The sequence below is a fragment of the Myotis nattereri genome (assembly GCF_964212035.1).
Source record: "Myotis nattereri genome assembly, chromosome: 6".
NCBI lineage: Eukaryota > Metazoa > Chordata > Mammalia > Chiroptera > Vespertilionidae > Myotis > Myotis nattereri.
Window position 1 is genome coordinate 89,258,547 of NC_138081.1, and position 72,089 is coordinate 89,330,635.

Below are 72,089 nucleotides of genomic sequence, written 5' to 3' on the forward strand. Positions count from 1 at the left end.
CTACCTTGCATAAAGGTACATAAAGGTACATACAGTATGTTCTTTGCTTTTAGCTCAACCTTACTTTTCAACCATCAGGTACAACCTTGCAGTCTCTGGGGGCTTAATAAATATTTGATAATGATGGTGATGAAAATGATATCATAGATAATAATGGTAGCCTCCTAAGGCGTCTTCAATGATGTGCCAACAAGTATTCATTAATATTTCTTCCTGAGTTGCTCTTTCCTTTTATTTTTTATGACCAAAGAAGAAAGCCAGTGAGCAGACTCTTATGTCCCTAAATGTATAACAACTTATCATTTTCCTCTCCCTTCAGATAGTCATTTGCTGGCTAGTTTTATGACTTGTTTTTGAAATATACTTTGAAAGGAAAATGAACTAGATTTTATTTGTAACTATTTAGTTTCCACCATTAAAGATTGATGTTAATGGCTGTTTTCTACTCTTACAATCCTTCCCTCCCCCCCCCCCCACTTTTAATTCTTCTTCTTTTCAATATTCAGCAGTTGTTACATAAAGTGAGAGACACAAGTTTCATACATTTGGGGAAGCCAGCAGTAGGCAGCTATAGTCTGGAAGGTGAAGGTCTCTTCCACAGTTTGTTATTCACCAACAGGCCTGGGATTACAGTGTGTGTACGCTAAGATAGCTGCACTCTGTGGAGGCTAAAGCCTACAACGTGCTCATCACAATTAAACCTAATAGAGGCCTGCGTGGTGGAGGAAAGGCCATCTCAGATGCCCATTAATTCATCAGCTATCATTGACTGAGCCCCAGGTTGACCTCCACCATGTGCTGTGCATGGTGCTTGGTTGTGAATAATTTAAGACACATTCGGTCTTAAAGACTGCCAAAGCCACAGTCTTTAAGCCTAAAGAGAGAGACAAAAGAACAATCCAAGAAATATGGTAAAATATGTCAATTTTTTGATATGTGTAAACACAGGGGGGGAGCACAATGGAAGAGAAGTGAACTTGTTTCAAGGAGAAGAGTATCAGGGAATACCTCTCAGAGGAGGTGATGCTCACACTTAAATCATTAAAGAGGAGTTCAACAGATGCAAGAAGTTGAGGAGAGTTCCACTAGGGGAAGAAGACAGAAAAAGAAGAGCAGAAAGAGTTGGGGAAGCTGCACAAGTTTGGATTCTCAAGGTCTTAGGAGACGTGTGGGAAACTGGTCCAGGCCTTCCTCCCACTCCCTCCTCCCACTCCTCACACAAACCTGGCCAAGGCCACTTCATTTAAGACCATTATTGTTGTTTAATTTTAATGATGTTTAAACTTCTTGTAATTTTAGATATTCTAATTTATAAGAATTCATATTTAAGAATGTATATGTAGCAAGATAAAATGACTCATATGGTAATAATTTTAATAACAATATCTAAAATTCATTGTTTTTACAGATATAGATTCTGGACACAGTACTGAGCACTTTAGATATATTAGCTGATTTATTCCTCACACCGATTCTATGCAGTTGATCCCATTAATATCCCCATTTTACATCTGAGAAAAGTGAAGCATGGAGAAGCTACCTAACTTGCTGAAGGTTTTGCAGGTTACTGAACAGCAAAGCAAGACTTAAACCCAGGTATGTGATGCCAGACTGTAAACATCCTAACTGTATTTATATAGCTGCTCATAGAAATCACTTTGATGATTGACACCTAGTTTGTGTTCTATGAACAGACACTATGAGCAGCAGCCGGATGTGAAACGTTTCCCATGATAGTTACTATGGGAGAGGATAACAGGGAAAAAAAATCAAGAACTTACTTGTGACTGGAATCTGTGCAGAAGAGCTACTTCATCTCTTACCAGGATCATGTCAGGAGGAGCTGCTGTGCTGCATGGAAACCCAGCTAAAATCTCCTCCCGTTTGTCGGCACTGATGTTGTCAAACGCTGGGTAATGGTCCACAGTTACAAATTCACTTGCTGCACATTCGTAGTAGGTGCCTGTCATCAGGGTGGCCACCAGCCACGTCAATGGAGCAACGAGTGCCCTGCCGGTGATGCTGAAGAACCTGAGGCAAGCCAGCTTGCGCTCCAGGAGGCCGATTCTCCGGTGTGGAGGGGCACAGCGGCAGCAGTAGTCACTCGAAATTGTCCACATCTGGTTTCTCAGAGCATAGCCAGCAACTAGAAGGATCAAGGCAGGAATGACTAGGAAAGCAGAACCATAGTAGAAATTTTTCCCAACCTGACACGGACATCTGAATGTGGAAGAGGTGAACAGTTGCTGCCCGCCAAGAGTCAAAGCAGCAATTAAAGAATTGATCCATGTTCCACTTCTCTGCAGAGAACACGCGATATTGTTGAGAGTTGAGCCCATCGTTGGGAAGCTCTTCCACCAAGCAGCGCGGAGCCCTTTCTGATCATTAGACTTCTCGAGCTGTAACCATTTTATGGGATCTTACTAGTTTAACTGGTTGTGTCAGTCAACCAACATCCTTATATGTTGAAAGGACCCTAGCATCTTCCCTTGTGCCCCTTGGGAGTCCTAACCTAATAAATGCACTTCCTTCAGATTACAGCTGGGAGAAATTGAAAGAGGGTTCATCTGGTATGAGAGACAGGAGTAACTTCTTTAGTGTATCTTCTCACGAAAGAGAGGATGGCTTATTGCAAAGCAAACAGCTGCCATCATCCCATGGGCTGCACTGTGTGACCCAAAATGCTCAGCACCAGCAAATAGAGCATTGGAAGCAAAACAGCAAACGTTCTTACCTTTCTACTAGTCCAGGATATGGCATGAAAATTGATGGAAATTATAAAAAACTAAAGTGACCCAAAAATTCACACCTCTGGTTTGTCCATAGCCCAAGAGTTCTGCCAGAAAATTCCAAAAACTTTCCCAAAAAGAGCAGAACAAGGTTTGGGTACCCCTAAAGCCGAATCACAATAAAAGCATTCTAACTTTGCATAAAAATCTGTTTGGATTGACAGAATCTAATATAATAATGTGTTGCTTTATAAATTAAGTTGTAAATTTGTTTATAAAATATATTTTGTTCTATGGAAATGTAATATTTGGGTACTAATAAAGTTACATATCTATAAAGAAATAAAATGATCAAATTTATTTTATAACTTCTATATAAAAGGCACCTAACTAGGCTTGGTTGGGCTTATAAAAAGTGAGTAAGATATAAGTTTCTGTTTTCAAAAAAACATCAGTTGGACATGATTAAATACATAATGTGTGAATTGAAACATAATGCTGAGGAATTCATCCAAAGTGCAATACAAAAAGACAAAGAAATAACGTATTTTTTTAAATCAATGAAAGAAAATAGAAGACAAATTAAGCAACTCCATGATCTGTTTATTTGAAGAGAAATAAATGAGAATTTTGCAGAATCAAAGGAAGTTCTCACATCAGAATGGTGTTAGATGTTATGAATAGTGTAAAGATAAATTCACATATAGACATGCCATAGCAAAACTGCAGAGTGTAAAAAATAAAGAGATATCCTTAAAAGCTAGCCGAAAGAGGAGATACATAACCTATGAAAGACTGACAATAGACTAGCAGGAGACGCTAATCAGCAACAACAGAGACCAGAAGACAACACAGAGTAACTTAATACCAGGTAAACAGCCATTCAAGATAGAACGAAATAAAAATACATGAAACTAAGAGGATTTGCTGCCCACAGAACCTCAGTAAGAGGATTGTTAACGTACATTTTCAGCAAGGAGAAAATGAACTCTGAGGAAAGACCTGGAGTAAAAAATGATGAGTACAAATATGATATCTTCAGATGTTCCTTTAATTATAAGATGTAGGAATAACTACTCTTTAAAAGATACAACTAAGGCAATACATGGTTATAATAATATATGACTACTAAAATGGCTAAAATAAAAAATACTGACCATACCAAATGTTGGTGAGGATTGCAGAGTAACTGCAACCCTCATACACTGATGGCAGGAATGTAAAATTGGAAAATTGCAGTTTCTTTGAAAGTTAACTCTATATCCACTGTATAACACAGAGGTTCTCAACCTTCCTCATGCCGCTACCCTTTAATACAGGTCCTCATGTTGTGGTGACCCCCAACCATAAAATTATTTTCGTTGCTACTTCATAACTATAATTTTGCTACTGTTATGAATCGTAATGTAAATATCTGATATGCAGGATGTATTTTCATTGTTACAAATTGAACATAATTAAAGCATAGTGATTAATCATAAAAACAACATGTAATTATATATGTGTTTTCCGATGGTCTTAGGCAACCCCTGTGAAAGGGTCGTTCGACCCCCAAAGGGGTCTGGTATAACACATTCATTTATCTCCTAGGTATTTGCTCAAGAGAATGAAAGCATATGTTCACAAGAAAACTTGTACAAGAATTTCCATAGCAGTTTTCCTTATAATAGCTGTGAACTGGAAACAACACAATAACAAGAATGAATTAAAAATCATTTCCTAAATAAAAAATTTAAGGGAAGGAATACATAATGTGTGATTATATAAAATTCTAAAAAGTGTGACTTACCAGGTAATCTATACTAACAGAAAGTAGACCAGCGCTTGCCTAGGTTATGGGGGAGGAGAAATGAGAAGAGAGATTACCGAGAGGCATGAGCAAGTTTGGGGGCATTGTATCAGTTTGTACCAGCAGGATTTTAATTTATGGAGATGATTGCGTAATGACACAGAGAGGCCAATACCACTGAAAAAAGAATTTATTATTTACATTTGCCAAGAGAAAGGGGCATGCCAGGCACCCACAGCCACATGGGGAACACCAAGTTTGGTCAGGAGGCAGAAAGGCGGAGCGGAAAGCTTGGGCCAGAGCTTTTCCTGATGTTTCCATGGAAAAGGTAAGCTAGGGCAGAGAAGCCAGCCCGGGGCTGGCTAGTTTAAAGAATTCTGGCGGGCTTTGGGGCATAAGGGCTGTCACCCTCGTCTGGTGCCAGGACCTGGGTTGATTCAGAGTAGGGGAAACATTGGCTTGTTGTATGACAGATAAGAAGGTGCTTCAGAGTATGGGCTCTGGATCGCACAGGAGATGTAAATTACTTAGCCTATTAGTGTGGCCGTGTAATTAATAGATGCTAAATAGTCAAAGAATCTAAGATAACACAGTTAAAACAGAGTGATGGAAATGTCAATCATATTGATTCATTTGATGGCTTCACGGTTGTAAACATAGGTCAAAACTCATCAAATTGCATATCAATTATATGTCAATACAGCAGTAAAATTTTAAGTAGAATTATTAAATAATAGAAATACAGTGTAGAGGGCATTAAAAAATGACAGAGAAAATAAAAAGAGAATATTGTTAGGAAAAGAGATACTAAAGGGAAAAGGATGGTAAAAAGAAAACAAAATAATGGTAGAAATGAGACCAAACACACCAATGTTCACACGAGAAAATTAAATAGCTAACAATTAATTACTGATGCTTACTCTATGGCAGGCACTATTCTAAGAACTTTATCTTATTTACCCTCCACAATCACCCTATGATGAAGAACTAGTATTATCCTCAGCTTTCTTACCTGTGAGAAAACTGAGGTATCGAGAGATTAAGGAAGTTGTACAGGGTCACCCAGAGATGAACAGAAGAAACAGGATAGGACCCAGGTGGTCTGGGTAATGCTGTTAACCACCACACCAGAGCTGGAATAAACTTACCTGTAGAGTGATTTAAAAATATTCGTGCTACTTACCAGCAATATATCTAAAACTGGGCCACACATAAAGGCTGAAAAACCATAGCTCCTGGAAAGATGTATGGTAGCTGTGTTGTAGGCAGTTAGACAGACATGAGCAGAGCAAGGACCATGCGCCAGGTACAGAGGGTCGTCAGGGTGGAAAAGCCCCAGCTGCACAGGACAATTGTAGGGTAATAGGACCTAACTCCAGGGTGATTGGACCTCCTGACCTTTCCTCCCTAGAGAAAACATCTAGATCAGCGGTTCTCAACCTGTGGGTCGAGACCCCTTTGGGAGTCGAACGACCCTTTCACAGGGGTCGCCTAAGACCATCGGAAAGCATGTATAATTACATATGGTCTTTGTGATTAATCACTATGCTTTAATTATGTTCAATTTGTAACAATGAAAATACATCCTGCATATCAGATATTTACATTACGATTCATAACAGTAGCAAAATTACAGTTATGAAGTAGCAATGAAAATAATTTTATGGTTGGGGGTCACCACAACATGAGGAACTGTATTAAAGGGTCACGGCATTAGGAAGGTTGAGAACCACTGATCTAGATCCTAGTTGTACTTCAGCTCCCGGCCCAGATAAGCAATAAAACCAGCCAAGGTTGATGTCAGGACCAGCTGCATTGAATAAGGTCCCCCTGTCCTGTGGACATCCAATCAATCAGTGGAGAATACAACCCAGAAAGGACACACCTGGAAAACTGCTGAATATTCTATTGAGATCTCCCCCTGGGAGCTCCCCTAAAATCTCCATCCTTAAAGCCCTAAGGACAGAGCATCAGTGTGCTCTCCCTCCCGGGAGCTCACCCAAGCCTTTCCTTCCCTCCCCCCCCCCCCCCCCCCACCCTGGAGGCCCCTTAGCCTCCTCACTCTCAAGCTCCAAGAGCCCTTCCTTTACAGTCTAGAACTTGTTTCTTAAGCCCATTTCTTCCTGGAATTACTTCTACCTCTGTCATTTACCCAGTAAATGCTCTCTTACAGTTTGGGTCTGGACTCTGAATTCTTTCCTAGCCAGAACCCAAGTACGGAGGTTGCTGAACCCAGGTTTGGTCTGACTTCACCGGTCTAACACCTGGTGCCATTCCCGCCGCCTACAACAGCTTCGCCTTGTCTGAGAGTTGGGGATGATCTCAGATGGTGATTATATGGCTGACAGGTTAGTAGATGCCCAGGTACCTCCCCAAAGGACCAGTATAGGGGAATGGCCCAGCTCACCATTTCCTTGGGTTGATTGACACTGCAGTGCAGCTATGAGCCTGAAGAATGCATCTTATTTTCAACCTCAGTCCAAATTCAGGCCTAGGACACTGAAAGAACTCTGAATAAAAGAGGAAAAACGTATGCATTATTTTGAAATGACTCTTGTTTCTAGTTTGCTGCCAGGACAGTCTGTATAGATCATGTACATGTTTGAAACAGCCTCCCTGCGTTCTTCTATTTCAATGAAGATCCAAGTGAGCCTTGTGTGCCCCAGGCTACTTCTTTTTATATGAAACCCAAGTACCAAAGTGCTGAACGCAGGTTTGGTCTGACTCCACCCCCACTGGTCTGACACCTGGTGCCATTTGCACTTATTACAGCAACTGCATTGCACAGCCTGAAAACCAGCAAACCACTGTCCTGGAGGGCATGCCTACCGCTGAGCTTGTGCAGACTGTGCTTTTGTACAATAGTCTGGCAGGGACCTGCCTGAAACCCTGTGGTCCTGCTGCAGGAAGAGCAGTGCCTCATCACGATGTCCATTCTCATGGTGGCCCTGATGTCACCAGACCACACCTTTAGAGTTTTGTGAAATTGATTCCCATCTATGATCTCTCCACTCTCACCAAGGACACAAAACTTTCTTATGCTTTTTTCAGGGATCTCTCATGCAGAAGCCAGAATTGCCCCATACTGGGCCCATCAACATGCTGTCACCCTATCTTAGTAGCTTTTGTGAATCTACCCCTAAAATATTTTTGTAATGTAGTTACAGTGTGTTCAGGGGAAAAAAAAGGGTTTTATATTTGGAATCAGCAAATTTAGCCTAAATCACTCTTTGTTGCCTACTACTGAGCTAACATTGAAAAAAATTCCTAACCTCTCTGACTTAGATGCCTATCCTATAACATGGTATTAGTTACCATGCTGACTACTTCTCAGACTGTAGTTGAATGAAAATGAGATAAAGAAAATTAAAACCATGTTGTAAACTGTAAAGTTTACATAAATAAAGGTGCTATTGAACTGCTCCTGTAAAGCCCCCCACACCCTACAACCCAGCAAAACTGATTTTCCTGAGAATGGGGTCATAGAACAAAGGCATTAATGGAAATACCTTAAATATTGTAGAATCCCATTCAAGATATTCAACTTCAAGAATAATCTTTAGTAATTATTGCTTATAAAGTGCATTGTAATGTGCTTTATAGTGTACATTATCTCTTTGATACTCACAATTATTCTGTGAGGTGGGCATTATTGCTGCCATTCGCAGATGTGGAAACTGAGCCGGAGAGCAATAAAATGTCTTGCCCAAGTCAAAGAGCTAGTAAATGGTAGAACTGCAGCTTAGCCTGAGCCTCCCAAACCTTCCGAGGCTCTTTCAACTATGCCATGCTCGTCTTCAAAGTCGTCAGTAGTCTGTCACTTTATAGCGAGAATTTTCCAGAACACATAGGGCTAATTGACTCAAGCTGTATGAAGTAAGACTACTTTCTTAAATTGAGTTGTATGCTTTTATTTCTGGAAACGTTTTGATCCTCCACACCCTGCAGTTGCCAAGATGAGAGGGATTCGTGTTTCAACTTTAACTATACTTGTGCGTAAATAAAGAGCTTTCAATCGCCAACATCTCAGGGACTATTGAAAGAAAGCTATGGGCTTGCTTTCTCTGCCAGGATCATCATACATTATTAAAGTGTAGAGCAGCCATTTTGAGCAACAGTTTTATAAGAAAATATCAGCACCCCAAATTCTATCACTCCTTCAAATTGCTAGTTCTGGGTAAAAAGTTACCAGGTATATTTAAATTTTCTAATCACACCAGATGGGGTCTATGATACCCATTCTTTGGGGGCTAATGTGATACCCATTAGAGTTGATTAGGTCTGAACCCAGGATTTAGTGCCTACAGATTGCTGATCCTGTCTTGAGTTCACACAACAATCAATACAAAGACTGAATAATGCTAACATTTAGATCTATCTTGGATTGTGAGGGTTTCTGTTTGTGATTTTAAAACAATGCCTTGGCATGAGAGCAAAACACCACTCTCATACTCCCTTGGGCTAAAGAATTTTCAGTAGATGGTGCTTCTGGTCTGACTTCCTACTCTCAGCTTTCATGCCTCTAGATTACAACTCACCCTCCCAAGTGGAGCCGTACTTACTTGATGGCTGGGAAAGTACCAGCTACAGCAGAGTCCTGTTTGCGACTGTCCTCTTCCGTGCAGCAGGAAGCAAAAGCAGTGGAGCGTGCAGGTAGCACTTGTGTCCCAAAGCGAGGGGGGGCGTGCAAACACAAAACAAAGCCAAGGAAAGGAACCGAAGATCCAGCTCTTCATCTATCAAGCACTATGTCTCGCCCGGCACCCAGAAAGCCAGAATACCACAAAATAGTAAGATCTTTTTATCAGCATGTTCTCAAAGATATTTTATTCTAGTTCAGAGAAAATGTTTTAAGCGACTTCTGATTTATTTTGCAAGGCGACCCTATAAGTAGAGTTTTTCAGTGGAGTGTGGGAGTGTTTGGTGAAGTGAATCGTAAACGACACCTCTGGGAATAGTTACAATTTCTTACATATCGAGCAGAATAATCGATTCTTACATAGTCCAGGGTCTTCTTTTCCGACTGGTTAGATCTACAAAAGTGTCAAATTGTTCTTGTCTCTGACAGAAAGTGTGAAAAGATTAAGCAATTTTTTTTTGTATTTCATACTTGTAATTTGTTGTATTTTGTACTTCAGGAGACAGGAAATGAAATGCATGGAAAATAGTTGACTATATATTAAATTAAATGGGACTAGTGGATCAAAAAACTCGGGATTAAAAGATTGCTTTTAAACATAGATTCCCTAGTCCTAGATGTAAGGGGTTATTGTTGTAATTTGGTATGTGTTATTATCTTTTCTACATATTCCCAGTTGAGAGTTATTTTTAAAACTCAACTATTTGCAGATTAGATGTAGATATTTTTCTTTAATCCTCTCTTAATAGGTTTAGGCATTCACAGTTATACTAGTATATGTGGAAGCTCATCATTAAGTTTAAAGCTCTGTTATTTATTTCAAGCGACTGATGGGCAATTGCTTAAAATTAAGTAATTTCATCCATGGGTACTTAAAATTGTATGACTAACCCAAGCACAGCCCAGTTTGAAATGTCTACAGATGCCCCCTCTGGCATTCTAGGGTCTTGATTTATTTTTATTGAGGCTCTCAAATGCTAAAAAATATTGTACATCATTTATATTGTACCTACATCATTTGATAAAATCTCATATTTATCCTAATATATCCCAAACCTCCTGAAGTAGCTAATGGTATTATATTTTTCATATATAAAAAATTATTTTTTTAAAAAAATTGACCTTCCTTGTGATAAGTTGTATGGATTTGAGACTCAATTGGATATGTTGTTCAAGGTACAGCCTTTGGCCATGAAGCAGAATGGAGAAAACTGGCCTTTATGGGTATTGAACTTAAAAGTCACTGGAAGTAAAATATAGTTTGTACCCACCCTTCATAATGAGAGAGAGATCGACAGAGAGAAAGAGAGATAGAAAAGAAAACGAAAATGCCATTATTTCAGCTTGGCCTTTATAAATGGACACAGTGCTGAGGATATGGTATATAGGTATCTCCTTTTCAAATTCTTTTTTTTTTTTTGCTAGTGATAGTAACTATGTTTTCACCCCCCTTTCCCTTCCCCTTTGCTTATTTTTATGAGGTAATATTGGCACATAGCAGTAATTTATTTTCTGCTGTGGTTCCTGATATACTAAGCAGAAATGTACTAATATAGGCATTTCTTGTGACTTATTATTAGGTTCTTGAAATTTTTAAATGAGAACAAAATTAAAATTGAGTACGTGATGACCCTTCCATGATTTGTTTGACAGTATTTTTCTTCAAATCTCTTGCTTTACATTCTTTCTTTCCTGGTAGAAATATTAATGTATTTATTATTTGCTTATACCTGGATTATATATATTAGTGTCCTTAATGTATATAATATATTTCTACATATATTTATGACATTTTTATTTATATTTTTCAACATTAATTATGTCCATATGTGCTATATCATATTTAGATTCTATCCATTTAAAATTATTTAGTGATAATAAATACTCTACTCGACTAAAAACATTGTCATGATATAAACCGATAAGTAAGGGAGTAGACACTGGTGGTATTGGGCCAATTTTGGAAGTATTTGGATCAAAATTATGTAATATTTTATAGCAGCCCCTTTGTTGAATAAGAGCAGTGTATTATTGGTTTGTTGAGACATTTCTGCCCATGATTAAAAGAAGGAATTAAATACATATTATCAGGCCTTATTTTCCCCTGCGGGTTAGGCTACCTGTCCAAGACACCTGGGCCTAGAGGTAACGACCTCTCTTCTAACCTGGAATCCACATTTGACCTTTCATGAAAATACGTAATTATGCACAAGATAAGATTGGTTTCAACAGAGGTAATCCCTAGTACCGCCATCTTCCACCCACTTTACTCAGAACATGCCTTCTTTTGTGCACGTCAGCGATAACTGCTGTGTGGGGGGGGGGGGGGGAGGGGGGGGGCCCTGCAGTCTCCGGCTTCATCCCGGCTCTGCCAGCTGCTGGCTAGTTGGGCAAGTCACTCATTCCTCCTGAGGCCCCATCCCCTCCTCTGTAGGACTGAGAGCATTGGAATAAATTATCTCTAATATCCCCTTTCCATTCTTGATAGTATTCATGGTAGACGCAAAACAGAGACTTTCTAAAATGGATTGATTGTGCTTTGTGTTGTTTCCGTATTTTCAACCTATCTATGCAAAACCAAACCTAAATTATCTGCAGTTTCAGTTTTAATTTTTAATTCACTCTGAATATAAGGCATATTTTGGAGATCTATAAGGAAGTACAAGTTCTCTCTTTTTTCTAAGTATAAAGAACAAAACCATAAATTTCCTGCTGCAGTTGGATTCATCCCAATGGTCTTCCTGGCAGGTCTGGAACCCATTGGGAAGTATGCAGACTCATGAGAAGTCTCACCCAGTTATGCCTCCAACTGAAAACATGGACAGCATCTACCAAAGGCCATTCTAGAACAACAGGAATTTATACTAGCAATTACTATTTCTTCAGAAACTTTCTCCATGAAAATAATATTGCAAGTTATACCATACAAACAAATGCAGAGAAAGATTTCTTATGTTAAGAAATTAATTTTATTTCATAGCCCCCCATGCCCCCGCCGCCCCCAGCAATGTATGCAAATATGGGTAGAATGGAGAGTGGAAGAGTGAACAGACCCTCTGGAAGTCTGCATCCAACTAAGAGCCAGAGCAGTGTATTATTTGTAACAGCCTATAACGTGAAACTACCCATTTTTCTCCAGAACAAAGATCTCTTTGTCCTAACCTATGGAGCTCTGGTTGCCCAACTGTGCAAGGATTATGAAAAAGATGAAGATGTGAATACATATTTGGATAAAATGTAAGTAGAAGTCTTTCATTCTTGTGGAATGTGCATTGTTTCTTAGCATCCTCTGCATTTTCCCCACCCTGACTTCTCTTGCTCCACCCCACTGGCTCATCTTCTATCTGAATAAATAACATCTTAAGGCTAGACATCATTTCTGCCAGCTGACATTTGGGTTGTCATAAAGTATAAGAGTGGGAAGGGACTTTTCCCATGTATATCAGGCATGGAATGTTTTCTTTTTAGTTGGAAATCATTTCTTTGCTAGTCATTTATAAGCAAAGGAGGTGGTAAAACACTTTTTTTCTTTTAACATGATGGATCATCAAATTTGATTTTTTTCAGAAAGCTTTTGTTCTAACATAACTCCTTCCACTAACTATATATATATATATATGTATATATGTATATGTATATATATATATGCGTACATAAGCATAGACTGTCTGTGGAAAGATACGCAAAAAGCTACTAATGGACCCTTGCAGGTGTCTCCATTGGTTGGAGCATCGTGCGGTACACCAAAAGGGTACAAGTTTGATCTTCAGTTGGGTCGCATGTCTCTCTCTCTCTCTCTCTCTCTCTCTCTCTCTCTCTCTCTCTCTCCTCTCTCTCTCCCCTCTCCCTTCCCTTCCACTCTGAAAAATCAATGGGGAAAATATCCTCAGGTGAGGATTATAAAAAAAAACATATATGTATTCTATATAATAAAATCCTAATATGCAAATCAACCAAACAGGGGAACAACTGATCGCTATGATGCGCACTGACCACCGGGGAGCAGATGCTCAACACAGGAGCTGCCCCCTGGTGGTCAGTGCGCTCCTACAGGGGGAGCACTGCTTAGCCAGAAGCTGGGCTCATGACTGGCAAGCGCAGTGGTGGTGGCAGGAGCCTCTCCCACCTTCACAGCAGTGCTAAGGACCCCTCAGGGGATGTCCACCTAAGCCAGCAGGCGGACATCCCCCAAGGGTTCCTGGACTGTGAGAGGGTCCAGGCCGGGTTGAGAAACCCTCCCCCGCCCCCCACCCCCAGTGCATGAATGTTGTGCACCAGGCCTTCTCTCTCTCTCTCTCTCTCTCTCTCTCTCTCTATATATATATATATATACATAGTTAGTGGAACCAACTTCTTCCATTTTAAATGCTCATTATTCTTGTCTTTATTAATGGAGATTCCTTTTGCACAAATTCAGCCTTTAAATTTCTCAGGATAATTATATGAACATTATGTTATTGCTCAATAATAAAATATCTGTCGGCCATGGCCAGGTAACTCAGTTGGTTGTCCCTATAGGCCAAGGTTTCAGGGCACATGCAAGAAACAACAAATGAATGCATAAATAAGTGAAATAGCAAATCAATGTTTCTCTTTCTCTCCTCTCTTTTCTCTTTCTAGAGTTGATAAATAAAAATAAAAAATAATAAAATATCTGTCAACATTTTTAAACTTCTTAATTATGGGTTCTGAAAAGGGTTCTAACAGGACAATGACTGAAAAATCTGTAGAAGATTTAATCAGACAGGTTGAATGGGAAATTTAGCCTAGCTGAGTTGAGCATTTTAGAGCTTTTAAAAAGGGTTCACTGTATTTTCAGTTAGAGTACAGGAAAAAACAAACAAACCATAAAATAAATATTAACTATTTTTTTCTCTCAAAACCTTGTTTTTTCTTTCTTTTTTATGTGCTTATTATTTTTTTTTCTATTAGAAAGTTCTTTTTCATTGTCCTGTATTTATTTTGATCAGTGTACTTCTTTTTTTTTTTTCATTTCTTCTTAATTAGTCAGAAGCACTTCCTTGGCTAAACTGTCAGTAAGAGTGGGAGCTGCGTAAGCTATTTTACACTCGGGTCACGCTGCAACCCGCCGCATAGAGTGTCCAGAAGTTACAGCATTTTATTTAGCTTATGTTAGATTTGCATGTTGTGGGGAACATAGGTAGAAAATACAGAAATTCGCTTATTTGACTAAAAAAAAATTATCTCTGGTTAGCTACTACTTGAGTGCACATTTTAACAAATATGAATGAAATATTAGTTAAAGAATAAATTTTGAGAGGCTGCCAAAAGGACTTGCCTTAAGAAACACAATAATTTACATCTGGATATCTTTAATAGCTTCTGCATCTTACATTTTTAATTTGATATATAAGTAAACAAAATATCTACTTTGCAGAAGCAAACCCTTTGACTGAAGCAAGATATATGTGTATATATGGCGCTGACCATAACGTTCTGGCTTCCCGTCACTATTCCCAGTGGCCAAGCCTGTGTGTATGCATAAAAATTAGAAACACTGAGAACATTTTTAAAATCCTGGTACAACTATTTCTGTGAAGTATACTTTCTGTTTTTAAAAAGTCTATTCTGTGAGAACTTCCTGACTAGAATCACAAAACATTTGTCTTGAAAGGCAAGTAAGCTAAATTTAATATCGCCATCCACTCAGAAAAATTAATAGAATATCGCTAGATTTAGTGAATTAATGAGCACTCTGACATCAAATCTGTCTCCCCCCTTCTTAGACCCTAGGAGCAAATATTGCCTCTACAAACTTTGGTGTCTTTATCCTGTTGGGTGTTCTGTTGCTCCATTCAAATCATTTCCCTGGTTTACGCACATGTTGCTGTGAAATGAAAAGCCCGGTTTTGTGTCAGTGGTTTGGCAAAGGAAGTCTTGTTCTTCTTTATTTCCACCATGAAGGTCATATTTCCTCAACTAGATTGAAAGTTCTTAGGCTGATCTTGCTGAAGGTGTCTGCTAGCCATCTTAGCCACATACTCAGGTCACATCTCAATAAAATGCTTTCACAATTGTACTGCAAGTACTACTCAAGCTATTCGTTGTGAGGTAGAGCTATTACAAATATTTTCTCCCAAGTCCCACAGATTCAGTTTCCCTGAAATGAAAAAATGAATTTTCTGAACTTGGCTCTGTTTTCTTTTCACAAAAACTCAGAGTTCTAGCTGTTGACATCTACACTAGCAACAAAAATTGATTTTTCTATTCCCCTCATCCCCTCCTTCTAGAGCCCACCCCAGGCATGCCTGCCCTCCTACCACAAAAACTCTGCTAAGAGAAGAATGAGCATCTAGGTACCACACCTGTAGCAGACCACAGGTTAACTGACCCTCATTCTCAACAGCTAATGATGAGAAAGTTAGTTGCTAATGAGAAACATTAGGCCACAAACACCAACCAGCCTTATTTACCTTTAGAGTGCAAAGCCAAGTTTGGGCCATCCTTGACTCCTCAAATTCCTTTGCTTGTAGATTAGTTAATATTCCCTGGATGTGCTGCAGAGAGAGGAGGAGGAGGAGGAGGAGGAGGAGGAGGAGGAGGAGGAGGAGGAGGAAAAGGAGGAGGAGGAGGAGGGGGGGGGAAAGAGGAGGAGAGAGATTTGTTGTTCCACTTATTTATGCATTCATTGGTTGATTCTTGTATGTGCCCTGACTGGAGATGGAACTTGCAACCTAGGTGTATCAGGACAACTCTGTAACCCACTGAGCTACCCGGCCAGGGCCTTGTTGCCCTCTGTTTCTGTGGTCTGTGGGGCAAATAAGAAGCCCACTGTTAAATAGCCATTTGACTTGTCACGTTAGGTTTAGTTTGTAATCCAGTTGGCAAGTGCTAACTAGATGAATCCATTCTTAAACACTGACAAACTTAGCACTAAGTACTCAAATATTATTTCCAGACCAGTCTTTCCTTCATCCACAGGGGATACGGCATTGGAACGCGGCTGGTGGAAGATTTTTTGGCTCGATCTTGTGTGGGACGATGCCACAGTTATTCAGAAATTACAGACATAATTGCCCAGGTAAGAGCATTTTCAGCTCTGTCAATATGTTTTGAAACCCTTTGATTCATCCTGAGTTTGGTGGTTTTCTGCTCTGATTGAAGAGGTTCCATCTGTATCCATTATTAGGTGAGAAGAGAGAGGATTCCGATCAAAAAGCATTTTATTTCAGCACAGAGATAAAGCTATTGAGAACACAGATAAATGCTTCCAGGCATTTAAGCATCTATCGATTTTTCTGACCAAGTGGTATGTGTCCCACACTGGGGAAAACGTTTTAGAAGGTAAGCAGAAGGGAAGTGTAATAAGGCAGCCTTATAACACACAGGCCCAGAACCAATTTCTTCATGTAATCATTTTCAGCAGGTGGAAGGAGGTAGTCTTTGCCTGTGTCAGAGAACCTTGTAGCCATTTCATTCCAGAACAAGTGTTTTCCCAAGAGAAAAAGGAAGCTTCCTATAAATGTATGTGCTCTAAGAACTTTCACAGCCCCGAGAGGCAGCTTGGAATCATCTGGGACTAGATCAAATTTTCGATAGAAGATGAGATTGGGAAATGCATCCTTAGCCAGAATTCCTTGCCTTGTTCATTTGTGAGACATCTGCGTGGATAAGAGATATTTATGTGGTCCAGGAATGCTGCCTCCACGTTTTCACAACTGACCAATTTAGTTAGTCTCATTCTTCTTTTCTCTCGTCACCCTTGATGGGGTCATCCATTGTCATATTGACTCTTCACATTAGTGTCAATAATAGTTCTACATAGCGGTTTGTGATTTTAACTGCAGCTTTACATATTTTTTGTCTTTCATTTTTACAGTATTCCTGTGAAGCAGGCAGACTAGGAGTTCTTAGCCCCACTTTCCAGATAAGCAAACAGAGCCCCAGAAAGAATTTGATAAACATTAAATACTAGTATATGTGAAAAATATTGTACATTAAAAAAATAATCCAAATGAAAGGTTTTCCCATTTGTTGTTAGTCTTACTTTTATTATTTCATCCCTAGTGAATCATATATTTGAAATTAAAATCTAGGCTTTCTCATAACAGTGGACATAAGACACTGTGGGGTAGGGGAGGCCAGAGGATTGTCAAGGGCGGGGAAAAAAAAAGGACACATATGTAATACCCTTTGTAATACTTTAAGCAATAAAACAATAAAAAATAAAATAAAATAAAATCTAGGCTTTCTAGTCTTAGGGTAGTGAGTTTACCACACTACTAAACAGGTTATATTTTTTTCTCTCTTTCCATATTTGCAGCCTAAAATTAAGATCCTGAGGCAGTAGTTTGTAACATGAAATAGATTTTCACCAAACCAGTTCTATGGGCAATACTACAAGAATATGAGCTGTTTTGATGGAAAGCAAATATTCACAATATATAAATGTAGGTGGTTGTGTCCTATTTCTGTAAAAAGTGCCATTGGAATATTGATGGGGACTGTCTTGAATTTATAGATCACTTGGGGTAGTATGGATATTTTAATAATATTAAGTTACCCAATCCATGGACACAGGATGTCATTCCATTTGTTTGTGTCTAATTTCTTTCATCAATGTTTTATAGTTTCCAGTAAGTGAGTCTTTCACCTCCTTAATTAAGTTTATTCCTAGTATTTTATCCTTTTTTTGGTGCTATTGTAATAAGATTGTTTCCTTAATTTCTTTTTTGAATAGTTTATTGGTAGTGTGTAGAAACACAACTCATTTTTGTTTGTTGATTTTGTATCCTGCAACTTTTCTGAAATAATTTCTTAGTTTTAACAGTTTCTGTGTGTGTGTGTGTGTGTGTGTGTGTGTGTAGTCGTTAGGATTTTCTACATATAAGATCATATCATCTGCAGAAAGATAATTTTACATCTTTCTTTCCAATGTGGATGCCTTTTATTTCTTTTTTCTTACCTTGTTGATCTGGCTAGGACTTCCAGAACTGTGTTGAGCAGGAGTGAAGCTTGCAATTTTTCACCGTTGAATATAGCAAAGGGGAATGGATAATCTCTTTCACAAATGGTTCTGGGAAAACTGGACATCCACACACAAAAGAATGGAATTGGACCCTTACCCTAGAGCAGTGATGTCGAAACTTTTGAGCTCGGCGTGTCAGCATTTTGGAAAACCCTAACTTAACTCCGGTGCCGTGTCACATATAGAAATTTTTTGATATTTGCAACCATAGTAAAACAAAGACTTATATTTTTGATATTTATTTTATATATTTAAATGCCATTTAACAAAGAAAAATTAACCAAAAAAATGAGTTCACGTGTCACCTCTGACACACGTGTCATAGGCTCGCCATCACTGTCCTAGAGTATACACAAAAATCAACTCAAAATGGATTCAAAACTTCCACTCTTATTGCAAGTTTCCTTCTTACCAATGAAGAGAATACGTTGCCACCCTCACCCTTCTTTTGTGCAGAGGGGTTGTCTCGCGGTCTTTGCACTTTCCTTCAAAGGCCTGGTTTCCTCCCCCTTAATAATTTTCACTTCTCCAGCAAAATGTTCTTTCACATGTGGGAATGATGTCACCCAATCCAGGAGCATGTGAACGCAGATGAAGGGTCAGGTTTTAGTTATGATTCACCACGGATGCTTTGCTTATAATTCGCTTTCATTAAAAGGTCTGGCCTTTGGCTGCACTGTCTCATCCATCCTTGTAGTCTCTGCTCAGAGGAGGTGGATGTCAGATGTGAGCGTCAGCTTTATAGACAAGTGGGCAAGATCAGAGGAGGCTTAGTGCGGCCTGGGTAGCATAGCAGGAACAGGAGCAGACCCCGATGGTTGTGACTTGTTTGGCCGCCCTCCCAGGCCACACATTTAGACAGAGCACTGGCATTGTCCTGGTTGAGTACTTCATCTGCACATCGTGGCCGCCACAGAACTCGTGATCTCTGTCCTGGTTCCAGAGAAGGGAAGAGAGGGAAGCAGAGAAAGAAGAAGAAAGCCATGTCCAGATGAGTGAAGTGAGTCATCTAAGAGCTAGTTACTGAAAGACTATACGTAGGAACAGGCTCTGCTCTACACTCCTCTGCCTCTGGGAGAGGACAACCATGTGACTTCATATATTACTAACACCCCCCTCTCGTTTTCCTCACTTTGCCTTTTCCAAGGGGAAAGTAACTCTATCACTAAGCTTCTGATAATTTTTTTGGACAGGCTTTAGACCTCAAATTGCACCATCTAGTGGTATAAAAACAAATCCCATGACAGAGACCAAATTATATTCAGTCAGCTTTATCTGTATATATAAAACCCTAATATGCCAATAAACCGAACGGCAGAACAACTGAACAACCGAACAACCAGTCACTATGACGTGCGCTGACCACCAAGGGGCGCATGCAGAACATGGTGAGCATCGGCAGCAGGTGGCAGAGCGCCGAACATGGCGGGTGTCAGCCCCAGCGGGATGGTGGAGCAGGTAAGCAGGGGCACCAGACCAAGGTGGGGAGCCGGTCGCTGTCATCAGGGAGAGCCTCTGGTGGTTAACAAAAATTCTTTGCTCCCGGGAGCCGCGGTCCTGCCTGGCACTAGCACCTGCTGCCAGCACCAGCCCCGCTCACACCCGCTGCTGGCTCCCGGCGCTGGCCCTGATCGCTCAGCGCTGTCAGCAGGTGCAAGCAGCAGCTTCCAGCCCCGATCGCCCCTCAGGGCTTCTCCACCTCCCCCTGCTCCTGAGGGGCGATCGGGGCAGCAGCCGCCACTCACACCCACTGCTAGCGCTGGCCCCAATTGCTCCGCACCATCAGCGGGTGCGAGCGGGGCTGGCGCCATCAGTGTGTGGGAGCAGCAGCAGTGGGAGCAGGGCTGCTGGCAGAGAGGGGACCGGGGGCCACGGTGGGAGGGGCCAGGTGGGGGCACAGAGGATGGGCCGAGACCCGCCCCTGTGCCCGCTGCAGCCTTGCGGCCCACAGTTCCTTTCAAGGTGCACAAATTTGTGGACTGGGCCCCTAGTATTCCATATAAAGAAGGGATGGCAGGCTAATTCTAAAGCCATCTTCCTGCAACATTAAAAGGTATTTATTTTTATTTTTCAATTATAATTCGCAGTCAATATTATTTTCTTTTAGTTTCAGGTGTACACCCACATAGTGGTTAGACAATCGTATACTTTACAAAGTGAGCCCCCCAATATTTCAACTACCCACCGACAAAAAGGTATTCATTTTTAAATTGTGTTATTATCATATTTAAATCTGCTTTTTGTAGTGATTGTCTCAAAATACAACACATTTTAAATAAGACATATAACAAATTGTTAGCATTATAAAATGATATTTTAAAAAACTAGTAATACAGAGATTTTCTGAAGAAAAGTTCAAAGTAATTCCCACTTATTATCTATTTCTTCCGTGCAAGAGCTTTGTGAAGTAGAGAGCATCTATCATTAGCCCCATTTTACTCATGATGTAATTAAGCCTTAGATGACATCACCAGAGACAGGTAGAAAAGCCAGCTTACACTTTATTTCTCTGACCTGATTCCAGTGCTTTTTTAAAAAATATAATTGTTCCTCTAAAACATACCTTTGAAGATTTTCTCCTGCTATGGTCATTGTTTCGAGAAAAATGAAAATGTGGAATTTGCAGCAGAGTTACCTTAGCTGATTTTAGTTGTAATAACGAAATATTAGAGAGTTTAACTATAATTTAACAGGAACAACTCTCTTTCAGTTTGTTATAAGGACAAGTAGAAAATGCAATTGTACCTCTCTCTGGTTTAAGGTCTAAAAAACACCTCCTGAGATACATAAAAATATTTTTTCAGGGTTTCCAAACACATTGATGATGAAGTTGTCTTATTAGGAGAAGCTAATTAGAGAAAAACTTGATCAATAAAATACAAATGTTCAGAAAGGCTAGGCTTGACAAGAACTAGGATAGTGCTGCCTTTTAAAAGTAACTTAAACGCAAGGAGCTCTGATGCTCGCCAGATTCAGAGCAGCGGTGTAACCAAATCCAGTGCGGCAGAGAGGGAAAGGGAGGAGTCCTCATCCCGCTCAGCCCCGTTCCCTCGGTGAGCCCCTGAGAAAGTCGCTGAGCAGGGCTGAAACTCAGTTTCCATACCTGTCACATGAGGCCTCTTCCAGCTAAAGTTCTCCTGAATTTCAGGGATTGCTTTCTCTAGCTAAAATCTGGACACCGAACTATCATTATAAACAGCTGAGCGTCCTGGATGTGACTTCCAAGGTCTCCTCCAAAGCGTTCATACTTTCCAGTTACTGACAGTGTTACCAGCTGCTCGGCCCAGCGTGGACAAGCTTCTCACTGTCAGGCCAATGTCATGAGGATGGTTGTGCTGAGGGGCACAGAGGGACTTCATAATTTTTCAGGATAAACATCACATCATTGGTATTGTCACGGCAGAATGAAATTTTAAAACACAACACAAAATATATTCAAAATATAAAGATACTTTTAAAACTCGAAATTCTGATCTTTATGTTAAAAAATTGGAACCCAATATGTTGTACATGTTGGAAATTCTGGAAAGCAAAAATGCGATATTTTCCTTTTGATAGTATGCATTGAAACTTTGCCTTAATTAAATGCTATAAACAATGATGTTTTGTGTGTGTGAGAGTGATATAAAATCAATGAAATAGTCGAAAGGAAATGTTCATAGGAGGCAAAAAAAGGAAAAGAAAAATGCCTAAAGCGGGGAAGGAAATCTAAACGGTGAATATTATATGCATGAACTCTAGAGCAAGATTTAGGAGTATAATCCAGAAAGGAATCTCAATGCCAGAGGGATTTTTTAAAACTAGGGAATCATTTTTATTTATAAACTGCTCTATAAACTGCTCTATGTAAGGTGAGAGTTGAGTCTATACAGAAGGGTTCCAGCAAACCACTAGTCATACTTCTTTTGTCCTAATTCTGATCTGAATGCACAAAACTGCCATGGCTGAATTTATTCAAGTTATTCAAATGCTTTGAAGCCTAAAACCCCCAACTCACAGAGTATTGGCAGCTCCATGCCATGGAAGTGCAATCTCCATCCAGGTTTGTGCCGGGGTCCAACCCCAGCAGGTCCAGGGGTCCCCAAAGGTGTAGACGGAGTCGGCGAAGAAGGAAGGACACGGAGATAGTGTTCAGTTGATCAGCAGCCTAGCCAGGATCTCCAGCCAAGTTCTGGTCAGGATCTCCAGTGAAGTTCTGGTTAGGATCTCCAGCCAGGTTCTGTGTCCATGTTGTCTTGCTAGGTTCTCCAGCCAGGTTCTCCAGGTTCTCCAGCCAGGTTCTGTAGCCATGTTCCCTCACTAGGTTCTCCAGTCAGGTTCTGTCCAGGTTCTCCAGCCAGGTTCAGTCACCAGGTTCTAGTCAGGTTCTCTTGCCAATTTCTGTAGTCAGGTTCAGTCCAGGATCTTTTGCCATGTTCTCTCGCTAGGTTCTGTCTCTAGGTTCTGAGGCCAGTTTCTGTCCAGGATCTTTTGCCATGTTCTCTCCAGCGAAGTTCTTTTGTCTCTAGAGAACGTTCTGTGTAGGTTCTGTGCCTAGGTTCTGTCTCTCTCTCTTGTCTCTAGCTGTCTTGTTACATCTGTATTTATACCAGTTGATTCAATCCTATCAATCTCTATTACAAAGGTTAGGGCGTTTCTTATCTCCATTCCAGGGAGTAAAGATTATGTAGCTTAAGCATGATTGTTTGTAGTTAAAGTGATTAATTACCCGCCTGGCACTTAGTTGAGAGGTTTTATTCCCTCCCTAACTTCAGGGGAAAATCCCTACCTGGGGAAACAACCTTTCTCAGAGACCTTGGTTAAAACACATAGTGCCAAGAAGGTGAGCAAACATATTAAGAACAGTATGCCATATATGCCAGGTCCCTTGAAACAGCAAGCATGGACCGGCTCCCGGCAGGTTTGTACTCAGAAGCACCGATTTAACACCTCAACAGGGACATTCAAATCTGACTTGATTAGACATTTTCAGAGGGGTGTGCCTTTCTTTTTTTAAAATATATTTTATTGATTTTTTTACAGAGAGGAAGGGAGAAGGATAGAGAGTTAGAAACATCGATGAGAGAGAAACGTCAATCAGATGCCTCCTGCACACCCCCTACTGGGGATGTGCCCACAACCAAAGTACATGTCCTTGACCGGAATTGAACCTAGGACCCTTCAGTCCGTAGGCTGACACTCCATCCACTGAGCCAAACCGGTTAGGGCAAGGGTGTGCCTTTCTTGAAGGAGAGTGAGTGAGGGCCCAGTCGGGAGACAGAAACCACACAATCATTTCAACAAGCAAAGTTTAATATAAAAACTTATTAACTATACAGGTGATTAGCTACTAAGAAAGAAAAAAAATATGCCAAAGAATTCCTTAGTGCTGAGAGAGAATACCCCAAAAAAGAAAACATTTTTTAAAATATATTTTTTTATTGCTCTCAGAGAGGAAGGGAGAGGGAGAGAGAGATAGAAAACATCAATGAGAGAGACTCATTGATGGGTTGTCTCCTGCACTCCCCCCTCCCACCCCCCGCACCCACAACTGGAAATCGAGCCTGCAACCTGGGCATGTGCCCTTATTGAAAATTGAACAAAGACCTCCTGGTTCATAGGTCGACGCTCAACCATTGAGCCATGCTGGTTGGGCAGCTCCTTTTGTATATATTTCTATTCCTCATCTAACTAAAGCAAAAGTGTTTTACAAAGAATAGAATAATACAGAGTTTTATTGAGTCATGGTAATATAAACAAACTTCGTTTGATTTGATACTTTATTGTATTATCCATTAAAGTTATCTTTCATTTCTGGGATATTTCATTTCCCCAACACGTCTGTAAGCTTTTCAAAGGGAAGAATAATTCCAGGGTTTGGCCCATCAGAACATTGTAGACATATGTTACATGTGACTGAATGGCAAACCAGAATATTGTAGACATATGTTACATGTTACTGAAGTGAATTTACAAAATGTTTGAAGATCTTACCACACATCTGTACGCTGTTGCTCCTCCTACTCTTTCCAGAAGAGGGCAGTAGTCCACATTCATCTCCAAATTAAAGTCTCCTACTCTTCACCTCGCACTTTAACACCCACCACTTGCAGCCCCCTTATTTCAACAGTACTTACTACTACATTGAAAATCCAAACCTGTCTGGTTGCTCACAGTAACAAATCCACAATAACAAGATTTGCACTGCAATGGAATTCTGGACAGGAAAATATCTGATTCTTATTAAACAATAGACAGTGAATTCATCTTGATAATTTTATTGAAACCCTTTATTTTCCCCCACTATTTATATGATTGTAGAAAATTGCAGGAGAGGTGGAGCCATTCTTGCTACACTAAAGTCAACTGTGATTGTAAAATGCAAGCATTAAATAGAATCAAATTACTAGATATTGCATTTCCCTTAACCTAATGGGCATATATCTCTTCCAATTTATTATGAGGCTAAATAGAAAATGCAATTATACCTCTCTCTGACTAAGATCTAAAAAAATCTTCTTAGTTACACAAAAATATTTTCGATGGTTTCAAACACATGCATAGCAACAGTTTTATTAAGAAAAGCTAATTAGACATAAATTAATCACTTCCATTTATTATGGGAAATATTTGAAATATAGCCTAAAATTCATCATGGAGCCAAATTGTGTTAGCTAGACCCCTTAGGTTGGAGTTACATCAGGCCATAGGGGTTTATTATAAGGATATCCTGGGACACCATAGCTAGGCTTCATGGGAGAACAGAAATTAGAAAATCCTTCGGTTTCCCTTGTCATCTCAGGAGCAGGCATTTGCACTTTCCCACCTACTTCACTCCTCCGCAGTTCTGGTGACTCAGCTATTCTCTGCTTCCTTTGCTCTTGCAACTAATTACTAAGATCTTCTTTAAATAATTTTTTTTTATTTTTCAATTATAGTTGACATATAATATGACATTAGTTTCAGTGTAGAACATAGCGATTAGACATTTATATGCCTGACAAAGTGATCACCCCAATACGCCCAGTACCATCTGACGCCGTAATATCATGCACTGTTATTACAATATTACTGACCATATTCTTTACGCTGTACTTTACATCCCTGTGACTGTCTTTATGACTGGCAATTTATACATTTGATCCCTTCCCCTTTCTATTCTTTTTCTTTTAAAAAATGTATCTTTATTTTTGAAAGTATTACGGATGTCCCCTTTTCCCCCCATTGACGCCCTCCACCACCCTTCCCTCCCCCTTCACCACACTACTTCCCTTTCTTCCCTCCGCATCAGTCCTTCGGCCGCCTCACAGTGTCCGCTTGGCTTCCGCTTACTTTCTTTTCTCCACGTATCTCTTGTCTTCTGTCCAGTCGCCCAAACTGTGACTCTCTCTGTCTCATATTCAAAGTGGGAGCCCTTGATAAGCAGGGATTGAATTCCATGGAAGTCACAGCACAACACCACACAGCATTCCAGAGGAGCTGGCATCACCGCTAGCTGAATGTCAGGTCAGTTTCCTACTGAGTGGCATTTGTGTTTTTTTTAGCTGGGAATAAGAGAGTGGAAAAATTAAAAGGAAAGAAAAATCCTTTATAGTTACAAAAGTCTCAATATTTAAAAAATAATGAGTATTAACAGCAAAAGCAATTCATAACATATTTCGAGAATTATTACCCCTTGGGCCAAAAATATGCCAGATAGATGATTAAAAATAAGAAACTTGTTTAAACAAACACGATTATTTAGACTTAATTCTCCCCCCTGAGTAGGCAAGAACTGCTGTCTATAAGCACCCACGTACTTGAACTATTCCTCCTTGGACCTCTGGGAGGGGTGAAAGGAGAAAAACGCAGGAAGTTTTCTTTGTGAAGAAGCATGTACGCAGAGCCACCGGGTCTGTGGATCTTGCAGACTGACTGGGTCTATTCTAGCCCAACAGATCACATCAGTTACTTATGGCAGAGTTCCTCTATGAAGGCAAGGCACCTGCAGGAAAATTGCCCTGAAACGTTTATTATGATTACAAGTATGTAACATTGTTTTTCCTCTAGTCACAGAGAAGTACCTCTGAAAGTTCAAGTCTCAGCAAATTCTACCAGTGATCTTCCCTTACTTAGGAGTGTCCATCTTCCAATTCTGCTTATGACTGGGGCTTAGAGAAAATCTGACCTTAATGAGGCATCTTGTCTTCCTGGTACTATTATATTCCAGGAAAAAGTTTTCAATCTTTCAGAGATTTTCGCACATGAAAATCTAGTCTAAAATTTACATAATTTATTAACCAATGTTATCCAAATAAATTTAATTTTTTTTAAAAAAAAAGTGAATAAAGAAGGTTAAAAAAGACAGTCTATCCCAACTTCCCATTGCAGATTCTTGGTTTTGTTTTTATTGCTTAACTTGTTTGGATGAAACTCATGGGAGACTGACTTACAAAACAAATCTAAGTGTGTGGATTTGTGGATTTGTTGACAAAAGAACGTCCAGCCTATAGCAAAGTCTTTTAAGAGTTTATTGGAGCCAAAATTTGAGGATATGCCTAGAAGCAAAATCTCAATGGACTGAGAAAATGCTCTGGAGAATGGCAGTTTTGCAGCTTATTTTATACATTAGAATCAAAGAAGGAGACGTAAGGAGGGTTACATGAAATTAATTGGTGGTAGATAAGGAGGCAGGAGGAAAGCAAAGCAGGGAAATCTCCGAGACTGGATAAAAAGCAAAATGGAGAAACATGCTTCTTTTACATTGATGGGTACACAATAGTTAACAATTAACATTTACAGCACATACAGATGGTATTCAGGGAACAAGATAATAATGAGAAGTTCTGTGGTCTGGTGCTCTGGTGCCTGTGGTTGTACCTTCGAGGGGTAGGAAAAGAAAATTACTCTGGCCCTGGCTGGTGTGCTAAGTGATTAGGGTGTCAGCCCGCACATTGAAGGGTTTGTAGGTTCTATTCCTGGTCAAGGGCATGTACAATCCATGTGCCTCTCTTCTCTCTCTCTCTCTCTCTCTCTCTCTCTCTCTCTCTCTCTCTCTCTTTCCCCCTCCCTCTCCTCCCCCCTTCCTTCTCTCCCTCCCTCCCCTCTACTCTATCTAAAATTAATGGGAAAATATCCTCAGGTGAGGATTCACAAAAAGAAAAAAATCACTCTGAAATTTCAAAGGTATATTACCCTACCTAGATGCATGAGAACAATAGACCAGTGATGGCGAACCTTTTGAGCTCGGCGTGTCAGCATTTTGAAAAACCCTAACTTAACTCTGGTGCCGTGTCACATATAGAAATTTTTTGATATTTGCAACCAGAGTAAAACAAAGATTTATATTTTTGATATTTATTTTATATATTTAAATGCCATTTAACAAAGAAAAATCAACCAAAAAAATGAGTTCGCGTGTCACCTCTGACATGCGTGTCATAGGTTCGCCATCACTGCAATAGACAGAGCTCAGTTAAGGTCAAGATTGACCTTTGCTAAGGAAGCTGTAGGCCTGGGATGTGACTACCTGCCCAGTGAGGAATTTGTGATCAGACCATCCTGCGTGGTTACTTTTGGTCACTGAGCTTGTCAGGCCTGTCATTTGCCCCCACCCCCCAACCCCCAGCTTGTCAGTTATATTACATAGCTCCTTTTTCATTCACAACTTTAAAATAGCAGTAGCTTTGGGAGCATTTTATTAATGTAACCTTTTAACAACAAAATTCCTTACAAGGAGATGAAAACTATTTAAGAAATACTCTGGAAAACAAAATCCCAAGGGAAAAAATCAAGATCAGTCTGGGCCGAAGGGTTCAGAGACACCTTGGAAAGGCCAGCCAAACTCTGGGTCAGCCCTGCGTGGTGTCATTCTTTGTTTGTGTCAGATGTAAGCTTTTGTCCAGGCTTGACCTGACCTCTTAGTCATTGTCCAAGGTAATGGTTATCAGTCTTTTGGCTCCATACAATAACCTGGAGGTTTCCTGAGGAAATCCTGATGCCTAGATCCTACTTTTAACAAATTAAATCGGGGTCTCTGGGAATAAAGCCCAGCATAAGAAATTTTTTAATTTTTTTTTTATTGGTTTTAGAGACGAAGGTAGAGGGAGAGAGAGCTAGAAACATCAGTGATGAGAGAATCATTGACCAGCTGCCTCCTGCACACCCTACACTGGGAATCAAGCCTGCAACCTGGGCATGTGCCCTGACTTGGAATTGAACCGTGACCTCTTGGTTCATAGGTTGATGCTCAACCACTGGGCCACACTGGCTGGGCCATAAGAACTTTTAAAATGCTCCCCAAGCGATCTTAATGGACATCCACTGTTTTAGAGCAAGAGTGTTCAAACTGTGTTCCCTGGCACGCTATAGTGACTGCAGTAGAGGTGAGGTGGCATGTGAGGGCTGCCATTCCTCCAGACCCTCTGTCCCGATTCTCCTGGAGTTGCCTCTCATTTTATCTCTTTCAAGTGTTTCAAATAAGATAAAATGTCATTTTTAACAGTGGGGAAAACTAGAGAACTATAATAAAGTACTAGAGGCCCAGTGTACGAAATTCACTGGGGTGGGCAGGGGGGGCCTCAGCCCAGCTTGCACCCTCTCCAATCCAGGACCCCTCAGGGGATGTCTGACTGCCGGTTTAGGCCCAATCGGGCCTAAACCGGCAGTCAGACATCCTTCTCACAATCCTGGACCGCTGACTCTTAATTGCTCACCTGCCTGCCTGCCTGGTTGCCCCTAACTGCCCCCACCCCCGCCAGACTGATTGCCCCTCTCTACGTGCTGGCCTGGTCACCCCAACTGCCCCCCTGTTGGCCTGGTCACTCCACACAGACTGCTTGTTCAGTTGTTTGGTCATCCCTCACTAACCCCCCTGCTGGCCTGGTTGTAGGCAGCCATCTTGTCAGGGCATGATGGTAAATTTGCACATTACCTCTTTATTATATAGGATAGAATATTATTCTATTGAAGCAAAGCCCACCCTACCAGTAGTTGAAATAACTAGCTTATCTCTGGGGTAGGAGGTAGGGAGAGAAGCTCTGTCTTCCAGGACATTCACTCCAAAGAAGATGGACATTGATTCAACACTAATTTGTAGCTGCATATTTCTTTAACTGTGTGGCTTCCTATACAGGATCACTGAGATCCACTCATAGTTAGCCACTTGTCTAAGGAAGCTTTTTAAAGACACTGATTATTATCCCTCACCTTTCTTCCCATGACACAGATATGAACAAAACCCCAAGGAGAAATAATCTTATGTTGATTCCATCAGCGACCATTATTATTATCACAGAAGTACATTCCTTTAGGCTAAATCTTGGAACAAAATGTTGTCACAATGCAGTCAGTAATAACTGTACGGGTTAGGCACTCTTCTAAAGGATGCATACATTTTCAAGTATTGTTTTTAAGCACAATTACTTGGTATCACCTGAGTTTAGACTTTTCTTTCTTAAAAAATATATTTTTAATTGATTTCAGAGAGGAAGGGAGAGGGAGAGAGATCAAAACATCAAGGGAGAGAGATAGAAACATCAATGATGAGAGAGAATCCTTGATCAGCTACCTCCTGCACTCCCCCTACTGGGGATCGAGCCCACACCCCAGGCATGTGCCCTGATGGAGAATTGAACCGTGACCTCCTGGTTCATAGGTCCACGCTCAACCACTGAGGCACTCTGGCCAGGCTCATTGATGCTTCAGTGAGGAAACATGGTCTGTGTGTGTGTGTGTGTGTGTGTGTGTACTATTTTTTTTCTTTTCTTAATTTTGTCCCCTTTATTGATTAAGACATTACAAATGGAAACATGCTTTTTATGGTTAACTGAATATTTGAGAATATATCAATATCCTGCAACATTTTATGTGGTAGAAGTTGAGTCAGATAAATTCGGGTGTAAATTTAGTTTCTTATCTCTTACCTATGACTTAACTTTAACCTTTTTGAACTTTAGTTTTATTTATAAAAGTAGAAATAGTAATACTTCCTTCCCAGTATACCTGTGAGTTTTAAATATAAATCATATGTAAACTACCCAGAGCATAATAGATTGTCATATACATTAATTCTACCTTTCCTCCTCAGTGGAAGAGCAAAATTTAGAATATGGTCTTTCTTACAGCTAGACAAGTATTTTTTCTGCATAACTCAATTTTAACTAGCAGCTGAACATTGAAAATATTATTTGAAGCTGCCTAAAAGCAAATTTCCTTCCAGATTCAAATATGACATTTCATATGTGTAATAACTATGTCCCAACCCACAAAATGGATTAAACTAACCTAATCCTCTTGATCAAAATCCTGCTCCAAAAAGAATAACTCCACTGGCACGTGGCCTGGCTGGCATGGCTCAGTGGTAGAGTGTCGACCTATGAACCAGCAGGTCACGGTTCAATTCCCCGGGTTGTAGGATCAATCCCCAGAATCTGAAGACATCAGTTCTCAAAAATAATACATTGAATTATTATTCAATGTGTGAGGTGTGCAAGAGGCAGTCAAACAATGATTCTCTCTCATCATTGATGTTTCTATATCTCTCTTTCCTTTCCTCTCTGAAATCAATGTATATATATATATATATATATATATATATATATATATATATATTTTTTTTTTTTTTTAACAAGCCACTGGCATTGCCTTGTTTACCAGTAATGTAGGCCTCCTCCAGGGTTTCTCTCTGTGCTCAAGCTCCAGCCTCAGCATCCCAGCGTGCCCTTTGGCCTCTCCTAGAGTCTCATTCTGGCTCAGTATACATTTTGGGCTTCACGCTTTGGACAGTTCCCACAGACCTCCAGTCAGGGCTCACTGCCCCATTCAGCACAGTGGGCACTGTGCCTAGGGCCCATGATACCTGAAGGGGCCCACAAGTGTTTTGAATTTCTTTTAAAATCTGAAAAAAAATAAACTTTTGGGTTGAAAAATTTTTTAATACATAATATTTATATATTTTCTATCAACACAGTCATGAATATGTGTGTGTGTGTGTGTGTATTTTTAATGTAGAAAGTGGTCCATGAAAGCAAAAGTATTTAGAGCCCACAATAGCCCTAATACAGCCATGCTTGCAGGGCATTCCTTTATTGTATGCTGGAAACAGGTGAGAAGGTCAGAATTTTAGGCATTATATCCATTCAATGTATTATTTTTGAGAACTGATGTCTTCAGATTCTGAGGAAATGAATTTCAGATGGTAGAATTTTATACATCCTTAAAGGGCACTAGGGTAGATTTATAGGACGAGGATTTTGCTGACTACACTGCAGATCCCACTGTGTACAGTAGTCCGTTAAGAGTACCTGTCTCACTCACAGCTCACCACTTCTTCTCCAGATGCCATGACCCTCTTGCATGAGTCTTGCTGTTGAATCACAAAATCTTAAACTTAAAGATTCTGAACCCAATCCCCACCCAAAGCAAGACCACCAATCTCGCCATCCTTGGCCAGTCACTCAGCATCAGTTTGAGCACATCCTAACACCGTCTGCACTTGGGAGCTGCAAAGCTGCTTCCCTTGGCCTTGTTGTCTTATAAAGAAACACGGAATGTGAGAAAACACAGATATTCACAGGTTGTGGCTGATGCAGTAACAAGATGTTATAAGAAGTGAACCCCTGGACACCATGAGTCAGCAATGGTGGATGAACTACACACTGTGGGCGCTACCCACAAGGACCATTGTGGTCTCATCTTCCTCGGGGCTAAGTTCTGGACCCTCCTCCACCACCCTGTGCAGGGTGCTATAGTGTTGCTGGCTTTGGTGGAAAGAATGCAGCTCTGAAGCAGCCTCCCAGGCAGCAAAAGTAGGCATGGGGAAGACCTCTGGCCTCTTGTTTTCAAAAAAGCTTTTCAGATTTCTCTCACTCAGCTTGCTGGCGTAGTCCAGGAACGCATTCTCCAACTGCTCCTTCTCCTTCTGTGCATATGTCTTCCAAAAATTCAGCTGAAGGTAGCTAACTTTAGATCGGCAGCGAGCATAACAAGTGGTGAGCAGAGAGAAAAAAGATGCTGAACAAATCAGGCACCATCCTAGAATCTTAGAAAGAGAGAGATATTGAGGTCATGTAAAAGCAAAGCCACTTCTCAGGGAGCTGGGGTGATCGCATTGGGAAGTGAATGGCTAAATTAAAACCACATCTCAGCTGAAATCCTTCATCTTATTTTTTTAACAACACTTTTCTAACAGTCAAAATAAATTTCGACTTTACCTAATTATTCTCCATCCTCTACATCATTGCTGGTATGCAAATAAATAACCAGAAGGCAGGCAAATAGGAAAAAAAAGCAAAAAATATAGATTATCCAAGAATCAGGGAAACCAAGCCCTCAAATAGTATTATCTTTCAGAGGGAACATTTCTGTGTCTGTGTAAATGTGATCATTTGAGCAAATGACCAGTTCCTTAGCCATGTGTTTTCAGGCATTGATAAATGCAGATATGCGTCTAGTGACTGATTTTTCCCAAGTTCTCTTGTTTGTAGGGAGCAACAACCCCTTCTGAGAGAAATTTCATCACGCATTATCATGATAAAGTAAAACAGACATAATACAATAAGGAGACTGAAACTGTAAGAATTGAAAGCCTGCATAAAAGCTGAGAAAAAAAATTACAGTGATTCCAAACCTTCAGGACTATTGGTTCTGAATTTTGATAATTAGAAAAAACAAAATTCTCTCTGGTTATGGACTGGCTCAGCTGGGCTTTCTCCCCCTCCCCCTGAATATTAAAAACAGAAGTCCAAATAGTTCAACTTATCTTCTAAACTTTTTTGTTGTTCTAATTATATTTTGATCATTGGAATTAATTTCCTATTTGGACAACTAATGAGCTCTTTCAAACTTTCTCTTGACATTTCAATGAAATGACCTTTGGTATTTCTCAGCAGATGGGCCTATTTGAAAATAGAGACAAAAATCAGCAAGTGAACCCGTTCAGACCATAACAGAACCACAGATACACTCCAGTGCTTTAAACCCGTGGTTCTCACACTCGCAGGCCTTGGAGTCATTGTGAAGGGCTCAGACTCCACATGAATGCCGACTCTGGATTGGCACCAGTTGGGTCTAAATCTCAACTTTCCCTTTACTGACTGTTCTCTGCGCCTGTGTTTTCTCAACCGTAAAATGGGGGTTGCCCATCCCAGAGGGCAATTTTGGGGATTAAAATGAGATGATGTAGACATATATGTACATTCAGTGAGTGTGAGCTATTATTACATGACTAGAGGCCCAGTGCACGAAAATTCATGCACTCGGTGGTGTGTGTGTGTGTGTGTGTGTGTGTGTGTGGTGGGGGTGGGGGGGGGGGGAGATCCCTCAGCCCAGCCTGTGCCCTCTTGCAATTCAGGACCCCTTCGGGGATGTCCACCTGCCAGCTCAAGCCCACTTCCCAGGGGATCGGGCCTAAGCTGGCAGTCAGACATCTCTCTGGTAGCCCAGGAGCCCTTGGGGGATGTCCACCTGCCAGCTTAGGCCTGCTCCCTATGGGAAGTGGGCCTAAGCCACAGTTGGACATCCTTAGCACTGTGGAGGAGATGGGGGAGGCTCCCACCACCGCCGCTGGGCTCACAGTCATCAGCCTGGCTTGTGGCTGAGCAGAGCTTCCCCTGTGGAAGCGCAGTGACCACCAGAGGGCAGCTCCTGCATTGAGTGTCTGCCCCCTGGTGGTCAGTGGGCATCATAGCGACTGGTTGTTCCCAGTCATTCCGCTGTTAGGGCAATTTGCATATTACCTTTTTATTATATAGGAGGATGCTATTTTTCAAAGGTATATGTGTATGTAAATGCATGATTAAACTCATGGTATCTTTCTGTCATGATTAATGAATTAGACACAGCTACCATGTTGTGAAAATCCTCGTATTCACCTGACCTGTGGTTGAATACCTCAGAACTTCCTCTTTTCTTCATCCCCTACAGCAAGGCCTCCTGCAGGTCAGTAGGCCATCTCACCTCAATATCTGAGGCAATTCTGCTTGAGTTTTAAACCATTTGGTCAGCTTCAAACTCCCCCATCTCCTCCCCCTCCCTCCTTGGAAATGACCCTAGCATCACCTTGCTCTCACCTGAGTACTGAGCCCTCTTGTTCTTCCCCAACTCATAGTACCCAGCCTAACTAGACATGGTACATGATCCCACCCCAGCTTTCAATAGTGTCCCATTCTGCATGAGTCTCCTCCCTCAAACCTTGGGAGTTTTCTCATCAATTATCATGTGCCAGAAGCTTTATGTCCCCTTATGTCCATTATCTCTATACCCTCCGGCAGGGCAAGTATTATTCCCCAAACTAGAGGAATCTGGGATTCAGAGAAGTCAAATCACTAGCTCTACATCATATAGCTGGTGACTGGTAGGGTCAGGACTCAAACCCAAGGCTAGCCAACTCCAAGGTCAAGTTCTTTCCACTACTACATTTTACCTCCCTTAAGAAAAGAGCATCACCCAGCTGGGTTTCTTGTTTCTCTGCCCCACCTATGGATGGGACACTTTTTTCACCCCCACCCACATGCCCAACTATTAGTCTGGACTGTTTGTTTCTCCTGACTACCTGAGCTACTGTGAGCACCTGCTATTGACACAGCTTGCCTTGTTCACATCCCTCATGCATCCTCCCCCAGGAATCAGCCCCAGGTCCTTTTCATTCTGCTGAAAAGTAAAACAGGTCGGTGTGCCCAGGTTCAGCTATGACAGCATGTGCATGATTTCCTCGTGCTTGTGTTTAGAGAAGAAAAGCTCACACGGTGATACGTGTTTGGATCTGGCACTAACTGAATGGAGCCTGGTGCCTGGGGACATAAATCATAAATCACTCATTGTGTCATAACATTCCTAATTAATACCTTCCTTCAACAAAAGAAGAAAGACATCTGGGAGCCTGACATGTTTTTATCTAAGATGTACTTTATGCATTACACAAAAGATTTTAGGCTTATCGGTTTATGAAAAGTATATGACAACACTGCCGGCCAGCTTTGGAATGCAGGATTTCAAAAACACTCTTTGCCTTGATGTGTAAATCCTTGTTGAAAAGTAAAATTATACTATTTTCAGCGCGTTTATTCCAAAACAAGTGGCATTGCTGACCAGTTGTGGATCCGTTTATCCACTCTTATTGCTTGTGTTGGTTTGGGGAATGCAATTCCTTCTCCTCACAAGCAGGAATGCAGTCTTTCCTGAGGCAGGGCAAGGCTTCACATCTGGATTTGTGCTCACGAACCTGGAAGGATGACAAGCTACTTCCCCACATCAGTTAGGGAAAGCTGTGATTTCCTTCTGGTACATAAAACAATGCCCCGAGTCGTGAGCTTCTAAAGTCATGTAAGACTTGTTGAGCTGTACAGCACAAAGAGTGGAGGACTCACCTCCCTAGAGAATATGACCGCTTTTCACCAGAGGCTAAAGACGGCCAATTCCTACGTTATCTGGGAAACTCTCCTCAATCCTGACACTATTTACACACAGAGATAGAAGTTGCCAGAAATCATTCAAGGGAATCTTGATTTTAACAATATTGCATGCAACATTGCTAAGTATTAACTCATTTGGTTCAGCTATATTTTAATAGATGAACGCTATGTGTGTGGGTTTTGTTGTGTGTGTTTTTCCTGAGAAACCAATTTGAAAATAAATAATTGATAGACAGCAGTAATTTCTAATTACAGCTCTGGCCTTAACACTCAATTCTGAGTTAGTATCATGCATTATTTATAAAGTCAACCCAGAGAGATAGTTTTAAAGTACTTAAGTATTTACGTACACAGAACCCAGAGGATATGTTCTGTTCGGAAATGGAAAAGACAATTCAATCAGCAGTTTTACTGAGCCCCTCCGACTTCTAAAAAGCTTTTCCCGAGATGGTCTTAACGCTGCATCCTGTTCCAATTCCCATTTTGTCTCAAACTGTTCTGGCAGGATTCAGGCTCAGCCCTGGCTAGAAGGCGAACTGAGAAAACAGCTCAAGCTGGGAGGGAAAGCCAAGTTTTTTTTTGTTTTGTTTGTTTTTTTTTACCTGAGACTGAGCTTGCAGGGACAGCTTCAGCTCCTCGCTGTCCGTGGCCGTCATGCTGGTTTTGCCACATGACACTTTGTGAAGCTCTTCCCAGCACTCTTTGGGCTTGTCCTTGCAAATCAGTCCCAGGAGTCTTGCACTTTTTGTCCCGCTCATGGCACATTCATAGAAAGTGCCATTGAGCAAAGCCACCGACAGCCACATCATTGGAGCCACCAAGGAACTCAGAGTGATCTGGCCCAGGACATAGAAGAAGCGACCGCCGTGGCCCCGGGGGAAGATTTTCCTGGGGTTCACGCAGCAGCCTGTGAAGAGTCTCCAGGACCTGTTGTTCAGGAAGAATCCCAGGATGAGTAAAACCCAGGCGGGAGCAAAGAGGAAAACCAGCCCGTACAGCACATTCTCGGTGCTGCAGGGGCACCTGAACGCCACCAGTGAAAAGAGCCGCTCGCTTCCCAGGGTCAGCAGAGCCATGAAGCTGTAGCCAATCACCGTTTTCTGGTGCAGGATGAACTTCAAAATCCCATTGAAAGCATCCATTTTGGAGGTAAATAAAGCGGGGAGATGCTTTGCCTTATTTATTGGCAGAGCAGCTGTGGCCGTGGCTGAGGGTGGAGCTCCTCCTTGCAAGCAGCCGTCCTCCTTCCCAGACCGAATTCGGCCAGATAAGGAAACAATGTCATTCCGCAAGAATGAGTATTTCCCAACTGTGTTTAGACAATGCCTCCTACTGGTGGGTATTGGGCCGTGAAACTAGAGCCAAAACACTGGCAATTAAATTCAAAGTGCAAAGGCTCCGTTTTTATGTTATTTCCATGCATTGAGAATCTGAAAGAAATTCTCACTCATGTAAATAATAGTCTAGGAATTTTCCAGCCGGAGAAATCAAAGCATTGCCAGAAATGGGTTTCAGCCAGTTGGTCGGGAGCCAAGTCAATGTCCAAGTCTGGACATTTGTGCTGGTATTTTTCTCTCTTGCTACTTAAGAGCAGGAAATTCACTTTATATCCTTTCAAGCTGGCTAGTGGCAGAGAAGTGCAGCAAATTTCAGGATTTGGGCTACTTGGAATTTATAGGAAAACTTTAGTGAGCCTTTGAGTTTTGAATGAAAGACAAAATGAGAAGTCCTCATCATTTCTTTCCTGGGCTATCATAGTTATCTTTTGATTGGCATGTCTGCCTTTGACCTCATGCCCAGCATCCCCTCTGTCCTAAATCCACCCTCCATGCTGACGCAAAGGAGATCCCTATAAAACAGAAGCTGAATTCTGCCGTAGCTTCGTCATGACTTTGAGCCTCCCCACTGCCTACAAGCTGATAAATGCCAGCCTCCCGTGAGTCTTATCATGGCGTTTCATGCCCAGGATACGTTCCCTCTACCTGGAAGATCACCCCCACCATCCCCTCTTTGTTCACCTGACAAACTCTCACTCAGTATTCATGAGCAGGGCAGAAGTTCCTTCCTCTGTGGTTATTTCCAGGATTGCTTCTTAATACAGGTGGGGCAAAAGTAGGTTTAGTTGTTCATATAGAAAATAATACAATAATTAATAAATAATAATACAAGAGTAAAGTCTGTGTTTCACATACTCACAACTATAAGCCTACTTTTGCCCTACCCTATATATAACATTGTACTTGCAGGACTTATTATACTCTTGCAGTTATTTGTTTAATATCTGTAGCCCTTTTTATTAACTTGTATTCTGGATCTAAACATGGTGTCAAACAGATTAGATGCTCATTCAATAATTCCTTTTCCAAATAGTTATTGAACTCCTACTGTATGCCAGACACTGTACTAGACAGGCAGTGCTCATTGAGTACGAATGAATGAATGAATGAATGAATGAATGAATGAAAAAACCTTTAATTAGAAGTACTTCTAATTAGAAATAATTTACAGAAATTATATCAATTTCTCTCCTACACTGGTCTTAATTTTAAAATTAAATTAATTAAGGCACTTAAAGGACAACAACCTATCAAGCTGACACATTCCCATTAATAAGCCTCAAGTTCCAGGTGTGTGTGCTTTGTGAAAAGAAAGTGCCGTGGACTAGGAGCCTAGATATGGTGTAGACTTGACCATGTCAGTTTACATCTCTGGATTCCGGTTTAGTCATTTGTGAAAATGGAAGTGAAACAGAAATAATCGTCAAGGTTTCCTCCATTTCCATGTAAAACAGGAGACTTTTTTGAGAAGTTACTTTAGGACTCATTTATGTGCCTCTCACCACTTCTCTTTGTTCCTTGTCAGAGACTTGCCATCCTTAGCAATATGACTCCCTCCGCTTCCCCAAACATACCCTTGAGTCTAACCTTCCTGTAGCATCCTTCGCTCTATCGCATTCCTGTTAGGGCAGATGTGTTCCTTCTGATTCAATACCTTATCTTTTACCAGCCTCAGTGTGACAAATATCATACTAATATGTTGATGATTAGTCATATTTTAATTTCCCACCTTCCTAAAGGATGTTTACTTTTAAAGATTTTTGTTTTAAGATCTAGTCCCTTAAGATGTTTCATAAAAATAAAAGGATTTAAGACTTGCATTAGTCATACGTTCAGTATACTCCAAAGCTAAGTGTGAGCCCGGACTTCCTGACTGCAAACTCTATGCGCTTCTCCCTTACATAGCACTGCCTAGAACAGGGTATTTGGGTGCCCTATTTATAGACATTTGTCCTAGACCAAGTTTTCATAATTACCCCCCCCCCTCTTTGTTAGGTGGCTTTCAAGATGTACTTGGGAATTACACCAAGTGTGACCTGTAATAATTCAAGCAGAAATGAATTTTCCCTGATTCTGGACAAGAACCCACTGGTGGAGTTTGTGGAAGAGCTCCCTGCTGGGCGGTCATCTCTGTGCTACTGCAACTTACTCTGTGGGATTATCAGAGGTGCCCTGGAAATGGTAAACTCCTGCTTCATTTTGCGGGCACATTTGTTATCTAGTGCTGTGTAACAAATTGCCCCAGAGAACAGCAGCGTAAAACAAATGTTTATTGTCTTACACGGTTTCTAAGGATCAGAAATCTGGGACCAGCTTAGCAGGTGGTTGTGGCTCAGAGCTTTTCTCAGCTGAATACACATGCCATCAAGCTGTTGGTGGGGCTGCAGTCTCAGCTGAAGAATCTACTTCCAAGCCCACTCATGGCCTTGCTAAAAGTTGGCTAGAGGCTTCATGAAGTTCCTTGCCAAATAGGCCTCTCTGGAGATCTCATCACAACAGGTGCTGCCAACCCTGGTGCAAAGTGGGAGGGGACTACGTGAGGGTGTGAATAACAGGAGGCCAGGGATCATTGCAGGCTATTCTGGAGGCTGGCTTCCACACCTGAATTATCCATCGATTTAACTAAGACAATGATTAGCATCTGCTAAGAGTCAGGCACTGAACTTACAAAGAGGAACAAGACACAGTTGCTGTCCTTCAAGAGTCTTCTGTCCTGTAGAGAAAGCAGATATGTTAAGTGTGATTAAGGGCTATGGGAGGACCTGGGTGGGGGTGGATGGAAGGTCAGGGACGACTTCCTAGAAAAACTGTGCTCTGGCATTTGAAGGATAAATGGGAGTTTGGTGAGGTGAGAACCTTGGGGAGCAGGGGGAAAGGAGCAGCTTGTCCAAAGGCACAAAAAGATGTTTCCGTCAAGGAATGAGGAACTTGAATTCGTTTCCCATGAATGACATGTAGGTTGAGAGAGGAATTGTTATGAAGAAGGAGATTTAAATTCTTTACAGAGGCCTGATTAAAAAAAAAAAAAGGCATTTATAGGACAAGTTGGGAATTTGATTTTTGTATTGAAAAGAGCAGAGACCCGCTGTAGGTTTATAAACAGGGGGATGATATTTTCAAATTTGTATTTTAGGAATTTCATTCCTTTGTCCACAAAGTGAAAGTGTACAAGAGAGGACAATGCTGGAGGAAGGAGGGCAGTTAGGAAGTTGATGGTGGGAACCTCGAGAAAAACCAGAGAAAGCCCTGACAGGAGGAGAGGAGAGAGGGTGATGCCAACAACTAAGAAGGTAGAACAGGTTTAAGATTAGGTAATCAGTTGACTTTTTAAATTTATAATATATTTTTATTGATTTCAGAGAGGAAGGGAGAGGGAGAGAGAGATAGAATCATCAATGATGAGAGAGAATCATTGATTGGCTGCCTCCTGCACATCCCCCACTGGGGATGGAGTCCGCAACCCGGGCACATCCAGACATGTGCCCTTGACTGGAATCAAACCCGGGACCCTTCAGTCTGTAGGCCGAGGCTCTATCCACTGAGCCAATCCAGCTAGGGCTATTTTCAGGTTTCTGAGCAACCTATAGTGATGGTTGTGCTATTAATCAAGAGAGAAAAACCAGGAGATGTTCATTTGGGGATGGGAGAGACAAAATGAGGAGTTTAATTGAGCAGCTGCTGGGATTGAGGTGTCTATACAGAACAGTGATGGTATCGCTCAGCAGCTGTTACACATGCCTGCAAGTCACAGAGATGTGGACTGAAGAAGCACTGGAACTCTGTGCTTCTTTTAACACTGTGTATATAGAGTGTTAGAGAGAGAGAGAGAGAGAGAGAGAGAGAGAGAGAGAGAGAGAGAGAGATAGAGAGAGAGAGAGAGAGAGAGAGAGAGAGAGAGTGCCACAGTTGGAACCCTAGGAGGCGACAAAACATGGTGAGTAAGCTAGGCAGGAGAATACAAAGGCTGCAAAGGATACCGAGAAGGAGCAACCAGAGCTTAGAAAAATACCAGGAAGGAATGGAGTCGAAGAAACAAGAGAGGGGAGTATTTCGAGAAAAGGAAGTGATTAGCAAGACCCAGTGCAGCAGAGGCTAAGAAAAACAAGACCTGAAAAATATTCACAACATTTAGGGACCAAAGGGTCAGGAAGGACTTGGTAAAAGCTGTTTTGGGAAAGTGAAGGGAGAAGAAGACACTCTGTCCAAGACTGATGAGCCACAGGAGCTTAGGCAGAGGTAGTAATCAACAGTCTCCTTTCTCCAGAAGCTTAGCTATTTAGAATAGTGAGACCAGATAGCAGCCCAGGTCTAGATATGTGTTGACCTACCCAATAATGAAGCATAAATATAATTTTCAATTATTTGTGATAATTAGGCAAGGACATAATAACAGGCAGTCCAAAAGAGTAAAACAACAGAAATAACGTATCAGTCACACAGATCTTCCACAGGCCTACCTACCATTTTTTAAAGCTTTCCCTACAATCAATGGCCATGAAATCAAGAAAGGGGAAAGGAAAAATTCTGGGAGTTAATGGGTTGAACCATAAAACCAAGTCAAAAGCAAGATAGAGAAGTCTCCATATTTCATGGATAATGGTTGACTATATATGCTTAATGATAGACACATAGGCATCAGACAACATGTGGCCCCAAATATTCAAATAGCATCAGTGTAGTCTCCCTGTTATTTTATTTAATTTTCTGTCAAATTTTTACAAAGACAGAAAAAAGATCTTATATGGAAAAAAATGCGGGTGAATTTATCTTCTATATTTCCAAGTGCAGTCTATATCCTTCTATTGGGTGCTGGGCATCACAGAGGCATAGTTTTTGTGCACTGTATGGGTCCAAGAACTTGGCCTACCAAGGTCTATGGTTTAACAAATCCAGGCTGGTTGGCCAAGGAATTCTTAGTGAGAGAGGGACATGAGTCTGGTAAGATTGTAATTAACTAATACTAATTAATTCATTACTAGGCTCAGGCTTTTCCACGTATTTTCTTTTATTAGGTACTTTCACTTATTTATTTTCTTTACCCCAATGACTTAAAATAACTGAATGGTATTTTATTGAGGGTAGGTCAGCAATACCATGCTGCTCTTGTGTGAATACATCTTAATGAATAGAGAAGTCAGCCTTTGGGGCTCATGTCAATGTCTGGGAAATGAGCTATGCCTTACAGAGGAAAAGAAGGCCATCAAATATTCATGTCTGTAATTTCAATCTTTAATTTTATAGTCATGATTTATTTAGTCTATACTTTTTTTAAACCTCTCAAAGCCATAAGTGAGTCCTAAGTATTGTTAGAACAATACTTATTATGTTATGATTATGCTATTTAGCTGGGACAGAATGATATATGGCAAGTCAGTTGGAGAGGAATCGTTTATGAATTCATTTATCCTTGGAAGTTCTGCTTGTGAGGCACATTGGGTCAAAGCTATCCTTGAGCTGAGAATCGGTGTTCTTTTTGAGATGGATTCATAATTCAGCCCTGTGAACAAAACTTGGCAAGGGTCCCCGTCTCTGGGCTTGCCCCAGAATCACCCAGGTTTGGCCTGGCCTAGACCGCCCATCTCTTTGCAGATGCATAACACAGAGCTCACACACAGCCAGACCATTTTTGAAAGACACACAGTAAAGGGCCCTTCATCCACAGAGGTAGCTCCTTTTTATCTTTCCAAAAGCAAAGTCAGCTCTTATGGGGTAAATAAAGCTGAAAAAAAGAGACAGAAAAGTGTAGTGAGGTTGTTGTTTCTTAAAAAACGTAAATGAGCCCTGACCGGTTTGGCTCAGTGGATGGAGTGTCGGCCTGAGGACCAAAGGGTCCCAGGTTCAACTCCGGTCAAGGGCATGTACCTTGGTTGCGGGCACATCCCCAGTAGGGGGTGTGCAGGAGGCAGTTGGTCGATGTTTCTAACTCTCTATCCCTCTCCCTTCCTCTCTGTAAAAAATCAATAAAATATATTAAATAAATAAATAAATTATAACTCAATTATTAAACATTTAAAAACACGTAAATGACGAAAGCCTTTTTTCTCTTCTTTCCTAGGTTCATTTGGCTGCTGATGTTACATTCTTGCAAGACAGACTAAAAGGCGACAGTGTGACAGAAATAGGAATAACATTCCTGAAAAAGCTAGATGAGAAAAAATACAGACGGAAAAAATGAAGAATAGCATGCAAAATGTCACAGGCTGATTAGTGGAGGAGCTAATATTAGCTAAACACAGACAGCCATTGAAATTTTGAATTGCTTAATAGAATGGGCTTTAAGAGCATTATAAATTAGCCCAAAATTTGAAATGCAGTACACTAGGATATAAAGCTGTTGTTTTTTTCTCTTGCTTTTAAACCACACATTTTCAATCTCATGTCAAAGTTTCATATACAAATAGCTCCTTATAAGATAGCAAGCCTGAATTGCACATATTACTCAGTTCAGTCTATTCGTTTCATTATTTATGGTAACAGAAAAATAAATACCTATACAGCTGGTATATTTATCTCTTCTCATTGGAAAAAAATGAATGAAATGATAAAACATAGAGTCCACTATATATAGTTTCTAGATACTGTACATTGTATTCTCAATAGAAACAGTTCTATTTGTAGCAATCTTTCATATTTTTGAAAAATGATGGATGTGATTTTCTCATATATGGGCTTGGTTTATAGCTTAAGCTTCCTGAAACTACTCTTAATTTGTAATCAACAAAGCAAACCTATTTATTTGAATGCTAATTCTGATACACTTAAAAATAGCATTTAATTATAATTCACTTAATATATTTAATTTTTAGGTAGCTGGCATTAACCAAATTCTTTCCATTTCTTGTGAAATATTACTGATGGCAAGGCCAGGAAATCACTAAAATGAGAGGTAAATAATGTTCTTCGAGAATACTTTCAAAGCTCATTCAGTTAGAATCTTTACTATCATTTTTATCCTCTAAAAACCTGACGAAGTATATTTTATCTGTGACCAGTACATATTTAAAATTCAAAATGTACTGGATTAAATAAGCAATAATCTTCACCAGACCTCAGCATGGAAGGGCAACCTATAGGGCAGTCCAGAATCTACTGGATTCTGCAGAGAAGTCAAATTAAAAGTAAAAGTGACAGCTAGTGTGGCACCATCAGTTAAAACTGCTGTAAGTGCTATAGTACTGACAGACCTAACCTGGAACTCAGGGGCTGGAGAGAAGGGCTAGTTCTCTTTCTAGTGGCTTCAGCTAATGCTGACTAGTGGCTCATTTTTGGTAATGTGTATAATCTCTCTCTCTCTCTCTCTCTCTCTCTCTCTCTCTCTCTCTCTGTAAAATGAGAGGCTAGGATATGATAAATATCTAAAATATATTAATGAATAAACGACATCAATAACCACTGAAATTCCACTTTTTTGGATTTTAGAAGACTGTGGGGTTCATGTTGACTAACGTCACCCCAATCCATTTAATAAATACATATTTTTTTTAAAAAAGAAGACTATGGGGAAATTGTTCCTCACCTACCCAGCTGTCTCTTCCAAAGAACAACGAGCTAGGTATGAAGGGTCAAATAGAGTCACTGGGGCAGCTGTCCCATCAACGGAAGGCCCTTCAAACCAGCTCCACAGAAGACCAGGAGTAGAATCGGGAACCTTGGTCAGTGCAGAGAGTTTTGCTATCTTGGAAAAGGCAAAGGGAAAGGACGGTTTGGGGCAGAGAGACAGTTTGGTTCTTTCAAGTGACATCACCAGATAGTTGCCAAGCAGTTCACTGAGGAGGCCAGTCTATCAAAGTTGCCAGGAATCAGAAATTCTTCCCTCAGCAGCTTCTTTCTCATATATTGGCTGGGTTCATAATTTACTGTCTTCTCAAATCCCTCCGGCTCATCTATCAGTTATCAGGAGCCTGGATCTCTTCAGCAATTGGAATGGACTAGTATGAATAATTGGAAAGTTCCCTATCTCCCTGTTTATGACAGACCAAGAATATTCCTGCAACCCCTTTACTTCCTTCTTTATTCCCTCTTCCATTTTTTAAACATTCAATTATGCTTCATGCAATGGATATTTGTTGGCTGCCTGTATCTTTCTGCCTTCTGAGAGAATGACAGTTTTCTGCTCAGGTGCCCACCATTTTATTAAGCAGCCCATCCACCTCAGGGGAGGTCATCACCTGGGCACAGTGGCTCATGCCCAGTTTAAAACCACCCTCTTCACAGCCAGTCAGGACAGGGCATTCCCCAGACCACAGTCATTGCTCTGCAGAGGGAGGAGGACATGGATGACTGGACTGAGAGAAAGGCCTGCCTGTTACATGAGCCGACAACTGTACTGTAGTCTAAGAGAGCAGAGTTGGGTTTCTGTTATAGTAATGCGACCACGTTCATTGCGTTATAAATATGTGATGGTTAATTCGCAACACATTTGAGACCATTATGGAGAACTGTTCATTATTACAGCTTTACATAGCTGAATGCTCAACAAAATAGAATTTGGGTTTATAATAGCTCCTCTCCTCACAGGGAGGAAAGGGTTACAGAAGGGGGAAAATAGGAAGTTGCCGTTATAGTTTGCATCTACCCAGCACGCAAGTCCCAGAAAAGGGAGATTCCGCAGGGAGAAGGCATTTTATATCAGTGCAGTGGGAGCTCTTTAAAAACACACAAAAAGAACCTCATAGATTTCAGGTACTTGCTTCAACTGTATCCAACGGAAACCTAAGTTACATTAGGAGTCACTTGAGGATTCCAAAGTCAGAACAATCCTCTGGTTCCTGGAGCCTCCCAGTGGCCTAAATCTTTCGCGCCAGCAGACTGCATCTGGTGACTTGCTATTTCAGTGTGGTGTGTGAATCACTAGACTTAATGACTTCAAAGAGGAAATTCTAATTCCCAATGCTCTATATAGGCCAAACAATATAAGAGCCTGGAAATGCTGCTTTCTCAGCTTTGAATTCAATTAAGATTTTTATCAGGTACTAGGCACATTAATTATGTGGCATGTCACTTAATTTTTCACAGCAACCTGTGAAGCCTTAGGTAACAAAGAAAGCGGATTCGCAAACTACAAAGAAGCTAAATTTGCCAGTGACTTAAGTGCATGATGAAGAGGGGCTGCTGAGTAAAGGGAGCTGGGTGTCCAGCTTGGGAGGCTGAGTGAGGGTCCACAGGAGGCAGAGCCAGTGTAAGAAAGAAGCAAATAAGACTGGAATATTTTGAGTTTGAGGTGCCTTTGAAACACCTAAACAGCCCCAGGCCCTCAGAAGAGAGGTCATCAGTGTATGGATAATAGTAAGGCAATGGGTGTAGATGGCAACATCTGGGGAGAGCGTGGACTTGAGAAAATATAAGGAGCGAAAAGAGAATCTGGGGGTGGGGGAACCACCATTCAAAAGGCAGCAAAGAAAGAAGAGCCAAACTTTCCGTCAGGGATGTACATAGAGAAACTGGTAACACTGAAGCCAGGAGAGTTTCAAGGAGAATGCAGTGGCTAGGTTATTAGATGACGCAGAAAAGCCACGAGAGGGATGTGGCTTAATTTGATGAGGAGAAGGTCTTTGCCTCAGAGCAATTTCAGGGCAAGATGGAGGCCGTTGCCATGTAGCAGGGTAGTAAGAAGCTCGGAAAATCCCTGGGCAAGTGGAATGAGGAAACACAAGAAAATTAAGCAAGGCCAAACAATTTGCAGCCAGCTCGTGACTTGTAACGCCTTATCTTTCCCAACCAAAGACACTTGATGGCAAACTGTTAATACCTCTCCTCTCTAAGCAGAGAATACATAGCTTAAATCACCCTGCCCTGGGAAAATAGAGAACAAAGACCCAATTAATGTCACTTGTGCCAGCTAATCCCAAGGACAGATGAAGTTGGGGGGAAAAAACAACAAAAACCCCAATTTAAGCCAGACAGACCTAAGGTAAAAGTGAAATAGTAGAACAGAACAAAGAATAACCGAAAACTTCCCTATACATTTATTTTGATGCATCAGCATATTAAAAATGTACCTGGAAAGCTGATGACTATTCTACTGAAACCCTCCCCTAAGATTCTTGCCTGCAGGGAAAAAAAAAAAAAAAAAAAAAGGATAAAAAGTCCTCAGGACAAAGACTCAAGGAGGGCTCACTCTCAGCGGTTCTCAACCTGTGGGTCGCGACCCCTCTGGGGGTCAAACGACCCTTTCACAGGGGTCGCCTAAGACCATCGGAAAACACATATATAATTACATACTGTTTTTGTGATTAATCACTATGCTTTAATTGTGTCCAATTTGTAACAATGAAATTGGGGGTCACCACAACATGAGGAACTGCATTAAAGGGTCGCGGCATTAGGAAGGTTGGGAACCACTGCTCTGGAGCTTGCCCATATCCCTTCCTGGTGGTGAACCTTTCACTTCTTCCTAAATTCTAAGGGTCCCCAGTCAGAGGAGCAGTGGGCAGCAGCAGCTTGACCTGGGCTCAGCCCCGATCCTATCTCCAAGGCCCCCTTTTTCTCTGTCTTCCCAGGGAGCTAAAGCAGCCTCACTTCTATCACTGTGGCCTTCACTCCCCAGTGAGCTAACAGCAGCCCCGCCCAGGCTCATTCTTTCCTATAACATTTGTAGGGAGCCAAAGAGAGCACCGCCTAGCTCCCCCCTGTTGTTTCTTCTCCCCTCACTTCTTCCTTTGTGTAGCTGTCCCCAACATTAATAAACACACCCTCAAAGCCATCTGGACTCGTATTGTGAAATCTTTCCTACAGGAAGTCAAAACCCACACACCACAGGCCGGCTTAAGGCAGACCTGCTCGGGCAGGTCCGTGTCCAATAGCAGCCTATCCGTGGTGGATAGAAGCCAACAGGAGGTGAGATGCTGTGTATAGAAGATTCTTGGAACTTGACTAAAAATGGAAACAGACATAGGATCCTCAGCCCAACGTTAGACTGTCTCCTCTTTTTACTTTTTAAGAATGCAGGCATTTGAAAATATAGGAGAGAGGGAATGACTGATGAAGCAAAGTCTTGAGGAGGGGGAAGAGGACCAGATCCCGATAATAAGGGAATGATTTGGCCTTGAACTGCATCAAGACTTCCCCTCCCCCTAAGAAAAGACTGATGAAGGTGAGCATGGTCATCACTGGGGATGGGATTGAAGGTGTTAGGGAAGACATTGTCAAGCTCATGACTGATGGCTCACTCTTCTCTGAAAGCAGGATTCAAGGTGTATGTCAAGAGTGGGTGGGCAAAGGCTGATGCGATCCTTCTGCTATAGGCCACTGCTCATACTCTCAGCCAGCACCACAGAAGTAGAAAACACCCCAGCCTTCAGGTGGAACAATCCTACACAGGCCTAGGGAGAAAATACAGATCACCTTTACTTCCCCTGCGTGCAAACAAACCAACACAAGGTATGGGGACGGGGGCATGTAATGACATCCTGACTGGGTGTGCTTACCTGAGACCACATGGATCATAAGCAGGACTTCCTGTGTCTCCCAAGGAGATTGGGAGATTTGGTTGTGGGCTGTCTCAGAGAGCTCTTCCATGTAGGGAGTAGATTTGTGACTACAAAGTTGCCCCAGGTACTCCTGCATCCTGAAACTGCTCCTGGGATACAGATAGAAATGACCACTAAATCACAAGCCCTGGCCAGGTAGCTCGGTTGGTTAAAATATCATCCCCTATACACTGAGGAAAATCACAGAAAGCCACACAACCAGACTGCCAAGACTTGTAAGGGGATTTCCTCCAAAAAGTGAAAGAAATGGCATGGCTCCCCTTGGGGAAGGCTTCTGCAAGGGTTTTCAGGGAATCCTGTAAAAGCTGATGAATGCCGCTATTGAAAACACACCCCAGGAAAAGCAGTACAAAAGCTGCAGCCAATATGTAAAAGTATCCACAGACATAATAATCATTTCTGTAGAGACACTTAAAAAAACGACAGAAAGAAGAAAATTCCTGCCCCACTGTTAGCAGTTCCTAAAACCTGTAACCTGGGAGTATCTTTTGGCTGCCTAGGACATTTCATACAGACTGGAAGAGATCCAGGTCTAAACAATGTACCCTTCAACCCTCTTGAGAGGTGAAAAATTGCCCTTTCACACTTTTCTGAACACCTGCTGGGTGGAGTCCCTCATAAAGATGTCAAATCAAAATGAATGAATGAGGGGGAAAGAGCCCCAAAACTAGTGCTCGAGTTTAGACAGCTCAAGGGGCAACTCTTTGCCAAGAATTCAACTTCTCCTCCAGGCCCAATGGTTGATTAACATGATATTTCTATGCATGAGCCGGCCAGCTGTCTCTTGGCAAAGATTTGTACTCTATAAAGTTAAATGTAGTTGAACTAATTCTCAATGATATACCTCTTTTAGAGGTAGAAATATTTATGGTGAATTTGGCTTGGAGGCAGGGAGACAGACCATGCAATAACTCAGAAAGTTCTTTCCAGTTCTGGGATGACAGACTTTATAGAAAAGCTATAAAGATAAAAGTTTAGGACCAAGATTGGCCTTGGAGATTATCTAAAGTATCCTACTTTTTAAATTAATGAAGTAACTGAGAATGGAAAGGTTGATAATGGTGTCATGAGGAAGACCCAGGAAAGAGTAAATTGAATAAATCATTATTAGTCTATGGAATTACTTATTCTTATAGAGACATAGGCATGCTCTAGTACCCACCACCTCCTCAGGGACCTTACTTCATCACTTACCCCTCTTCCCTTTCACTTACCTCCTTCTCATGAGCCTAAAAGTATAAGTAAGTCTCTACCATCCTAGAAAAAAATACATCCTCTTGACACTACTTCCCTAACAGGCCACCAATGCATCCCTCACCCTTTCACTGGCAAACTTGAAGAAAACATGATACAGCAGATAAAATGTTCTATGAACTGAACGCCCCCCATCCCAAATTTCAGATGTTACTGGTAAAACCCCGAGCCCCCAGTGTGATATTATTTGGAGATGAAACCATTGGGGGATAATTAGGGTTAGATTAGGTCATGAGGGCGAGACCCTCGAATGGGATTAATGTTCTAGAAGAGAGATACAGATCTTTCTCTCCCTGCCCGATGAGGACACAAAGGGCAGTAATCTGCAAACCAGGCAAAAAATCTGCTAGCAGCTGGATTTTGGACTTTCCAGCCTCAAGTGTGAGAAATAAATTGTTTAAGCCACCACGTCTATGGAATTTCAAACTGACTAAGACAGAGTGCCCGCTTTGAAATGAGACAATCCTATGTTAAAATGCTTACTCAATAGTTCTCTATCCTGATTCCTCTCCTGTATTTCAGTTGGCTATTAATTCTAAATCTCCTTCATTCCCTTCCGTGGTTGGTACTTTTCTCAAAGTAGACATTGCACCTGGATAGTGTGACCCTTGCACAGAAAACCTCTCCTCTCCACCTTCTTCACTTACCTGCTCCTATTCTTACTGGTCACTCCACCTCGATGTCCCAGAAGCACACATCTGGTGTGTCCAAAATTCAGCTCATTATTTTCTCTCACCCCCTAAATCTCATTTCCTTCAACATCTCATTTCCTAGTTACTGACCCTGTTGTAAAAACTAAAAGCCTCATATTCATTTTTTACTCCTTCCCCCTTCTTACTACTTGCATCTAATTTGTCTCTACGTTCTTTTAATTCTACATCCTAAATTCCTCTTCATCTTTTTTCCCCCTCAGTCAGGGGCTCAGCTGCTTTCTAACCGGTTTACCTCTAGCTTCAACTTCCATTTCACGCCCCACACCAGAATCAAGTAGTCTCTAGGAAATGCAATCAGATAGTGGTACAGCTACACAACAAAACTCTCAGTTTTTCTGTCTACAGAAAATAGCTTCTAGAACATACCATACTCCTTGTCCATCAAGTGAAGTCCAATTCATCAACCTTCTATAAGATACAGGGTCTGGCTGCTGTCCAATAATGCACAGTAGAGGACTGATTGAATAAACTATAGCATATCCACATAATGGAGTATATACTGCTATAAAAAAAGAAATAAGTAACATCTTATTTATTGTACAGCATGACGACCTCTAGAATATATTAAGTAAAAAAGGAAGGTAGAGAAAAATGTGGATAGAAAGATAGGTTACAAACCAATATACATATGTATTTCTTTTGTTATATATTTTTATTGATTTCAGAGAGGAAGGGAGAGGAAGAAACATCGATGATGAGAGAGAATCATTGATCTGCAGCCTCCTGCACGCCCTGTACTGGGGATCGAGCCCACAACCCTGGTATTTGCTCTTGACCAGAATGGAACCCAGGACCCTTCAGTCTGCAGGCTGATGCTCCACCCACTGAGCCAAACCAGCTAAGGCTACATATGTATTTTTTTAAATGGAAGGCTTAAGTAAAAATATTTTTTTAAAGGTTACCAATTTGAGGGAGAGAACAATGTGGAAGCAACAAGGGTAAAAGCTAGACTTTTCAAAATGCATCTTGGTTGCATGATTTAACTTTGTAACCAATGCAATCGCTTTACACAATAATTAAGCATTTTAAGTTAAAAACAATTATTCACAGATGAAAGCAAAATTAAATAAATAAATCTAACTGTATTTAGTTAGTGGCAGAAAATATAGAGAAGAACTAATTTAACTGATTTTAAACACAGTAATTTGATTCGACAACTTTAGAGGGATATACCTTAAGGATAAAAAGGAACACCCAAGAACACAAAATTAAAAAATCTGAAACTCCTCTCAGTAATCAAATTGTTTATGGTAGTATTAGTATCATTATTTTGGATGTGTATTGTGGTGTAAAGAAAAGTAGTAATCAAGCTAATACTATTAAGATCTGGGATTTTCGGCATAAGAAAAAGGAAAATAATAGGTCTGTTCAATAATGTTAAATGTAATTTTTAAAAACCTGTAGCCTAGATTTGAATTGAAAACTATCAGTATAAATTTATTTATTTTATATACATACTAGAGGCCCAGGGCACAAAAATTTGTGCACTCGGGGAGGAGAGGGGGTCCCTCAGCCCGGCCTGTGCCCTCTCGAAGTCTGGGACCCCTCGGGAGATAACGACCTGCTGGCTTAGGCCTGCTCCCGGGTGGCAGAGGGCAGGCCTAATCCCTAGGTGCAGGCCCTGGTCAGGCTCAGAGCAGGGCCAATTGGGGAGTTGGGGCGCCGCCCTCTGTCATGCACAGAGCAGGGCAGATTGGGAGGTTGCAATGCCACCCTCAGTCACGCTCAGGGTAGGGCCCGATTGGGGGGTTGGGGCACTGCCCCCTGTCACACTCAAGGCAGGGTCGATGGGGAGGTTGTGGCGCCACCCCCTGTCACGCACAGAGCAGGGTTGATCAGGGGGTTGGGGAGCTTCCCCCTGTCACCCACAGAGCAGGGCCCATCAGGGGGTTGAGGAGCTCCCCCCTGTCACTCACAGAGCAGGGCCGATAGGGGAGTTGGGGCACCGCCCCCTGTCACACACAGAGCAGGGCCCATCAGGGGGTTGGGGCGCTGCCCTCTATCACCCACAGAGCAGGGCCAATCAGGGGGTTGGGGCGCCGCACCATGTCACACTCAGGGCAGGGCCGATGGGGAGGTTATGGCTCTACCCCATCACACACAGAGCAGGGCCCGTGGGGTGGGGGGGTTGGGGTGCCGCACCCTGTCACACACAGAGCCGCAGGGTGATCAGGGGGTTGAGGAGCTCCTCCCTATCAGGCACAGAGCAGGGCTGATAGGGAGGTTGTGGCCCCGTCCCCTGTCACACACAGAGCCACAGGGCAATCAGGGGGTTTGGGCGCTGCCACCTGTTACGCTGATCCCGGTGCTGGGAGGCATATTACCCTTTTACTATATAGAATAGAGGCCTGGTGCATGGGTGGGGGCTGGCTGGTTTGCCCTGAAGGGTGTCCTTGATCAGGGTTGGGTATCCCCAATGGGATGCCTGGCCAGTCTGGGTGAGGGGCTGAGGGCTGTTTTCAGGCCTGGACTGAAGCTCCCAACTGCTCCTTTTTTTCTTTTTTCTTTTTTATTCTGGGCCAGCTTTAGCTCTGGCTCCAGCTCTGAGGCCTCTGCTGCTGAAAGAAGGTATCTGGTTTGTTTAGGTTCTATAATCAAAACTCTGTATCAACTCCAGCTCTGAGATCCCAGCTGGCTAAAAGCTGGTTTCTGGGGTTTTGTTTAGCTTCTATATTTGTTACAATGTTTCTTAAACTGCAGGCTCAGAGGCCGGCAAGGCAGGCGGGGAATGTTGGAGTCCTCCGTCACTGAAGCAAGCAAGCCTCATGTTAGTTTCAAGCTGCCTGGCTGCTGGCCGCCATCTTGGCTGGCAGTTAATTTGCATATCTCGCTGATTAGCCAATGTGAAGGGTAGTGGTAGTACGCCAATTACCATGTTTCTCTTTTATTAGATAGGATAAAATATGCCATACCAAAAGCATAGGCAACAAAAGAAAAAATAGATAAATTTAAAACTTTAAGTTTTTAATCAAAATTAAAAACTTAAGTGCAGCCGAAACCGGTTTGGCTCAGTGGATGGAGCGTCGGCCTGCGGACTGAAGGGTCCCAGGTTCGATTCCGGTCGGGGGCATGTACCTGGGTTGCGGGCATGTCCCCAGTGGGAGATGTGCAGGAGGCAGCTGACCGATGTTTCTCTCTCATCGATGTTTCTAACTCTCTATCTCTCTCCCTTCCTCTCTGTAAAAAATCAATAAAATATATTAAAAAAAAAAACAAAAAAAACTTAAGTGCACCAAAGGACAAAATTTTGTGTAAAGGCAATTCATGGACTAGGAGAAAATATTTTCAAATCATATATCTGATAATGGCTTACTATTCAGAATATAAATAAAGAATATACAAATGGCTAATAAGTACATGAGAAGATGCTTGACATCACTGATTATTAGGGAAATGCAAATAAAAACCACAATGAGATACCACCTTCCACCCATTACTTAAAAAAAAAGAAAAGAATAAGTATTGGCAAAGATGTAGAGAAATTGGAACCCTTGTGCATTGTTGGTGGGAATGTAAAATGGCACAGTGTCATTTCCACTATAGTGTAAAGAGTATAGAGGTTCTTAAAAAATTAAAAATAGAACTATCATATTATCCAGCAATTCCACTTCTGTATATATAACCAAAAGAATCAAGAGCAGGATCTCATGTTTATAGGAGCATTATTCATAATAGAAATAACCCAAGTGTTCATCAGAGGATGGATGGATAAACAAAATGTTGTGTATACCTATAATGGAATATTAATTCAGCCTTAAAAAGGAAGGAAATTCTATTCTATACTATATCATAGATAAATCTTGAAGACTTTATACTAAACTTAATAAGCCAGTCACAAAAAGACAAATATTGTATACTTCCATTTACATGAGGTACCTAGAGTAGTCAAGGGCATACAGACAGAAAGTAGAATGGTGGTTGTCAGGGACTTAGGAGAGAGGGGAATAGGAGTTATTGTTTAATGGGTACAGAGTTGCAAATTTGCAAGATAAAGAGAGTTCTGGAGATGGAGGGTGGTGATGGTTGTACAAAAATGTGAAGTTCTTCATACTTCTGATTTGTACTCATAAGTGGCTAAGTGGTACATTTTATGTATTGTGTACTTTACCACAATTTAAATTTTTGAAAAATTTTGAATCTAATGACTACAAAAAAAGAAATAGTTTTCAAAGACATTTAAAAGACATTGATTTTATAGTATGTGGACCTTATTTGATTACCAATTTAAGTAAATCATACCTTTATGAGGTATGTGGGGACTTAAGTGATAACTGTATTTTTATGTTAAAAATTGTTATTTCTCAGGTGTAATGATTCCACTGTGGTTTTTTGTTAGTTTGTTTTGTTACTTTAATTATGAATTTATTGGAAGGTACAGAACTTTCTCATATACCCCTGCATCCATCCATCCATAGCCTCACCCGTTAGTAACATCCCCACCAGAGTGGTACATTTGTTACAATTGATAAACCTACATTGACATAGCATAATCACCCAGAGTCCATAGTTTGTTTACATTATGGTTCACTCTTCGTGTTGTACATTCTGTTTTTTTAAAGTATGTTTTTCCTTTGAGATATATGCTTATATATTTTCAGATGAACTTATACTTAGATGTGCCTCAAAATAATCTGGGAATGATGGAAGTATATTGGAGCATAGATAAGATTGATAATGAGTTGATAATTGTTGAAACTGACTTATGAGTACAGAAGACTTGATCATATCATTTTCTCTACTTTTGTTTATTCTTTTTAAAAAATATTTTTTTATTGATTTCAGAGAGGAAGGGAGAGGGAGAGAAAGATAGAAACACCAATGATGAGAGAGAATAATCAATCAGCTGCCTCCTGCATGCCTCCCACTCGGGATTGAGCCTCCAACCTGGGTATGTGCCCTGACCAGGAATCGAACCATGACCTCTTGGCCCATAGGTTGACATTCAACCACTGAGCCATGCCAGCCAGGTTACTTTTGTTTATTCTTGAAACTTCCCACAATAAACACTTTTTTTAAAATGTTAAGAATTGTTAAATCTATGTCTATAGTGCTTCATCATACTATTTTATTTTTCTCTATGTTTATATAATTTTCATAATATCAAGTAAAACATTTCCTTCACCAGGATAATCTACTGGTATCTGAGGGTATCACCAGTTTCTTTACTATCTCTTTCTTGTCTACAGGGCAAAGTGTATGTGCCCTATGATGACAAACAAAGCCCTCTCCAGTCCTTGCATTCAGGGCAATGTTGATATAGTTTGATTCCTCAATACACAGTGCTGCTTGTGCCTGTTCCTTCTCTCATGCTGTTCCTTCTTCCTGTAATGCTCTTCCCCTGCTTGTATACCTGGTAAACCATTCATTTTCCAAAAACCTCTTCTGGGTTTGTGTTCTCTAAAACCTTCTCTTCCCGCCTCTCTCCCACTCCTTAGCCAATTTATATCTTGCCTCATTTCATAAATATCTGAGGCAGCTCCTAGGCAAATTACCACTACACTATTTCTCTGACATGTATACACATTAATCTTTATACAAATCCCATTGCATTAGAATCATTTGGTCACAGGTCTGCAACCCACCACCACACACTAGCCTGTGATGACGAACTTATGACACGCGTGTCAGAGGTGACACGTGAACTCATTTTTTTGGTTGATTTTTCTTTGTTAAGTGTCATTTAAATATATAAAATAAATATAAAAAATATAAATCCTTGTTTTACTATGGTTGCAAATATCAAAAAATTTCTATATGTGACACGGCACCAGAGTTAAGTTAGAGTTTTTCAAAATGCTGACACACCGAGCTCAAAAGGTTTGCCATTACTGCACGAGACTATGTAATGAATGCTTGATAAATATTTATTAAGTCAAGCTGGTCTCCATTTATTACATTTTCTTGAGTGACATTGTAAAAAGAAGGAAAAGCTAAGATGAAGAAAGTCTATTCAATAACTAGAATATTGTTTTTCATATTTTAAATCAATAGCAAAAACAGAAGTCACCAGAACTGATTGAAGTTGTCACTAGAGATTTTGCTCCATCTCAGAACACAAAAAGAGTCTTCTCAAAGAGCGGATTATTGTATCTCCAGTCAGAGGATTGTTTTGAATAAATTCAGAAACACTGGAAGATCTTAAGCGGAAGTTAATGTCATGTAGATAGTCCACATTTGTGGGACCCCTGGAAGAGAATTTGGCATTGCAAAATATGTAAAGCACCAATTAGTAACATTGGTAACATTTACAGATTCTCTCCATACAGTTTAGTGATTATTTTAGTAATTATCTTGTTTCTCTTTTCCTTTTCCTTATTCATGCAAATAGTTTAGAGTCAAATAACACTGTAAATCGCCTGCCTAACTCCCCTCCTTGACTTCTCCACTCCTGCCTTTTACCCTTTTCTGTTTCACACCAGCATCTCCTTTCTAGTCTTCTAACCATTTTTATTTTATTTTGGGCATTTCTGGCATTACCATAGCTGATAAGCTTATATAGCTCTTTCTTGATTTTTCACTTGAGGCATGATTTTTTAAATATTCCCGTAAGAAACGTGAAACTTTCTCACACACAAACTCTGTTTTAACCACACACATAAGCAAACTTCCTGATTCTCATTTTTCCTAGGAGAGTGTAATTGAGGTTAGATCAATAGTCAGTGGTTACACTACGATGACTGTATAAACACTGCGGACTACATGTCCCATACGAAGAGTAGATTTCCTTTCCTTCACAACTTTTGATTTTCTCTAGAGTTAAAAATAGAAAGTTTTTTGCATTTTCATAGCTTTCTTTATTCTTATCACTGATTCCCACACTTTTCTTCCACTTGTATAAATAAATCTCCTCTCAATATCTTCAAACATATTAAGTTTTCTATCAATTTATTTTCTTTTTAAAAATATTTTTAATGATTTCAGAGAGGAAGGGAGAGAGAGAAAGAGAGAGAGAGAGATAAAAACATCAATGATGTGCATGCACCACACCGGGGGTTGAGCCTGCAACCCAGGCATGTGCCCTAACCAGAAATTGAGCCATGACCTTCTGGTTCATCCGTCATCACTCAACCACGAAGCCGGTTTGGCTCAATTTATCTTCTTAAAAAAAGTCTCTCCCAAGCCTTCTGATGTTGTCTTGTTGCTTAACTATTACAGTGAGAAAAAGAAAAGCTGACTCAAAATGTAAAATAAGATTTTGATATTGCCATGAACTGTAATGCAGGAAGGAAGGGGACACTCGCCAGCAAGTGGTTGGGTATATACAAATCTTGGTTCCTTCATCCATCAAAATTATAGTTCTCTTTGCCCACGAGTACAATGTAAAACTCTCTCCAAAAATTGTCTCATGGCTAGTAGGGGAGGAGGAGCCTGTGACACTCAGGTAGGGAAAATAAGATGTAATGCCACTCAGCATCAGAGGGGAGGATGGACCTTATAGTTATGAATTAACATATTTCAACAGCTATATGTTAGTTACCTTTTACTATGCAACAAACCACCCCTTAATATAGTGGCCCATCACAACAGTTTATTATCTCACATTTTCTGTAGGTCAAAAACTTAGGAACAGCTAAGCTGGGTGTTTCTGGTTCAGGGTTTCTCTCAAGGCTGCAATCAAGATGTCAGTAGAGTCTACATCCATCTGAAGACTTGAGGAGAGCTGGAAGATGTAATTCCAAGCCCAGCCCTCACAAAGCTGTCGGCAGGAGGTGTCAGATTCTCACCACAGGGGCCTCTCCAGTGGCTGCTTAATCAGCCTCACAACCTGGCAGTTGGATGAGAGAGAGAGAGAGAGAGAGAGAGAGAGAGAGAGAGAGAGAGAGAGAGAGAGAGAGAGAGAGAAGGCTGCTACACCTCTTATGACCTAGGCTCTGAAGACACATATCATCCCTTCTACTTTTTAATCTATTCATCAGAAGTGAATAACTGAGGCCAGCACACAATCAGGGGAGGGAATTAATGTCTGTCTTTTGAAGGAATGCATTTCAAAAAATCGTTGACATGTTTTAAAACCTTCACACACTATCTAAAAGAGGTTGAATTATTTTTAATAAGTTTAAATTGTTGAATCTCAAATTGGAGTGGGAATATAGAGAAACTGGAATAAAGGTTTAGATCTAAAAAAATAAAATAGCTACGTGTTACAGCTACAGAGAGGGATTCACTGTACATCTGCAGGGTGAGTTAGGCAGCTGCTAGCTGGGGTAAATGTGCTTATGAAGCTGGAAAGATTGTGAAATTCTGTTGGTATGAACAGTGGCAAGCAGTTTTAAAGTTAAAGAATGTGAACTCGTTAAAGTTAGTCTTTTTAGATTGCACATGAATTGAATAGGAACAGTTGTCTCATCAAGAAAACTTGAGAAGAGCTGGGAGCTAGGAAAGGGGTTAGGAATGTTTTGATTTTTAAGAGGAAAAACATCTGGTTTTTATTTTATGCACTGCCCTCTCTCCATGTGCTTTTACGTATCTTTAAAGATGCTTACACATGATTGTCTGGTCTCCATGAAATAAATTATGGTTTAACAAATCCCCTATGTACCTATCAACTAGCTTAGCCATTGAAATAAGTTGCCCCACAGTTTGACCATGTCTCAGACCTGAGTTTATTCAAGTTGCTATTTGGGGGCAGACTATGTAACTTAAGAAATTTATGAAGTAAGTCAAACAACAGTTGATTTCCATCTGTCTCTGATCATCTGAAGTACTGTTTCCCAAACCGTGTTCTGTTGGCGAGTACTCCATGAAAAACACAAACAACCTTTTGTCTTTTAAATTTTGTTTCTTTACTATATGTGTAAAAAAAAATGTTAACTACATTTATATAATTGTTGTTCTTATACTATAATCTGCCTTTAAGAAGTGGAGTGTCGTGCACAAAAGACCAACGTATAACAAGAAATCACCTGATTTTTTAACACATGGTTTTCAAGTCTGGGAATGATTATGTAAATAAAAAAAAATGCAGCCTCTTGTTGTTGATTTATTATTTATGGTTAAGTACTTAGTGTATTCAAATTTCAAGAAATATTTGTAATACTTTAATTTTTTTCTTCTTAGTAACACAATAACATATTTAATCTTTCTGTTTTTATCAACATGTTTTATCTTATTGTTGCCGTTTTGTGGCATTTGCAAGATAATCCTTCTTAAAACTCTTCATAAGACATAAAATCATATGGGGAAGACAAAACATAGTTTTAATATGATACAAAGAGGTATATGGTCAAGTGCTACAGTGAGTTTGAGAGGCCAAGTCGTAAGGGTTCAGAGAAGGAAGATGTTTCTGTGGACTGCTGTAGCTGGGGAATGCGTTGAATAGGACAAGACGTATGATTGAGATAAGCTTAAATGATGAAAAATGTCCTTCTAAGTGACCCCAGAGAGTTCCCTTCACCTCTCATCATGTAAGGACACAACAAGAAACCAGCCATTTATGAACCAGGAAATGGGCCTCACCAGACACAGAAACTACTGGAGCCTTAATCTTGGACTTCCAGACTCTGGAATTGTGAGAAATAAGTTTCTGTTGTTCATAAGCCACCAAAGCAGTAAGTATACTTTGTCTCCAGGGACTGAATTCTATTTATTTATTTACTTGTTTGTTTGTTTAAAGTTTTACATAGGTCTCCTTTTTCCCCAATTGACCCCCCACCCCATCACTCCCACCCCCGAGGGCAAGGCCCCACCGCCCCAGCGTCTGGGTCCATTGGTTATGCTAATATACATGCATACAAGTCCTTCAGTTGATTTCTAACCCCTGCCATTTGTCTCTGGATCTATTTTTTTCATCAGTTTATGTTGATCATTATTTCCCACATATGAGTGAGATCATGTGATATTTATCTTTTCCGACTGGCTTATTTCGCTTAGCATAATGCTCTCCAGTTCCATCCATGCTGTTGCAAATGGTAAAAGTTCCTTCTTTTTTATAGTGGCCTAGTATTCCATTGTGTAGATGTACCACAGTTTTTTAATCCACTCATCTGCTGAGGGGAATTAGGCTGTTTCCAAATCTTAGCTATTGTAAATTGGGCTGCTATGAACATAGGGGTGCATAAATCTTTTCTGATTGGTGTTTCTGGTTTCTTGGGATATATTCCTAGAAGTGGGATTACTGGGTCAAATGGGAGTTCCATTTTTAATTTTTTGAGGAAACTCCATACTGTCTTCCACAGAGGCTGCACCAGTCTGCATTCCCACCAGCAGTGCACGAGGGTTCCTTTTTCTCTACTTCCTCGCCAGCATTTGTCATTTGTTGATTTGTTGATGATAGCCATTCTGACAGGTGTGTGATGGTATCTCATTGTTGTTTTGATTTATATCTCTCAGATGATTAGTGACTTTGAGCATGTTTTCATATGTCTCTCGGCCTCCTGTCCTTTGCCCATTTTTTGATTGGATTGTTTACCTTCCTTTTGTTAAGTTGTATGAGTTCTGTGTAAATTTCGGAGATTAAACCCTTATCTGAAATAGCATTGGCAAATATGTTCTCCCATGCAGTGGTCTTATTGTTTTGTTGATGGTTTCTTTTGCTGTGCTTTTTATTTTGATGTAGTCCCATTTGTTTATTTTTCTCCTTAGTCTCCATTGCCTTAGGAACTGTATTGGTAAAGATATTGCTATGACATATGTCTGATATTTTGCTGTCTATGGAGTCTTCTAAGATTTTTATGGTTTCCCATCTTACATTTAAGTCCTTTAGCTATTTTGAGTTTGTTTTTGTGTATGGTGTAAGTTGGTGATTTAGTTTCATTTTTTTGCATGTATCTGACCAAATTTCCCAGCACCATTTATTGAAGAGACTGTCTTGACTCCATTGTTTTCTCTTGCCTCCTTTGTCAAATATCAATTGAGCATATTGGCTTGGGTCAATTTCTGGGTTCTCTGTTCTGCTCCATTGGTCTATATGTCTGTTCTTGTGCCAGTACCAGACAGTTTTGAGAACCGTGGCTTGGTAATAGCTTGATATCTGGTATTGTGATCCCTCCAACTTTGTTTTTCTTTCTCAGGATTGCTGTGGCTATTGGGTTTTTTTTTTTCATTCCAGATGAATTTTTGGAGAGTTTTTTCTAGGTCTTTGAAATATGCCGTTGGTATTTTAATGGGGATTGCATTGAATCTGTAGATTGCTTTGGGTAGTATGGACATTTTAATGATGTTGATTCTACCAATTCATGAACATGTTATGTTCTTCCATTTGTTTATGTCTTCCTCTATCTCTTTTTCCAATGTCTTGTAGTTTTCCAAGTACAGATCTTTTACCTCCTTAGCTAAATTTATTCCTAGGTATCTTAATTTTTTGGTGCAATGGTAAATGGGATTTTTTTTTTTTTTTAGTTTTTCTTTTGGTGAGTTCATTATTGGTGTATAAAAAGGCCATAGATTTCTCGGTGTTAATTTTGTATTCTGCTACATTGCCGAATTAATTTATTAAGTCTAGTGGTTTTTTAATGGAGTCTTTGGGGTTTTCTATGTACAGTATCATGTCATCTGCAAATAAGAACAGTTTTATCTCTTCTTTTCAAATTTGGATGCCTTTTATTTCTTCTTCTTGTCTTATCACAATGGCTAGCACTTCCAGTACTATATTGAACAGGAGTGGTGAAAGTGGGCATCCCTGTCTTGTTCCTGTTCTTAGGGGAAATGGATTTCGTTTTTGCCCATTGACTATAGGTTTGTCGTATAAGGCTTTTATTATGTTGAGGTATAATCCCTCTATTCCCACTTTGCTGAGAGTTTTTATCAAGAAAGGGTGTTGCAGGGACTGAATTCTTAATTGTAACATTATAAAGACTCCCACATATACTAGTTAATATGTTTGGGTGTTTTTTGAATGACTGAAAATTAATGTATTAAGAATTTGATGGTGAACATGAGGTCGTTGGTTAAATGGAGCCCAAAACGTGACAAGAAGAATCACTGAAAAGTGAGCTGCAGGGTTTGAAAAGCAATCTGTGACTATTGATTATATAAATTCATGTCTGACCATTATCAATAATCTTATTAAATTAAGTGATATTCTCCTAGAAAAATGAACTATTAAAAATGTACACAAGATACTATAAGAGAACTCATGTACATATATGCACACATACATACACATTCCCATGTGACTTTAATTTCACAGTAACGTATTCCATTAAGTCTTAGGCCTCATTTCCCCAACTCCAGACCTATAGACATCTATAGTCTAAAAGGGAGCATCACTTTCTCTTTTTTTAAATCAGCATCTTCTTGTATTCTGTTGATTATCCCAGAGTGTCCAATGGTCTGATTTAGTCATTAGATGATTTAGGCATCATAGAGAATGTGTGAGGTGGTTATTCAGTTCACTCAGAGTAAAAACCAAAGTTCTTACAATGGCTCAAAGGCCTTACATGATCTGTTGCCATCTGCTTACGTCTCTGACCTTATGGCCTACTTTTATCCCTTACCTCACTACTCAAGCCACCCTTTCAAGTCTCTGCTCAAAGATCACATCTCAATGAGGGTAACAGTTCTCCAACCTGTGGCATCTCTATGCCTCTTAGAGTGCTCTCTCTCTTTTATTTTTATAGTGTTCTTTTCCTCCTAAAATACCCAATTGCTTACTTCTTTATAGTGCTTACTGTCTATTATCTCTCTACCTTTAGAACAGTGGTTTCCAACGTGGGGCACACACCCTACAGGGGGACAATTTGATTTTTAAGGGGGGCAATTCAAGAATGAGTTATTAACAGTGAATTTTTTGCATTTCTTATGGTGCTAGGGGCCTCATATACAGTATATAAATATATATATTGTGACATATTTATGCATTTCAGTTCTCTATTATATCTTTTGAAACTTTATTTGCTATTTTTTATATCACCTCATATTATTATGTTTTTTAACAATTTGTTAGTGATTTCTTCCTCAGTACTTCAACTGTCCTTTTGTTCTTTTATTTTTCTCTTTCATGGATTCCATGTTCTTTGGAAGCTTGTTTAGACCAAGTTAATGGCCTTTTAGGCTTCCTCCACGTGAATAGGAGTTCACTTTTTGAATAAGAATTATATGTCACAGTGGCAGGGGGTGGGGCATCAGGATTTTAGCGATGCTTAGGTGGGGCATGGCCATAAAAGGTTGGGAGCCATTGTTTTAGATTATAATCTCCATAAGGTCAGGGCCTTCGCTGTTGGTTCACTGGTGTATCCCAAATACCCAAAATGTGACTGAGACTTAGCAGCTATTCAATAAATATTTGTTCTTTAAGTGAATAAAATAATAATGAACTCTCAGAAATCAACAGGAAAAAGACAGATGACCTAAATATAAAAAATGGGCAAAAGGCTCAAATAGACCTTTCATGAAGGAGGATATCCAATGGCTACCAAACGTATAAAAGCTGCCAAAAACCTTTAATGGTTAGGGAAATGCCAATTAAAACTACAGTGAGAAATACCATTACATTTTCACCAGAGTGACAAAAAAAAAATAATTGGAACTACCAATTGTCATAGAGATAAGAAGCACTGCTCTCAAAGTAGTGTATGTTGGTACAACTTTTAGGGCAAACTAGAATATGTGCATGCCCTTGTGGTACCATCTATTCCTAGGAACACACCCTAAAGGAACCCTTGCCCATGTATACCAGAATACAAATACATGAATGTTCACTCCAGCATTGCACATATGAGCCATAAACTGACAACAGCCCAAATATCCATCGGCAGTTAAATGAATAACTAGATTGTAATAGATAGTATGTTCATGTGGTAGACTATTATATAGCAATTAAAACAAATAAGTTGTTCTAGGCATAATATAGATGAATCTTTCAAACAGAGAAGATAAAATAACTCTTAGAGGATGGTTTCATTGATAAAAATTTCAAAAATAGACAAAACTAAAGATTAATAGTTTAGGAGTACACGTATAGGTGATAAGACCATAAACAAAAGTAAGAAAATGATCACCCCCCACTTCTAGGCGGAGAGAGTTGGGATTGTGAAGAGGCACATGAGTTTGGAGGATGAAGAGGGAGTTTGGAGGATGCTAGAAATGTACCAGTTTTTTCTCCTCTGTGGTAGTTACACAGATGCTTGTTTGTCATTACTCTTTATATTTTTTTTATTGACTTCAGAGAGGAAGGGAGAGGGAGAGCGAGATGGAAACAGCAATGATGAAAGAGAATCATTGATTAGCAGCCTCCTGCACACCCTACATTGGGGACCGAGCCCATAACTTAGGCCTATGCCCTGGCTGGGAATCGAACCGTGACCTTCTGGTTCATAGGTCGATGGCTCAACCACTGAGCCACACCGGCTGGGCTCATTATTCTTTAAAGTATACATAAATGTTTCATTTACTCTTCTCTATGTTTAATATCTCACATTTTTAAAAAATGACAATAAATTGCCGAAGCCGGTTTGGTTCAGTGGATAGAGCGTCGGCCTGCGGACTGGGGAGTCCCGGGTTCAATTCCGGTCAAGGGCATGTGCCTGGGTTGCGGGCACATCCCCAGTGGGAGATGTGCAGGGGGTGGCTGATCGATGTTTCTCTCCCATCGATGTTTCTGACTATCTCTCTCCCTTCCACTCTGTAAAAAATCAATAAAATATATTTTTTTTAAAAAGACAATAAATTGCCTAATCTTGTACAATTTTTCTTTCATGTGGAAGTTTCTTATGTTCTGTTTTGTAGCAAAGGTTCTTAACAGACCATATCCCTTTTTTTGATACAGGTCTCTTTCCTTGGATAAGAATGTAATATAATTAATTCTACTGTTGTTACATTGCTATTCACAACCGATCTTTCATAAGTAGGTAATAAAGAGTAAGAGTCAAAGTAATCAACTAAAGGCTCAGCACTCAGGGTCAACTGGATGTTTGAAACATGGTGGACACTCAGTGGGAGTTTGTTGCTGACAAAATGGACAGTGGTTGCTGCTGCTGGGGTTGACTCAGAGGGCATCTCTCCATCTGTTGTCTTTGGAAGAATTATTTATAATAGGCCACCTGGTAGGTGAGATACAAGATGTGAAACTTGGGGGTTCCCAGATGTTTTTCAACCAGACATTTCTGTACATGGCTAATTGTATATTCTTATGCTTCCCTCAGGACTTGCTTCTTTAATCAGTTCCTAGACCACTGATCTTTCTCTCCATGCCTTTGAATGGAGCAAAGAGACCAGGACTAATCTTATGCTCTATAAATTATGTCATCTTGCCAGTACTCAATGCATTGTAGAATCATCCCTTACAACAATATGGTTGTTTTTCAACAAATATTAATAGCAGGTGCTGTGTCTGAACCTCTTCAAAAGTTAAGGCTTTAGGGTAGCGTAAAGCCAGGGTGTTTATGAAGAATCAGTTGGTGAGCCAGCAAATAAATATACACCAAGTGTAGAGATGCTTCTTGAGCCCATGATGTGGCCTGTTTGAGGCCAGACTCATAGGAGTGGTGTGTCCAGCCAAACAGTGGTGACCATGTTCCCATCATGACACAACTGCCTTGATCTCACTATGTTTATTCAAAATTGTTTTAGCCATCAACAGTTGCCAAGTTTCTGAATGAGATGAGAAATATTGGGGTCACTAAGGGTATCTTTATCTTCTCTGCTTATAAGGACACATTGGCTAAAATAGAAAAATCTGTAATAAAAACAGCCACATAGCCACTTTGTACCACATGAGCCAGAGAGAATCAGCCCCTAGCTTCAGTTCTGCTTTTGCTGACCGTGTGACCTTGGACTAGTAAGGTAACCTCTCATCTTCAATTCCTCATTTGTAAGTGTGAGCGATGTGTTGCACGGGTACCCCACAAACACCTGAAAATGAAGTGAGGTGAAAGATGCAAAACTGCTTTGTTGACAGTGTAAGGGTTCTTCTTAATCTATATATATATCTATATATGTAAAAGCCCAGCGACCGTTACGGCAGAATGACCGGGATGACCAGAACGACTGGTCACTATGACGTGCACTGACCACCAGGGGGCAGATGCTCAATGCAGCACCGCTCAGCCAGAAGCTGGGCTCACAGCTGGCGAGCGCAGTGGTGTTGGCGGGAGCCTCTCCTGCCTCCATGGCAGCACTAAGGAGCAGCGAGCCAAGCAGTAAGGACCGAGCAAGCAGGCCATAATGAGTGAGCAGGCGGGTGGCTAAGAGCGAGCAGGTGGGCGGTTAGGAGCGAGGGGTCCCGGGTTGCAAGAGAGATGTCCGACTATTGGTTTAGGCCTGATCGGGTCTAAACCAGCAGTTGGACATCCCCCCAAGAGGTCCCAGATTGCAAGAGGGCTCAGGCCGAGCTGAAGGACCCCACCCACACATACACCTGCACGAATTTCATCCATCGGGTATCTAGTCTTTTGTAAAAACACAGTATTTATTATACATTATCAAAACATTCAAAGGTCAGAAGTGCATGAGGGTTGAAAACAAATCCCCTTCCTCTTAGTCTCCAGAATTGACCAAATTTGACAATTTAATGCTTATCTTTATAGGTATGTGTGTGCATATGTACTTTTTTTTTTAACAAAAAGGGATCATAGTATATGAATCAGAATTCTATGCAGTAATTTTTATGAGGCAAATTGTTACATATGTATGTGGAACAACAATGTTTTGGGTGACAAAGTTTGAGAACCACATTGATAGTGTGATATTATTTGTCTAGACACAGAGAATAAGGCTTCCTCTGGGAAGAATATATTGCAAAGGAATGAGGTAATTTTACTCTTTACTTCACATGCTTCCCTACCATTATCATTGCTTATGTTAAGCATGTATACTGTAACGGTAATTATTAAAGACTGGGCAGGAGAACATGGAGCACAGATAAACAAAATGGAGACAGTGTAAGACTATGGAAGATGTACGTATAAATGGTAGACCAGAAAAAGAAAAGGAAAGAATAGACAAAAGAATTTAGGAAATGAAATAAAGGAAGCAAAAATGAAAGTAGATGTGATATGATTTTCAAAAGTATGCAATAGAGAAAACCTGAGCATGCAGTTTCTGCTGCCAGATGTCTTGTTGTACATGACTCTCAACCACAAGATATTCAGCCCGATTGACTAGTTTTTTTTTTCTTTGTTTTTTTTAAATATATTTTATTGATATTTTACAGAGAGGAAGGGAGAGAGATAGAGAGTTAGAAACATCGATGAGAGAGAAACATCGATCAGCTGCCTCCTGCACATCTCCCACTGGGGATATGCCCGCAACCCAGGTACATGCCCTTGACCGGAATCGAACCCGGGACCCCTCAGTCCGCAGGCCGACGCTCTATCCACTGAGCCAAACCGGTTTCGGCATTGACTAGTTTTTTAATGGGTTTCTGTGACAAAGGGCAAGTAGAAGCTGGTACAAGGGTCTGCCAAGAGAGGAAGAATGGCTAAACATGGTCAGTGCTCAATTGTTTTACAGTTTAAAGTTTTCATATATCATTTTTTTTAAATGCACAAACAGCCTTGAATTTGTGGAATGGACAAAAATGACAATTGAATGTCCCCTGAAAAATCTTGACATCACCAAGCAACATAATTTATCTATACATAATCTTCTTCTCAATGAATCCTTGTATCCTTTCCATCCACACATCCTGTCATGTCTATATTCAAAATCTACCTTGAATCTAATTTTTCTCTCTTCATCACTATCAACCCAGTTCAAGTTCACTCCTGCCTGTTTCCACTGCGGTGGCCTCCTGACCAGTCTCTCCATTTCCACCTCGTCTCTCCCTCTTCCCCTGGCCATTCCTATTTTCCACAAGAGAAGCAAATCAATATCTCTAAAATGCTCATAGAATGAACCTAAAATCATCTGCATCATCTGTCCCTTGCCCATTTTTCCAGTTACCTTTAAGGCTTCCGACTCTGCTAAGATCTTTGTCCCCTCAGCCTTTGCACATACTGTTCCTGCAAACAGAAAGGCTCCTCTACTCTACAGATATCAGTTTCTCACAGATTTCCCCTTCCCCCCACCTCCCCTCATCTACATTAGGCCACAATTTGTATTTCTATCTTTATTTGTATGATATGGGTTTTATCTGACTTCCCTGTATTGTTGAAGCTGTGTAATGACTATAAGGAGGTTCATAATACTATCCTCTCTATGTCTGTGCATATTTGAAATTTACCAAAATAAACAGCTTTAAGTTTTTCCTCTAATCCTACACACTAAAAACAACTATTGTCTGCAATTACCATAAACTAGTTTTTCAAATTTCGTATTTAAACAATTTTACCTTCCTTTGCAGGATAAATTTTTGTGTTTTTGTTCAGACATAAAATGCCAGTATTTTAAAGTTCCTAACAAGGTGTTGCCTGCAAGAAAGATAACTTGAAATTGATATCATGTAGCCTAAAAGAAAGATCTGAAATTCAATTGTTTTTTTTTTCACTGTTTTTTGCTACTAAATGAAGTCTTATGTTTGAAAGCAGCAATATTATTTACCATAAAGGACCCTAGACTAAGGATATAAAACTGTTGTTCTAGTTCCAGTTTGTCACTTCCAGTGACACATTTAACCTCACTTCCTTTTTAAAATAATTAACATAATAAAAAGGTAAAATTATAAATGTTTATTTCAGCTCTAAAATTCCATACTTCCATAATTTGGAAGACCAAAGTAAAAAACCACCATAAACAATAACAATGTTTATTCTTTAAAAAATGAAGTAATAATTCAGAAGAACGCTTTTCTTCTTATTCATTCACAGGGTCATAACTCGGCAGTGGCTTGCATACCGTGTGAATCTACAAAGCCAAGAACAGGAACCACTGCATCTCCTTTAGAAATCCTGATACTTCGATTCTTCTCTTCTCTGTTAACATATTTGTGCAACATGCTGTAGTACTGGTTCTTCGGATTGAAAGTATATAGTTCTGAAACCTGCTGCCAGTCTTTCATGCTCGGGGTCTTGCATTCCTTTGGATGTGAACCTTCAAAGAAACATTTAACATTCTCATTTGCCAATTCAGTCGCATGTTCTGTGGCTTGACTTCTGAGGATCTTCTGCTCCTGTTCCACATAGATTTTCCAAAAGCTCAGCTGTAGAAAACTAACTGGAGATACACATCGGGTGATAGCTACAATAATCAGAAGGCAGACGATAACAGCTGCTATCAGGATCCAGCCCAGTACCTAGGAAAACACATCAAAACACTAATTTAGTCGCATTTTTTACAAGTCATTATTAAATCCTCAGAAAAAGTTTGAACTATTCAGCAGTCATGATGAACAAGCAAGTTTGAGGTCTTAATCTCGTAAGAGAAATGAGTGGCAGTGACCTCCGGAACCCCTCCGGAACCCCTCGGTGCAGCTGCTTGCTCCGCAAGTCAGTCATTTTCAAGTCCTGTCAAGAGTCCGGGGAAATGCCTATATGTCACTCCCCTCGAACTCAAAACGTGGAATATTGGCAAATCCAGTGAAGCCAGCATTCATCTTCAAAAACCTCTGAGCTTTGTATTCCAAGAAGTGTGGGATGGTGCTTTAGAGCCAGGCAGACTCATTTCCTGGTGACAATTCTGCCTTCTTCTGGCTGAGCCAACAACCCGACCTGGACTCAGTGTATTTGTCGGAGGCTAATGTAGACGTAAAGGACCTAGCGCGGGCTCTCGCACAGAATAGGTGCCTAACGCTAAATGGGGCGCCTTTCCTCTCTTTCATCCCGTTTATCATCACATTCGCCTCTTAGCTCACGAGAAGCAAGAAGCCATTCTAGTTGGTCTTAGGTGTCCTATGTCTGGGAAAGGAGCACGGATTTCTCCTGTCCCGGGTCCGCCCGCAGAAGCCCGCCCTCTCCGCTGACCTGCGACTGGGCCCTGAGGTCCGTCAGGAGGTCCTGCACGTCGGACGGCTGCGCCTTGTTGCAGGGAACCAGCGGGAGTTGTTGGGCGCATCGGGGGTCACGGTCCGAGCACAGGCGCCGCGCCAGGAAGCGGCTCCCGCTGGCCGCGCACTCGTAGAAGGAGCCCCCGAGCAGCGCCACGGCCACCCAGGTGAGGGGCGCGATGGCGGCCGCCCCGCTCAGCTGCGCGCACACCAGGACCCCGCGCGGCCCCGCGTTGCAGCAGGCGCGGCAGCAGGCGCGGCAGCCGGTGTCGTCGGCGCGGTGGTCGGCGCTCCGCTGGCAGCAGCCGGTGAGCAGGCGCCAGGTGCGCGCGCTCAGCACGTAGCCCAGGAGGAAGAGCGCCAGCGCGGGCACCAGCAGGAACACCAGCCCGTAGGCCAGGTTCCAGGCGGCGCTGCAGGGGCACTGGAACACCGCGGTGGAGAAGATGCGCTCCCCGCCCGCGGTCAGGAGGGTCAGCAGGCCATAGCCCAGCGTGATGCGGTGCTTGAGGTACAGGTCCAGCACCGTCTGCAGCTTCTTCATCGGCTCCATGCCCCAGGCGCAGCGGACGGGTCTGGATGCTTCTGCCCCTTGGCCGCCCTGCACCTGGGATGCTTTCCGTGTCCTGGGGTCTGGGGCTTTCTGCTCTGCTAAGAAGCAACTTCTAAAAAGGGAAGAGGACTTCTCTGGCCCTGAGCTTTCGCTTTCTTATTTCAACGAAACCAGCCCTGACTGAAAAGCAGACCCGACCACACGCACCGTTGGCCTCCCCAATGCCCACCCCTTTCTCAAGGCTGCTGCATTGGTGACCTCCCTCCCCAGTGCATGAACTCTGATTGAAGGTGGACTCTGTCCCATGGTAACATTTGCTTCCACCCATCTGACAAGGAACCAGGGGACTTTCCTTACCCTTCCTGCCCCAATGCAGCTCCCCAAAGTCAACAATACTTCTAACTTGGGCAGACTGGGGAAAACCATTTCCTTGATTGCAGCCACCTAGTTCCTAAGCCTGAAGGAACAGTTACCAAAAACCCTCTGATCATTAACAGGAAACACAGATTCCTGGTTTCTCTTTCATAAGCTAATTCACAACGAAGCCCAGCTCAAGTTCTAGTACCTCCCTGGTGTCTGTTGACTTCCTGTTCGTCTTCTGGACAGAACCCCCACATCACTCACCTTGTTCTCTCCTCTGCCTGATCTCCCACCGGACATAAAGGACATTAGGTTAAATACATTATATTTTATATTGACTTTTGTCTTTTTTTTTTCAGGCATATCCTTATACTGTGGATACCTGGAGGAGTGTCAAGTTCTTACTCAGTGACCACCAAGTTGATCAATGGGGACTGGGGAGGAGTATACGGTTGTTCAAAAATACCACTTGAGCCCGCTGTGGTGGTTCAGTGATTGAGTGTTGACCTATGAACGAGGAGGTCTGGATTCGATTCCCAGTCAGGTTGTAGGGCATGCAGGAGGCAGCCAATCAATGATTCTCTCTCATCATTGATGTTTCTAGCTCTCTCTCCCTCTCCCTTTCCCCTCTCTGAAATCAATAAAAATATATTTTAAAAAATATCACTTGAACCAAAAACATTTCAAACTGCAGCTACATCTAACTAACATGTTGTTTCCGCCGCTACCTTTAGTTTTTTCAAAGCAGCATGGCTCTGACACAAACTGTAACCACTTCTGTGAAACTGACCTGACTGTGTGGCTCCAGAGCAGGTAAGGTGTACTTTGAAGTTAGGTGCAGTGTGTGTGTGTGTGTGTGTGTGTGTGTGTGTGTGTGTAAGTTAGTGCCTCTAAAACTCAGCATCTCATTTGTAAAAGCAGGTTAATAGTGCTCACTTTTCAAGACTGTTGAGCCGAGTAAATTGAGTAGCATTTGTCAAGCACCTTTACATACAGGTGTGCCTATTAAATGAATACTCAATGTGAGCAATTGCCTCTTACATTGCAACTTTGAGACTAGACAACGAATA

The 72,089-nt window shown here is 41.0% G+C and overlaps 4 protein-coding genes across 4 annotated transcripts in view; 1 reads left to right on the forward strand and 3 right to left on the reverse strand.

Moving 5' to 3' along the window:
• CALHM4 (calcium homeostasis modulator family member 4) overlaps positions 1-3,248 on the reverse strand; it is a gene marked incomplete at its 3' end in the record, with an annotated part of 3,913 nt that extends 665 nt beyond the window's left edge. Inside the window, exon 1 of the mRNA XM_081094763.1 lies at positions 1,782-3,248. Coding sequence (XP_080950889.1) covers positions 1,782-2,339 — 558 coding nt within the window. The 5' untranslated portion in view covers positions 2,340-3,248. The remainder of the gene's footprint in view (positions 1-1,781) is intronic.
• Positions 3,249-12,143: 8,895 nt separating this feature from the next.
• On the forward strand, positions 12,144-44,243 carry TRAPPC3L (trafficking protein particle complex subunit 3L; the record flags this gene model as incomplete). Its single annotated transcript, XM_081093576.1, has 4 exons — positions 12,144-12,394; positions 16,100-16,199; positions 38,848-39,033; positions 42,908-44,243. The coding sequence occupies 4 exons, from the start codon at positions 12,144-12,146 to the stop codon at positions 43,025-43,027; spliced, it is 657 nt and encodes a 218-aa protein (XP_080949702.1). The 3' UTR covers positions 43,028-44,243.
• On the reverse strand, positions 31,660-36,657 carry CALHM5 (calcium homeostasis modulator family member 5; the record flags this gene model as incomplete). The annotated part of the gene is made up of 2 exons (XM_081094764.1): positions 31,660-32,145; positions 36,118-36,657. The coding sequence occupies 2 exons, from the start codon at positions 36,655-36,657 to the stop codon at positions 31,756-31,758; spliced, it is 930 nt and encodes a 309-aa protein (XP_080950890.1). The 3' UTR covers positions 31,660-31,755.
• Positions 44,244-68,842: 24,599 nt separating the features above from the next.
• On the reverse strand, positions 68,843-71,381 carry CALHM6 (calcium homeostasis modulator family member 6). The gene is made up of 2 exons (XM_081093651.1): positions 70,084-71,381; positions 68,843-69,416 (listed from the first exon to the last, which is right to left on the reverse strand). Exons 1-2 carry the CDS (start codon positions 70,657-70,659, stop codon positions 68,994-68,996), a joined length of 999 nt encoding a protein of 332 aa, XP_080949777.1. The 5' UTR covers positions 70,660-71,381; the 3' UTR covers positions 68,843-68,993.
• Between the last annotated feature and the right edge of the window lie 708 nt (positions 71,382-72,089).

What these genes read in the sequence shown, in the direction of transcription:
- CALHM6 (XM_081093651.1), bottom strand. Translation starts at nt 70,659, where the DNA reads ATGGAGCCGATGAAGAAGCTGCAGACGGTGCTGGACCTGTACCTCAAG. An exon ending in ACCTCAGGGCCCAGTCGCAG is followed by an intron (nt 69,417 to 70,083) that starts GTCAGCGGAGAG and finishes GTGTTTTCCTAG; the next exon opens with GTACTGGGCTGGATCCTGAT.